Source organism: Vicia villosa, linkage group LG7 (genome assembly GCF_029867415.1).
Source record: "Vicia villosa cultivar HV-30 ecotype Madison, WI linkage group LG7, Vvil1.0, whole genome shotgun sequence".
In the NCBI taxonomy this organism is placed as follows: domain Eukaryota; kingdom Viridiplantae; phylum Streptophyta; class Magnoliopsida; order Fabales; family Fabaceae; genus Vicia; species Vicia villosa.
The window spans coordinates 117,934,973-118,007,061 of NC_081186.1; the positions used below are offsets into that span (position 1 = coordinate 117,934,973).

The 72,089-nt window shown below is 33.5% G+C and overlaps 4 protein-coding genes and 2 long non-coding RNA genes across 7 annotated transcripts; 2 read left to right on the forward strand and 4 right to left on the reverse strand.

Moving 5' to 3' along the window:
* Nucleotides 1-8,469: 8,469 nt before the first annotated feature.
* Nucleotides 8,470-9,156, reverse strand: LOC131618398 (probable carboxylesterase 8). Its single transcript, XM_058889630.1, has one exon. The coding sequence runs from the start codon at nt 9,099-9,101 to the stop codon at nt 8,577-8,579; it is 525 nt and encodes a 174-aa protein (XP_058745613.1). The 5' UTR covers nt 9,102-9,156; the 3' UTR covers nt 8,470-8,576.
* Nucleotides 9,157-13,321: 4,165 nt separating this feature from the next.
* LOC131618399 (probable carboxylesterase 8) lies at nt 13,322-14,420 on the reverse strand. Its single transcript, XM_058889631.1, has one exon. It carries the CDS (start codon nt 14,418-14,420, stop codon nt 13,389-13,391), a length of 1,032 nt encoding a protein of 343 aa, XP_058745614.1. The 3' UTR covers nt 13,322-13,388.
* Nucleotides 14,421-31,166: 16,746 nt separating this feature from the next.
* On the reverse strand, nt 31,167-33,525 carry LOC131616698 (receptor-like serine/threonine-protein kinase At2g45590). The gene has a single exon (XM_058888112.1). The coding sequence runs from the start codon at nt 33,383-33,385 to the stop codon at nt 31,358-31,360; it is 2,028 nt and encodes a 675-aa protein (XP_058744095.1). The 5' UTR covers nt 33,386-33,525; the 3' UTR covers nt 31,167-31,357.
* An 18,769-nt stretch (nt 33,526-52,294) lies between these two features.
* Nucleotides 52,295-53,517, forward strand: LOC131618400 (uncharacterized). Of its 2 annotated transcripts, none has more exons than XR_009288826.1 (5): nt 52,295-52,488; nt 52,598-52,845; nt 53,034-53,132; nt 53,278-53,332; nt 53,403-53,517. It is a non-coding gene; the product is annotated as an uncharacterized LOC131618400 (long non-coding RNA). The 2 variants fall into 2 exon arrangements; XR_009288827.1 differs by having other exon boundaries at nt 52,598-52,824.
* An 857-nt stretch (nt 53,518-54,374) lies between these two features.
* On the forward strand, nt 54,375-54,819 carry LOC131618401 (uncharacterized). Its single transcript, XR_009288828.1, has 3 exons — nt 54,375-54,470; nt 54,538-54,606; nt 54,684-54,819. It is a non-coding gene; the product is annotated as an uncharacterized LOC131618401 (long non-coding RNA).
* Nucleotides 54,820-62,923: 8,104 nt separating this feature from the next.
* LOC131616699 (calcium-dependent lipid-binding protein-like) lies at nt 62,924-67,891 on the reverse strand. The gene is made up of 12 exons (XM_058888113.1): nt 67,628-67,891; nt 67,344-67,476; nt 65,826-65,927; nt 65,660-65,710; nt 65,291-65,411; nt 65,053-65,174; nt 64,865-64,963; nt 64,338-64,418; nt 64,170-64,255; nt 63,802-64,027; nt 63,546-63,710; nt 62,924-63,449 (listed from the first exon to the last, which is right to left on the reverse strand). The coding sequence occupies exons 2-12, from the start codon at nt 67,446-67,448 to the stop codon at nt 63,096-63,098; spliced, it is 1,512 nt and encodes a 503-aa protein (XP_058744096.1). The 5' UTR covers nt 67,449-67,476; nt 67,628-67,891; the 3' UTR covers nt 62,924-63,095.
* Nucleotides 67,892-72,089: the final 4,198 nt, after the last annotated feature.

Below are 72,089 nucleotides of genomic sequence, written 5' to 3' on the forward strand. Positions count from 1 at the left end.
TAAACTCTCAAACTCTCTCAACTCACTTTCAAGTTTCTACTCTCCACATTCAATTAATCAAAGACTTCAACATCAAATTCACATTTTTAAAGTTTTTTATTTCTCTATACATTTATAGAAATTGAGCATTAAGTTATGTAATAGGTAGTTTAGATAGGTTATTTAACTAAGTAATGTGTTTGATAAGTTATTTTGGTCGACTCTAGTTCGTTTGATGTGGAGGCCATGCTGCCAGGCATGTATAGGACGGAGAAGTAATATTCATTTGTAAATATTCTTTGAAACAAAGGTGTTATAATATTCGAACTAACTCTACAATCAACAATTTTGTGGCCCGTCTCGCCACACCTATAGCACTTAATCGAAGTAGAAGCTCCTCCCCCACTCGGCTTCTTGCCAAAACCAGATTGTTTCCTCATGTCATCATACGATTTCCCACAGAATTGTTCTCTTTCTCTTTTCAACTCCAGAACTCTCACTTCTTTCCTCCCACGCACGTCTTTTGGAAAATAGTTTTCCAGAAATGCCTCACGGAAAAGATTCCAAGTGACTTCAATACCTTCCTCATCGAATCTCCGCATGGTGTTACTCCGCCAATCCTCAACTCCTTCCGTCAGCATGTGAGTACCAAACCGTACCTTCTATACATCAGTACAATTCATGACTTGAAAGATTTTCTCCATTTCTCTCATCCATGCTTGTGCTTTGTCCGGTCCATAATTTACTTCAAATATCGGAGGATTGCACCTTCGAAAGTTTCCAAAGGCACATAACTCATCATCTCCTCCATTACCAGCACTCTCGTGTGGCACTTGTCGAATCGCACCAATCCACCTTGTTACTGCTCCGACATTAGAGTCATCATTCCTTCCTGCAACCATCGTCCTAAGAGAGCCAAACAACCAGACAAACAATATTGATCGTGTCAGATACACGAATCAAATACAACAGGACTAGAAAACATTAACGACTATTGACCAACTAGTCGACCATGCTCTGATACCACTAATGTAACACCCCTTTTATACCCCAAAATAAATAAGCATATAATCAGAGAATAAGCATGCATATATACAAATGGGCGTCACATCGACGTTTTCAAAAACTAAAAACTTTTTTTAAAAACTGACAGCATTCATTTACAATATATGATACACCTGGTCATTTCAAATAACACTTTTCAATTAATCATACTTTATCCAGAATATGCATTCACAGCGGAAACTACTAAATACTCATGTGTTTCATAAAATGATTCATGTCCCATACCATGATCAAGTCTCAATAATCATCTCAACATAAACTAAAACATAATACAGAATATTTGGCTTAAAGCCTCTCAAACAGCAAGTGGAAAAATAACAAGTTCTTAAATCAAACGTAATGCATAACCGAATAGAAACATGAGTTCAAATAACTAGTTTACCCAGTGTTACATGACCAGAGCATTGACTCACTACCTAATCTTCAAAAAACACGGAAGAAAACTCCGGCTAGATCACGCACAAACTACTAACGCTAGAACCTGCATGTCGCCAAACGAGGGCAACATTAAAACAGAAGGGTAAGAATACGAATCATTATGAAGGAAGTATAATAAGATACAATGGTTAAATCAACAATTCAAGTAATTAATCACACTATGTATAACCATGTAGATAATAATAATCGATCTATATTTCACATGTTATCAAGTATACAACAAGTATAAAGAGTATAATATTTCAATTTCAATATTATATTCTCAATTACGCACACAACCATAATTATCACATATTTACACATTTAATCAAATATGTATTCAAACATCACTCATTTCGATTATCCAGCTCATACACATATCACAACTACATCAACTTCACATATTCAATTATCGCATAATTCTAATGTGACTCAATGCAAGATATGTGACGCTATGCATGTGGTACCGCAATGTGAACCCAACGTTTCACCGCTTTCCGATTCAATATCTAGAATCCAAGCCATGCTTCCGATCTGGACAAGATCAAAGCCACCACATATGTTTCCAATTAAGGATCAACGTATTCTACGTCTATTTCCATTCAAGGATCACCGTCTATTACCATGTGAACCCACAGTTTCACCGCTTCCACAATAAAGCCGACTATGCCATGAATGAATGTACAATTACCAACCAACTATGCAATTAAGATTATCTCATCAATCTTAACTTACTGCATACCAACAATAATTCAACTCTATGAATTATATATCAAATTGTACACAACATTCACAATGCATTGATATCAATACACATAATAGAAACAATATTCAATTATGATTCACAAAACATAATTAACACTAGTAAATCATACTATCTCATGTTAATTCATATTGCCAACAAAATATAAGAATATACTTCCAAACCAAGTATCAATTCATTAGTATTTGGCCAAAAATACAATTACGGTTAAATTCTCAAGATACCGTAATTTACCGATAAACCGAATAATTGATCCAATTCCAAGTATATATTCAATCAATTAGACTAATTAAAATTAATTCAACTATTAATTAAATTAACCAATTAATAATTACACTACATTAGTTCCAAATTTCTAATTCATTTTCTGTTCTAAAATCAATATTTAATATAAAAGATATTCAAATTCACACTATTTCGGTCGGTCCGTAAATATCACATTTTCAACAAAATAACACCACCATGTTAATCTACTAATTAAACTTAGCTACCGCGTAAATTTTCATCAAATTCCGGACAACTAATTATACCGCTTAATTCGACTATTCGGTCAAATGGAACTATTTTGCATTTCATTTTGTTTTCTAATTGTCACTGTTACACAATTTATTATTCTACTACTTTTATTATATATCAATTTCTATTTAATATATATCCGCTACAGTAACTAGGTGAAAGGATATAGTTATTAAAATCAAATGATGTGCTGCTACAGTATGTGAGAGAGGAATATATATACATTAATTGATGCACTACATTAACTAGAAAGACAAGGATCTAATAACTAAAGCCATATACCATTTTGTACCGCTACAGTAAATGAACTTATTAGTTTCTCTACACTATATGAATAAAAGTAACAGAACAAACATAGAATCAAAGTAGTATACCCACATGCCAATATAATTAAATATGGTGTCTATTATATGTCCATCATGAAAATGAAGCACATGTATTTGAAAAGAAAAAAAAACAAAATAGGAACATTCATGTCAAAAAATATCGCTACCAGTAGGCATTTGGAAAACTAACAGGACACAAATTTTGAAACAGCAAGAACACAAAACGCAGCTATATTGAGATAGTCTAAAACGAAAATTGGTTAGATTTATTTACCCATTTTTTTTCTTATTTTCCTAACACACAGAAATTTCATTATTGTTTCAAATTAAATTTCTAATTTCTACACAATAACCTAATCATGTTAATCTACCCATTGACCCAATCATACAAATCCATAATAATAAGGATTCTCCCCCTTACCTCTTCAATGTGCTTCAAACCCTAGCTTTTGTCCCTTGTTGTTCTTCCCCTTTCTTCCTCTTTCTCCTCTCTAAAATGAGCCAAAGTTATGATACATCTACTCTTCCCAAACCCTTACTATATTATTCATATTGGGCTTAACCCATATAATTCCACTTCCTAACTAATTAGGCCCAATTGATAAAATAGAGTAGTCAAATAAATAATTATGCTCCAACAAATAATATTATTACCCTTAATATTACTTTCTGATTAATCCAATTAAATCTGACTTTATCTCAAATAAATAAAAATCCAATAATAATATTATTTCTAATATTATTTCTCTACATATTCCACTTTATTAATTCTGCGATTAACCGAATAAATTCAAACTTCACTAAATAATCCGAACACATTTCTTAATAACACCGACGATCCAATTAATTATCAAACTTTGTCTAAATTAAGTAAATAAATCCTTATTTAATTTAATTAGCCAATTAGCAAAATCTGGGCTGTTACATGGACCTTTTAATGTCCTTTCACTAGCGACGTCATGGTCATGATTACCATGTCTCCAAACATCTCATCGAGACGTGCACGAATCTGCATAATGATTACTCCTATTGTCTAGGAGTAAGGTGGTAAATCATGCAACCGTCTGTACCACCTCTCACGCTTTTACACGTGCCTCACTAACTTTTCACAATTAACTTTGCAGAAGCACAATCGGTGATTTTTTCTTCCTATAAATAACACATTTGATGCATTTGAACATTTTCCCTAAGTCTTCTACATTTTTCAGTCATTAGATTCTCTCTATTCTTCTCCTTCAAACGAGAAAAACCTTACTTTCTTCCAAAAATTCTTCAACAATGGCACCCAAAAAATGTGTCGTAACGTTCCAATAAAATTCACCGCCTTCGAAGCCTAATTTGCATTTGACCCTTAAAGCAAACTTGTAGATAATATCGTCTACAATGCCGTGCAAAAAGAATCATCCCGAAGTGTTGAAAATCAAGACATTTATGATCCTTTCAATTTGGAAAACAATCGACTGGAATTTGGTTAAAGTCCACAAAGTAACTTCTAAAGTATTCGAATTTTTGATGATCTTCTACACATTATCAACTCCATACTTGAAAAGATGAATTGGAGAGGATGTCGAGGAGATTCATACGCCCGAAGAATTTCTTAAAGATGTTGTATAATGAAGAAGTTATGAATTTATGAACTTGAACTGTAAAATATTGACTTTTAGGTCAAAATTCTTTGAAACATCTCATAAATCTTGGTACTCTCGATTCAGTCTCTGTCTTACACAATAACAAAAGAGAAACAAGACATATTTTTTCTTTTTTTACTTAAGGGTTAGTAAACTTAAATCATAATCTGATTAAATGCGAGGATGCAAATGAGATGGAATCTTAGAATAAAAATTGGGGTACAACACTTATAGGCTCACAATCACATAGAAGACAAAAGAGGTTAATGTAGTTTTGGTTTTCATTTACCTTATAAAGCTCTTCAATGCTCCTTAGTCGCGGTGTCCTCTCACATGAGCTTGTTTCTTCCAACCTTGGTGTCGATGAGGTCGGTTGTGTAAGATGTTCCTCTATCATTGGTTCTTCCATTTCTTCTTTTTCTTCTTCAAATTAAGGAATAAAACCAAACATTTATTCTTGAACACTCGAATCCCAACAATCTTCTTCATCGAACTCCACGTCGCAGCTTATGATGATCTTTCCACCATTTGGATTATAGAGTTTGTACCTTTTAGAGCTTGAGTCGTGACCTACGAACACGTACTTTTCACTTTTATCATCGAGCTTTGTTCTCCTTTCATCTGGAACATGGGTATAGGCAATGCTTTTAAACACTTTAAGGTGAGAGATAACTGGTTTCCTTCCACTCCATGCTTCTTGTGGTGTCTTCTCGTGCACGTTTCTCCATAAATAAATGTTCAAAGTCACTCTTAAGAGTTAGAAGACAAATCGTTTTTACCTTCTAAACTCCTTTGTTGCAAGTTTGAAGTCTGTCTCATGCTTATTCGGTCGTCGTTGCGTTGGATATCTTCTCAAGCGTATCTTCATCCGTCGATTGATAAAGGAAGAGAGCTTTCTTGTCTCTCTTTCTTGACCCCTTCAATGTTTCTTTCACATATTGGCTTAGTGAGGCTCCATCTTGCTCCTTGAAGCCTTTCCCAATGATACCCCACACATCTTAAGATCCTAGTGGCACCTTCATCTTGATACTCCAATTATCATAGTTGTTCTTTGTGAACATCAGCATTTGAAAAAGGAAACCTCTACAACGACCGACTATGCTCTGATACCACTATTGTAACACCCTTCTAACCTCCGCGGCAATTAATAGATACATCATAGTAAAACATTAAACAAGGGTGCCACAATTATTTATAAAAAACAATCAATAACCAACCTTAGTCTTAAGTCATGCTTCATTAGGAAATAAATTATCAAAACATAATCATGTTCATCACAGCAGAAAGAAAACATCTCCAATACAACCAATGGAAATAAAATCCAACATCAATTAAAATAGAGTAATCTCATAAAACTCTAAACTATCGTTCCCTAGTGTTACAAGATCGGAGCATGACCGACACGACCCAAAATAACGGATAAACTCTACGAGTCATCCTCACTGAGCACTAATGCCGCTACTCCTCAATCTGAAAAATATCAACAAGTAAGGGCGAGTCTCATTCATAATTAATCAATGTTATGCATTCATAAGCAACAAAACATCATAATATATCATTCACCCAATTTGTCATATATTCAGATTTCAATCATCATTCACCAATCACAATAATTACACATTAAACATAACACGGAAATCAATTCAATCATGTTATGACAATAATGCATATGACCAACTGACACTATGCATGTGGTACCAATAAACCATGGAAATAATCCACCTGACCGATCTAAACCTTGTCGAGATACGACCCTACTGACACAAATTCCACACAATGGGAATTATGTGCACCATCGATCCAAATCATCACCGGGATCCATCACCGAATGCATATGAATGAATGCACACATATAACATACTTAAAAACATCACCAATTCGATGCACCGCATCGTCTCACCATAACTCAACATTTTCATCATCGATCAAGTATGTCCATGTTTGCACAATCACTCAATTATTCACACATTCATTACGACAACAACAATCACAATTCATCCAGCATCAAACCAAAATATTGTCATATTCACACATTCATATATACGCACAATATTTCATTTCACAAGCAATTAAAACGATTTTTAAATTAAGTTGGGCCACCGTCCATCTCACCAATTCCTCATATAAAATATTTAATTTGCTTCACAACGCCCAAAACGACACTAACAAAGGATACACGGATCAAAAGATACGCTATTTCAAAGTTCTAATAATTTTTTGCACTACAGGGTCCGCTTAGCGATCACTAGCGCGCTTATGGTATTAAAATTTAATAACCCCACTTCAAGCGACGCATCACAAAGCCGAACCACGTTTGGATCTCCGCTTAGCGGACTGGCTCCGCTTAGCGAGCCTCTTTAATTTTCTGAAACACAAACAACATCCGCTTAGCGAGCCTAGCTCCGCTTAGCGAACGTGCGATTCTGCAGATTCTCAGGTCTGCGACAGACCTGCGATTTCACACATCCACAACCCGAAATCGATTCCAAACACCAATTACAGACATATAATCATCCATTACATCATCATACATCATCATACATCAATACAACACATTATTAACCAACAAAGCATGCAATTTCATCAATTATAACATTCCTAACCTAACAATTCCAATCCCAATATACCCAATTGAATCGAATCATATTCTTACTCTATTCTATTACCCACAATCACATAATAGAGATTAACCAGAAGAGTCCCCTTTACCTTGGTTAAAGATCTTGAAAGCTCTTCTTCTTCTCTTCTCTTTTCTCCGCTTCTTTCACGTTCTCCTCTTTTCTCCAAATTGGTTCCAATTTCTCTTTTTCCACAATTACTCTATTTTATGAAAAATAGAATAACTTTAGTAAAAGGCCTAACCATCACACCCCTTATTTACTGACAACGACACAAGCCCAATAACTTCCTTATCCCTAATCTTTAAATAATTCCAATAAAATGCCAACTAATTTCCAATAATTAATTTAAATCTTAATTAAATTAAAATGGAAAATATGGGGTGTTACATTAAAGCTCTAGTACCACTTTGTTTTAAATAAGACATTTTGTGTTTAAGGAATTGGAAATATTGGAGGTTTGAATAGAAACTTGATAGATAGGAGAATTCTTTACGGAAGAGAGAACTTTGTATTTTACTTGATACAAATGTTTGAGATTACATCTATATTTATAGTACTATTGTGTTTGCGAGTTTGGAGAGGAACGGAGGGCTTTAGAAAATAGAAATGATTGGGTGAAAAGAGTAGAAATATTTTGGGTATGAGAGTTTTGTAGGGTTTTATTTTATTTATAACATAAAAAACCCCCTAATATGGGAGAACTCAAAAATTATATTGAATGAGGATTTTAGAGGGTCTGCATAAATTTTCCAAATATCTTTTAGGTTGTTATAGTATTCTGAAAATTAAAAATATAGTAATGATAATGACTATTTTATCTTTCTAAACAACTTTTTTTTTCAAAAAATGTCAATTATTTTCCTATATTTTTTTACAATTTCATTTTCGGAAGCCTTCCCCTTCCCTACTCTCCAAACTCGCAAACAAAACCTAAGGAAAACTCTAAACACACTAATTCTAGAGAATTCTCAATCCTAGAAATTCAAATAATATTTTAGAGAATATTACAATCATAAGAAATATTTATACACTCCAAACACTACAACAATCCTCTAAAAACATTACCCAAAATTACCTAGACCAAAAACTAAATTAGACCTAAATAAAATTTATATTTCAACATGTATATTATATATAATAACTCCTATGACCTATTACAACAATATAATGCCCATAATTTTATTATTATTATTCAAGCAATAATAACTTAGGAAAAGAAAACAGACATGCATCCTCATTGAAAGAGTCATAGAGAAGCTTATCAACTACCTACAAACTTCTTAACATCCTCAACCAAAGCACGTTCATTTGGCATAAAAGGTTCAAACACTTCCATAGCATGAAACCCATCTTTCCTAATACACTCCACCACGTGCACCCCACGTGCCTTCAAAATCTTCACCAACTCCCTTTGTTTATCCACCAACGGATCCCCACAGTATCTCACAAGAGAATTCGGTTGAGGAGGAACCCCATCGTACCCACTAACCAAACACCTCGGCAACCGTCCGATCTTCTCACCATAAACCTCATCCGCAACCGTCGGATTACAGTACACGTGGTCGCGATCTGCACCCTCAGGCAAAGCGAGGCTCCACATGAGATCAACCACCGGTAAGGGTAGTATATGATCGTCGAAAAAACGAAGATCGGATTTTGTTCTCTGGACCCCACCGAATAACGGAGAGTTTAATATCAGCCCTTGGATTTTCACAGGTGAGAGATCGAGGTCGAGTGTACGTAGAGCCGCGAAGTAGGCGATGTTAGCTCCTGCGCCGAGTCCCATTATGAAACAGTTATCGAAGTTTACGTGGTTTTTTATCCATGGATCGGATTCTTTTGGATTTTGTGCTTGGGATTTGATCCAGAGGAGGGATTCGACGGCGTCGTCGTAGGCGGCAGGGAGACGATGCTCCGGCGAGAGACGGTAGCCAACGGAAGCGAAAACAGCGGGGATATTGAAAGTGTATATGGAACAAGAATGGTGGAAGATAAGGGAGGAGTTGTGGTACTGGATGAAACCGCCGCTATGGAAGTATAGAATGAGGGGGAGTTTTCCGGATGGTGATGGGGTGTGTGGGAGGAAGAGACGTATGGAGGTTTTGGTGGAGGTGTTTAAGGTTATGTCTTTGGAGAGAGCGTGTATGCTACGGGATTTGTTGGGACTAACAATCTTAGTGGGTATCGAGTCTAATGCCTCCGTGTTGTTTGTGTCGGTGGAGAAATCGCTGATGTGAATAGTACGATTGAGCTTTCGTCGGTGTTGCAGACATGGACACTGATGTGGCATCTCGAGTGATGCCCGGTGATGTTGATGCGTATTGTGAGTGTCGAGCGATAGATCTTCAGATTTAGGTATTCGACGGGTAGAACGAAATGCAACTCCATAACTATTTCTCTTAGACTATTGAAATTGTTTATCTGCTTTTATTTACTTTTCCCGCATTTACCTTTCTGCACCCAATCATGAAACTTAGAATGCGAGATAGTCGAACGGCAGTTCTTCTCACCAATCTTTGTGGACACGATAAATCCCGGATGAATACTTCCAAATCTTTTGTTGCTTGCCGCTATACCGCTCCAACAGTCTTCTTGCTTTACTTTGATGTTGAGATAATATACCATGAGCCTCATGTCTATCATCTCAAATTCATTTGATATGTCTTTCTTGAACTCTTCGAACATGCTTGGATTGTTCCCTATAAAAATCAAGTCATCTACATACAAACACACAATAAAAATATCTCCAGTTTGCGCTTTGATATAGAGTGCATGCTTATATGTACACTTTATGAAGTTCTTGTCTTGAAAGTACTTGACGATTCGAATATTTCAAGATCTTGGTGCTTGCTTGAGACCGTACAACGCCTTCTTCAACTTCAAGACTTTTTCTTCTCGTCCTTTTACTTTATAGCCTAATGGTTGTTCGATATAAACCTCTTCTTCGAGAAAACCATTCAAGAAGGCCGACTTCACATCCATGTGATAGATCTTTCATCTATTTTGGGATTCTAAAGAAATGATCAGTCTAGTAGTTGCAAGACGAGCAACATGAGCAAATACCTCATCATAGTCAATTCTTTGTCTTTGAATATACCTTTTCGCCACCAATCTTGCTTAATATCTTTCCACATCTCCTTTTGCATTCTCCTTTTCCTTGTACACCCATCTTACTCCGATTGCTTTGTGTCCTTGTGGAAGTGTAGTAAGTTTCCACGTATCATTCTGTGATTGACTTGATTTCTTCGTCCATGGTGTCTCTCCAATTTATGTTTTTCGCCGCTTCTTGATAGCTTATAGGCTCACAATCACCAAAAAGACAAAAGAGGATAATATCGTTTTTGTTTTCAGTTACCTCATAAAGCTCTTCAATGCTCCTTAGTCACGGTATCCTCTCACTTGAGCTTGTTTCTTCCAACCTTGGTGTTAGTGAGGCTGGTGGTGTAAGATGTTCCTCTATCAGTGGTTGTTCAATTCCTTCTTTTTCTTCTTCTTCAAAGTAAGGAGGAAAATCATACCTTTCTTCTTAAACACTCAAATCCCAACAATATTCTTCATCGAACTCTACTTCGCGACTTATGAAGATCTTTCCACTATTTAGATTATAAAGGTTGTACCCTTTGGAGCTTGAGTCGTAACCTACGAACACGTACTTTTCACTTTTAAAATCGAGCTTTGTTCTCCTTTCATTTGGAATATGGGTATAGGTAGTGCTTCTAGCCACTTTGAGGTGAGAGATAACGAGCTTTCTTCCACTCCATGCTTCTTGCAATGTCTTCTTGTGCACTCACCTCCATAAACAAACATTCAAAGTCACCTATAAGAGTTTGAAGACAAATCTTTTTTACCTGCTCAACTCCTTTGTTGCAAGTTTGAAGCTTGTCCTATGCTTCTTTGGCCGTCATTGCGTTGGATATCTTCTCAAATGTATCTTCATCCGTCGATTGATAAATGAGGAAGAAAGCTTTCTTGTCCCTCTTCCTTGACTCCTTCAATGTTTCTTTCACACCTTGGCTTAGTGAAGCTTCATCTTGCTCCTTGAAGCCTTTATAAACAATACCCACACATCTTAAGATCCTAGTGGCGCCTTCATCTTGATACTCCAATTATCATAGTTGTTCTTTGTGAACATCGGCATTTGAAAAGGGAAACCTCCATTCGCCATCTTTTGAGGATCTTAAAACTCTGGTACCAATTTGTTGAAAATAAGACATTTAGTGTTTAGGGAAAGTTTTTAGAAATATTGGAGGTTTGAATAGAAACTTGATAGATAGGATACTTTTTAGGGAAGAGAGAACTTTGTATTTTACTTGATACAAATGTGTCTATTTATAGTACTTTAAAGCTTTGTTTGCGAGTTCAAAGGGGAAGAGATGAGAGAGCTTTGGAAAATAGGAAGGATTGGGTGAAAAGAATATAATAATTTGGGTATGAGGGTTTTGGAGGGTTTCATTTTATTTATAACACCAAAAATCTCCTAATACGGGGAACTCAACAATTGTATTGAAAACAAGTTTTGGGGGATTTTGTAGGGTATGCATAAATTTTCCAAATATCTTTTAGGTTGTTTTATTATTCTGAAAATTAAAAATATAGTAATGATAATGACTATTTTATTATTCTAAACAAAATCAGTTTTTTAAAAAAATGTCAAATATTTTTCTATATTTTTTTAAAATTTTATTTTCGGAAGCCTTACTCTCCCCTCCCCTCCAAACTCGCAAAAAACAAAAATTACAATCATAAATAATATTTAGACACTCCAAACAATACAAATTTTTTCTAAAAACATTACCCAAAATTATCTAAATTCAAAATAAACAACTAAGCCCAAAAACTAAATTAGACCCAAATCAAATTCATATTTTAACATGTATATTATATATTACTAGCGTCCAAACAGGCACCTCCGTGCCCGTTTGTCCGCTTTTTTTAATGCGCGCAGCAGAGAAATGTAAACGCGTGTATATTTTTTAATGAAGTTTTTATTATACGTCATCTTAAGAAATAGACTCAATTAATAGAATTAAAATCAAGACGATAAATACATATTTTAATAGAATTTTTAGTGAATTTCCGATATAGAGTAATTTTTCTATATATCTAATTCTAAAAACTTAAATATATCTCTCTCTAATAGAATTTTAGTGAATTTCTTATATATAGTAATTTTCCTATATATCTAATTTTAAAAATTTAAATATCTCTCTCTTTCTAATAGAATTTTAGTGAATTTCTTATATTTAGTAACTTTCCTATATATTAAATTCTAAAAACTTAAATCTCTCTCTCTCTCTCTCTCTCTCTCTCTCTCTCTCTCTCTCTCTCTCTCTCTCTCTCTCTCTCTCTCTCTCTCTCTCTCTCTCTCTCTCTCTCTCTCTCTCTCTCTCTCTCTCTCTCACACACACACACACACTCATTTGTAAATTGTAAATTATAAGCAGAATAATTCTTATAATATTTATTTATTACGTAGATTTTTTTTTATCTTTCTTCGTATATGATAGCAATTTTTCCTCTCTGCTTGATTGATTGTCATTTATTCATACGGTAACCTCTTTTCTCATGATTTGTATGGGAAAAACATTAAAAAAAAGTGCGTAAAATTTTCAATTACTGTTTTATGAGTGAATGTTATGAACAAATTGAGTGATATGTATGAGAAAATGTTTTATTTTTTGTGTAGTAAGACATCAAAATGTATAAAATGAAAGAGAAAGTTACTTGTACTTGATAAATTGAGGGTAGTTAGAAAAGAATATTAGGCGTGAGCATAATCCACTCACTTAACTTCCTAACTTCCTCTTTTACGGTTAAGTTTTTTTTATTTTCTTTTAATTAATAAAAAATTGAATTTTTAAAAAATATTTGACAAAATTAAAAGGGTAAATTTGGAAGAAAAAAATAGGCCAACCCAAAAGGATGTATCCCCTTTATATATAGTTATAGAAGATAACTCCTATTACCTATTACAACAATATAATGCACATAATTTTATTATTATTCAATTAATATTAATTTAGAAGGAAATAAGAAACATGCATCCTCATTGTAAGAGTCATAGAGAACTTTATCAACTACCTACAAACTTTTTAACGGCCTCAATCAAATCCATTCCATAATTCATAAAAGGTTCAAACACTTCCTTAGCATGAAACCCATGTTCCATAATACACTCCACCACGTGCACCCCACGTGCCTTCAAAATCTTCACAAACTCCCTTTGTTTATCTACCAACGGATCCCCACAGTATCTCACAAGAGAATCCGGTTGAGGAGGAACCCCGTCGTACCCACTAACCAAACACCTCGGCAACCGTCCGATCTTCTCGCCATACACCTCATCTGCAACCGTCGGATTACAGTACACGTGGTCGCGATCTGCACCCTCAGGTAAAGCGAGGCTCCACATGAGATCAGCCACAGGTAAGGGTAGTATATGATCGTCGAATAAACGAAGCTCAGATTTTGTTCTCTGGACCCCACCGAATAACGGACAGTTTAATATCAGCCCTTGGATTTTCAAAGGTGACAGATCGAGGTCGAGTGTACGTAGAGCCGAAAAGTAGGCGATGTTAGCTCCAGCTCCGAGTCCCATTATGAAACAGTTATCGAAGTTTACGTGGTTTTTTATCCATGGATCAGATTCTTTTGGATTTTCTGCTTGGGATTTGAGCCAGAGGAGGGATTCGACGGCGTCTTCGTAGGCGGCGGGGAGACGATGCTCCGGCGAGAGACGGTAGTCAACGGAAGCGAAAACAGCGGGGATATTGGAAGTGTATATGGAACAAGAGTGGTGGAAGATATGGGAGGAGTTGTGGTACTGGATGAAACCGCCGCCATGGAAGTATAGAATGAGGGGGAGTTTTCCGGATGGTGATGGGGTGTGTGGGAGGAAGAGACGTATGGAGGTTTTGGTGGAGGTGTTTAAGGTTATGTCTTTGGAGAGAGCGTGTATGCTACGGGATTTGTTGGGATCGGTTGAGGCTGCTACGGTGGGGACAATGTCGTATCTTGTTAAGGAACTGTTGGAGTTGAGATTGATATTGAGAAATTTGTAGGGATCAATGGTGGAGTGTTGGTTGGAAGAGGATGATTCTGCCATTATGTTTGAAATGTTTTGAGACAAGAATGAGGTTTACTAAGAGGCAGTATATATGCATGTGTTGTAAACAAACAGTATTCTGTAGTGGTTTTTGCCTTTTGCACACAGTATTTTGTGGTGATTTTTTCCATGTGGTTTTTGCCATATATGTTTAATTTTTGATGATCTTTGCCATATATAATGCAACACATTAATCAGTGGTGATCTTTTGCCATATATATTTTGCACAAGGTAAACTTTGGTTGTTTTTACCATATATGGTTTGCACACAGTAATTTACGGTGGTTTGTGAATACCACTCCTGCAATATAAGTATCAGCCTAAACCACCAAAATTAGGGCTTTAGGCCGAATACAAAATCCATATTTTCATGTAAAAAGGCCATCACAAATCTTTTTTAAAAATGGATGATTTTGTCCTTCTAATGAAATCTGAAATTGTCTTTTTAAAAATTCAAAAATATATTTTTGATGCATTTAAAATATACTACAACATTTCGTAAGTATATTTTTCTAATTTTGCTAATAAATACTATCTATATTTTTTTATTATAAGTTGTTTTAGATTTTTTGCACATATTAATAACAATAATAATTATTGTATGAAAATAAGAAATTATTAAGGTTTTTATAAAATTGTCCTTCTTTAACGATATGTGGAAGATAAATATACATAATTAAAAAGAAAGAGAATAATTAATATTTAAGGATATAATAGAAAAAATATGTATCCAACCGGTCAGATCCACTATTTAAAATAATATTTGTGAAATAAATTTGAAAATATACTTTTGTACGGAATAAAAGAGATAGTAAACAGTAATAATTGCAAGAAAATAGATTTAATTAATTAATTAAAAGAAAAATGACATTTTCTCCTTCATACATCAATCTCATGGGCTTAATGAGCACTCATGGCCATTCGCATGCTTTCCTTGCATTTGAAAACAAGTACATTGAATTCTCTTTGAAAAGAAATTAGTGTCTTTGAAATACTCATTAATATTTGTCTTTTTATTATTTTTGAATACTCTTATTAATTAGAACTCTTTCAAAAAAACATGTTTCCAATTCATATACAACATTCAGTAAACAAATTTTCAATCCACTTGAACTTTTGTTTTTAATAATAAAAAAAGGTATATTGAAAAGAGAACTAAAAGTTCTCAAACAGATACAAAAGGAACTTACTGAAACCAAATGAAGTAAGAAAGAAATACTAGAAAACTCAAAATCTATTTCATCTCTTGTTTGCCTTGCAACATTTTTTATACACATCTCAACAGTTCCCCAGCAAATTGGATTCACAAAATAATAAAGAAAGAAAAAACTAAAAAATACCATGTTTAGTAGTACTTATATAATAAGTTGTGACAACAACATAATCACCTCCTACCAAGATTTAGATGTATACAAATCTATATCTTTGTTTTGTTTGAAATCCACATCCAAGATTTAGAGTTATTTTTTTAATTTGCAAGACACTTGCATGTCTCTTTTATGAAAGTATTCTGCAAGTATATATCTGAATTATTTATTATATCTATTATCTATTATTATAATTATAATTATAATAATAATAATAATAATAATAATATAATAATAATAATAATAATAATAATAATAATAATAATAATAATAATAATAATAAAAATAATGTATATGAAATTTACATATAAACCCTCTGATTAAATAATTAAAACTTTTCTTATTTCATGGATAAAAATGACTTTTGACAAAATAACTCAATATAATTGTTTTGACATTTATTACAGGTGATATGTCACACTCTTATTTTTTCTTGGTATTTTATAATTAACTACATTATAAAACCCTAATTATTTAATGTCTGTAGTTGGATACAAAGAATTAAGCTAGTGATTTTAAACAACACATTACCAATAGCATTCTTTAAAAATCAAAATCTCCACTACCCAAACAATGCAATAAATTCTTGGCCTTCCAATTTTTTAAACCCTTTATTCAATTATATCTACTAAACCATATCATTTCCACACTCAGTTCATCTATTTCTCCCTATCACTTCTTCATATCAATTCTTCAAGATGTAAGATTTTTTTTTTTTGTTATTCCATCTTTCTTGCAAGTTTTTTTTGTCATTCCATTGTTTTTGGTTTCGATCTTAACTAGCGGTTGATACCACTCCTCAATCTCCGCCTCCACCGATGAGTTCACATGTAAGGAACTATCTGGCACATCTGTTAGGTTATTGGTGTCATAATTGATGTAAGATTCCATCCATTTTACATTGGCTCACGCTTTCAGATCTATCAATTGATCCATTTTCTCATCGTTTGATCATTCATTTCATATAAAAAGCCGTTAATCACATTCGATTTGCTCTGCTCCACATATTCAACGCAACCGACACTTTAGACTATTATTAAAAAACCTGTACTAAAAAACTTAACCCATATCCCTTCTTTACAGACCCGAAGAAAAGTCTGATGTGTGTTATCTTATTTATTTAGATATTTTCCACCTAATAAAAGTTGGACATCTTTATTTTATTTTGGTATAATTAAACAACTTTTTTTTTAAAGTTCAAAATGATTGATATATTGGGACAAATATCACAAAATGTTGGGTAGTGTACCTTCTACCAATGACACTGCTATTGGACAATCATCATCATCATGAGCAAGCACCAAGTCATCATTATCCTCTCCTTATAATTGGCACATAATTATATGCACATAATTATTTGATTAAATGTATTCATTATTTCATTTACTGTATACTGGTGCATATCATGCACATTTATGTAAATTGATCTCCTCTCTCACTATAAAAAGAGATGATGATCAACACTATCAATAACAATAATCACTATCAATTCTTATTCCTTATATGATATCAGAGCGTTAAGCTTAACAGCACCGATCCAATTTTTTTTCCTCATCATGCCTTCCCACACTATAGCTATCAATGAAACTACCAGTATCATTGTCCTACACACCCAGAATTCCATCAAATTGACAGGGCAGAATTTTCCAGCATGGAAGGTGCAATTCAATGCCCTTCTCATTGGATATGATCTGCTCAGTTTTGTAGATGGCACCAAACTCTGCCCAGCCGAAACACACAGTGACTATGAGTATTGGAAACGGCAAGATCAACTCATACTTCATGCTATTCTCTCCTCCATGGATCAGAATGTTGTTACTATGCTTGGTAGTGCAAAAAATTCCAAACAAGCATGGGACATATTGAACAAAACATTCGCTAGCAAAACACGAACACGCATCATGCAACTCAAGGAACGCCTCACGCGCTACAGCAAAGGCTCCAAATCTGTCACTGAATACCTACACGGTATTAAGTCTCTTTCGGATGAGCTCGCCGTCATCGATTCACCACTAGATGATATTGATCTAGTCATTCACACTCTCAACGGCCTCGGTCCGGAGTTCAAAGAAATATCTGCTGCTCTTCGTGCTCGCGAAAATCCCATTGGATTTGAAGAACTTCATGATCTCCTTCAAGATTATGAAACTCACCTTAACCGTGATGATGTCACTGCTCCTGTTACCTCAGCTCATGCAGCATACAAAGGAAAACAAAATACTGTCAAACGTGGCTATCCACCAAATAGATCTAATTATTACTCAAACACCAACAAGTCTCCACAATCACCAGAGATTGTAACTTGTCAATACTGTGACAAGTCTGGACACACAGCTAAGGTGTGTTATAAGCTGCACGGTTATCCTACAGGTTACCGCAATCACCGCACTGCTGCCCATCATACTCGTTATGCACAGTCTCACAGTGATCCAAATTGGATTCTTGACTCCGGGGCCACTCACCACCTCACAAATGCTCTTGATGATCTCCATCTTAGCAACCCTTATCAAGGCTCGGACAAAATCACCATAGGTGATGGCACTACTCTTCCTATTGCTCACACAGGTAAGGCAATTCTCCCCACCAATACCAAAACAATTCACCTACACAAAGTTCTTCATGTTCCTAATATTACATGCAAATTATTATCTGTATCAACTTTGTGCAAAACTAATTCCATTTCCATTGAATTCTTTTCTGATCATTTCTTGATAAAGGATTTGAAGACAAGGGAGCCTCTTCTTCAAGGATTGCATAGGGATGGCCTCTATCATCTACCACCACCATCCAACAACCACAAGGCCCTTCTCACCTACACCTCAAGTTATCCACCTTGGCATCATATCTTTGGACACCCAAATAATAATGTCATGAGACATTTGTTTTCATCTCACCAAATAAAACATAATATCAACACACCATGTATCTCTTGTAGTATCTCTAAAAGTCATAAGTTGCCATTTACTGTATCAAGTATTAAGAGCACTAGGCCACTTGAGATCATTTACTCAGATGTATGGGGACCGGCTCCCATAAGGTCAGTAGATGGTTACTTGTACTATCTAATTTTTGTTGATCACTTCTCTAAATATATTTGGTTATATCCATTGAAAAATAAATCAGATGTCTCCCTTATCTTTCCTAAATTCCAAAATGTTGTTGAAAATTATTTTGGCTTGCCTATCATCTCTTTATACTCTGACAATGGAGGAGAATACATCAAATTACAGTCATACCTTGCCTCCAAAGGCATATCCCGCTACACCACACCACCTCACACCCCCGAATTAAATTCCTCAGCTGAAAGAAGACATCGACACATAGTCGAAACAGCCCGAGCCTTATTAAACTATGCTAAACTACCACCTGAAATATGGTCATTTGCATTCCTTACGGCAGTCTACTTAATTAACCGACTACCGACACCAACCCTCCATATGCAGACCCCCTATCAAACACTCCATCATCAAACACATAACATTCATCACCTTCACTCCTTTGGATGCCTATGCTTCCCCTGGCTGAAACCATACACCAATAATAAACTTCAACCAAAATCCATACCTTGTGTCTTTGTTGGTTACTCACATTCCCAATACGCTTACCGATGCCTAGACCCCACAACCAATAAAATTTACACATCTCGCCATGTAGTCTTCCATGATAACCACTTCCCTTATCTCTCCTTAACTCAACCAAAACCACCTACCAGCCCATATTCCCAAATCATATCTCCATCACCGCATACTATCATACCTATTAATCCTCCTCACACAAATGCTACACCACCACATGAGCTGCCCTCTCCATACACATCCAATGTAATCCCTCAAGAGGCACTCTTGCTTTCAGACTCTGCATCAGGTAATGGTTCTACCACTCTACCTTCACCCTCCATCACTTCTATTGTCACAACTAACCAAGATGCAGGAACTGATGATAACTACCATGTTGTTACAAGATCTAAAAACAACATTGTTAAACCAAACAAAAAATACTTTCAGGCATCACTTCATCCACTTCCTGAAAACTTGGAGCCCTCTAATATAAGGCAAGCCATGCAACATACTCATTGGAGACAAGCCATATCTGACGAGTTCAATGCCTTAATACAAAATGGTACATGGTCACTTGTGCCACCACCACCGAACCACAACATTGTTGATTGCAAATGGTTATTTCGTATCAAACGAAATCCTGATGGCACCATAGCTCGCCACAAAGCTCGACTAGTAGCAAAAGGATTCACTCAAAGTCCCGGGGTAGACTTTAAAGAAACTTTTGCACCGGTGGTCAGACCTCAAACTATCAAGCTTATCCTCACTATTGCATTGGGAAAAGGATGGCCTATGCACCAACTAGACGTCAATAATGCATTTCTTCAAGGCTCACTTAAAGAAGATGTATACATGGCTCAACCTCCTGGTCTCAAAGACAAGCAATACCCAAATCATGTGTGCAAACTTCATAAAGCAATTTATGGACTTCGTCAAGCTCCACGTGCATGGCATGATGCACTCAAAGCCTTCATCACCTCTCATGGTTTCACCACAAGCAAAAGTGATCCTTCCTTGTTCATCTATGATTCAGGTCAAACACTTGCATATTTCTTGGTCTATGTAGATGATCTATTGTTAACTGGTAATAATGCTCAATTCTTAAAAGACTTCATTCAGTCGATCTCCAACAAATTTTCTCTGAAAAACATGGGTAACCCTCACTACTTTCTTGGTATTGAACTCATTCCCACAAACAAGGGGTTGTTCTTGTCCCAACATAAATTTATTCGTGACATACTTGAGAAGTTTGATATGACTGGTGCCAAACCTGCACCGACACCTCTGTCTACTACAGCGACACTAACTCTGAATGATGGAACACCTGCTACAGATTCTACTCATTACAGAAAAATAATAGGAGCACTTCAATATCTTAATCTCACAAGACCTGACCTCTCCTTTGCAATCAATAAGCTTTCTCAATTCATGCACAAACCAACGTCACTTCACTTGCAACATCTCAAGCGACTTCTCCGTTACCTCAAGGCTACAATTAACTTCGGCATTTTCTTGCGGCAGCCATCATCCCTGCAACTCTATGCTTTCACGGATGCTGACTGGGGTGGAAATGTTGACGATCGCACTTCCACATCTGCATACCTTATATTCTTTGGAGGTAACCCCATCTCTTGGTTATCACGCAAACAAAGAACTGTAGCTCGCTCTTCAACTGAGGCTGAATATCGTGCTGTCGCCACTACAACTGCTGAGATAATGTGGCTCACAAATCTTTTACATGAACTTCGCCTACCAGTGTCAAAACAACCATTACTACTATGTGACAATGTCGGCGCCACATATCTATGCTCAAATCCTGTTCTTCACTCAAAAATGAAGCACATATCCATGGATTATCACTTTGTGCGTGAACAAGTTCGAGATGGAAAACTTCAAGTCTCACACGTGTCAACTAAAGACCAACTTGCGGATCTTTTGACTAAACCTTTAGCACACACACTGTTTACTGATCTTCGATCCAAGATGCAAGTTACTGATGGTAACTACATCTTGAGGGGGCGTATTGGACAATCATCATCATCATGAGCAAGCACCAAGTCATCATTATCCTCTCCTTATAATTGGCACATAATTATATGCACATAATTATTTGATTAAATGTATTCATTATTTCATTTACTGTATACTGGTGCATATCATGCACATTTATGTAAATTGATCTCCTCTCTCACTATAAAAAGAGATGATGATCAACACTATCAATAACAATAATCACTATCAATTCTTATTCCTTATAACTGCAACATTTAATTTCATCCTATTTGATTAATTATTAAATAATATATTTTTGGGTTGTTTCCAAAACATTTTATACTAAAGATAACTCTACCCAACTTTTTGTGTTTGGTAGATAAGAATTCACCTAATATATTATAATAGAAAGGCACAAGGAATGCCTTTTTAATAGTTTACCATTTGTTGGTATACAAAATCAAGACTTGAAGCGTCATATTTCGATATTTTCCACCTAATAAAAGTTGGACATCTTTATTTTATTTTTCCTGATTTAAACAACTATTATTATTATTTTTTAAAAGTCTAAAATGAATAATATATTATGATAGAAAGGCACAAGAAATGCCTATTTTAATAGTTTCCATTAGGGCTGACAATGAACCAAACTAACTCGAAAATAGTTCGAAACTCGATTCGGAAATTAAATCGTTGAACTAGGTTCATGAACCAAATGAGCTGAGTATGAGCTAAAACTAAGTTCGTTAACTAAATGAGCTGAACTTGAACTATACATAGTTTGACTCATTAGGTTCATGAGTCAACTCGATTATATATGAGATAGATTATATTGTCTTTAAGAGTAGGTTTGAAGATTTGCTCTAAATATTAGTATCATATTTTATTTTAATCTAACGGTTATAATTGATAATTTATATTCTCAAGTTAGAAAAATACTTCTACAAATAATTATACAAATAAAATTAACATCGTATAAATTCCAATCTTATAACTTTTAATTTATTTCTATATTTTTTATTTAAAAATATTAATTTAAAATGTCAAATAATATATATATATATATATATATATATATATATATATATATATATATATATATAAATAGAATTTAAAAAATTACTTTTAAGTCCGTGAAATAAGCGAGTTGAACCTAACAAGAGTAATCTAACGAGTTGAACCGAGATGTTCGTGAACTTCTAACAAGTCGAGTTTGAGCTGAAAAAAAGTTCGTGATAAACTCGAACTCGAACTCAAACTCGGTCATTTCTTAACGATTCGAGTTTGAGCTAAAAAAAAGTTCGTATTAAACTCGAACTCGAACTCGAACTTGACAAATTCTTAACGAGTCAAACTGAGCTGAGGCGAGTTCGCCTCGACTCGACTCATTTCCAGACCTAAGTTTCCATTTGATATAGAAAATCAACATATTTGAAGCACCATAATACAACAACAACTTTCTAAAACTAAATACTCCCAATAACAAAAACTTGCTACAACCTTCGAAGATCAACTAAAAAACCAAAGACAAAACGGCTACCACCTACTGAGCAATTTTTCTTGAATTTTACTTGATATGAGGTGAAGCCAATTCCGACTATCTACAAGCTGAAACTAACATCGTGTATCTAAATATAAACTCTAAGTTGATGTAAAAAAGTTATCTTGTTAATAATAATGTAGTTTAATTATCTTATTAATGTAGTTTAATTAGAAAATCTTTTTGTATAGAGAAAATAATAATGTAGTTTAATTATTTTATTTTTTTGTTGGCCATGAATTACTACTCACCTTAGATTAAAGTAAATATTATCAGGGGCGGAGTCAAGGCTTAGCTAGCCCGGGCAGGCGCCCGGGTTCAACCCCTATTTTCTTTGTACTTTCCTCAATTTAATAGTCGATTTTTAGACAAAATCGGGGGCAAAATTAATAAAAATAGGGTGTGAAAACTAAAACAGATGAATAATCAATGGTGTAAAGTTTTTGCCCAGGCTGCCTAAAATTCCTGGCTCCGCCACTGAATATTATGTATTAATAAAATGTAGGAGTATCACACATTAACCTATAATATGTAGGGGTGTAATCGAATCGGTTTGGATCGGTTTTTGGTCTCAAAAAAGTCCGAATAGATAATATCTTCATCGGTTTGGTTTGGTTCGATTTTTAACATTTTTCAAAAATGAAACTGAACCAAACTAACCGGTTTGATTTGGTTCGGTTGATCGGTTTTCAAAGTTTTTTTGAAATATTATATTCATTAACGAATTCTCTACTATCATGTTTTTCAATGTATTTTATGCTATTATTTTTTAAAATAATATATTTCATGTCATTTATTTCATGCTCTATTTTTCAAACAACTTACAAGTTGCTCTTAATCTATATGAAAAAGTGACATAGTTTTATTGCATCATAAAATAAAAATTCACTATAAAATATAAAGTTGACATTTGGCATCAAAATGTTGGAAATAGATTTGAAAGCTTAACAAATAGAACACAAAAAAAAAGCATCAATCAACATGTTTCACCCCTTAAATACACATCAAAACTATTTTGTAACAAAACTAAAATGAGTTTTGTTGAAGAAGAAGAAACCAAAAAGGTAAAAACAAATATGAAAGTAAACAAAGAAAACTTGCACACAAAGAAGGAGACCATAACATATCATAATGACAATAGTGAGAGCAATATTTGAGGGGAAGGCTAGAGAAGTAGTTTAGTGAAAGCAAGTTTTTGTGACTTATGATTTCTACTTTATATGTTTTGGAGTTTGCTTCTAGAGGTGTATTTTGCTAAAAAGGAAAAAGTGAAAACAAAGATGGAGAATGGTTGGACCGATACAACATTTGAGCTTAATGATACGTGGAATAAAAGATTTAGAGCGTAATTAGTTCCATTGGTTCGGTTCATCAGTTTAGCGGTTCCTAATAACTAAAACCGAGAACCGAACCAAACCACACCAGTTTTCATTGGATCGGTTCGGGTTTAGAACCGAACCATAAACAATCGGTTTTATTTCGGTTTGGTTTGAATTGTCAGTTTAATTGGTTTTTTCTGATCCGCTTACACCCCTAATAATATGTATTGAAATTAGTGCTCATAATAATTTATAGGGTTAATAGTCATTTACCCCCTGCCATATGAGCGTGTTTCAGTTTACCCCCACCGTTGCCAAAGGCAAGTTTGACAACGGTTTTTTTGAAAAAACCGTTGCCAAAAGGTAGGGAGGGGGAAAAGCAAAATTCGCTAACATTACAGGGGATAAATGACTATTAACCCTAATTTATATAAGCAAATTATTTAATTTTGTTATAATATCAAATGTTTATAATTAGATCTCATCGCTTGATTGATGTTTATATTAGCATATCTATACAGTATCTATTTTATTTTAATTAATATTTTTTTAAAATTCTTATTTTTAAATGTAAAAACTTTTTTCTGCGAAATTATTTATTTTCTCTAACTTTAATTTTTCCTTTATTAATTATATAACATTTTTGAAACAATAAAAAGGCAAATTTATTATAACTATGAAAACTCAATTTTTTCTGCTCAATATAATTAAAGTGAAAATGTTATACGGGAGAAGAAAAGTGGGAATCCAATTTTTTTAGCTTTCAATTCAAATTTTAAATTTTTTTTAAATCTTAAAGGTAGTTAAATGATAATTACAATAATAATGGTCAATTTATAATTTATACCTATAATTTTGAATTTTCTTAAATCTTAAAGATAGTTAAATTAGTAATTTTATATCTAAATTTTTGAATTCATATAAAAAAATTAATAAATATAGATATTAAGTTGTATATAAAAAATAAATGTCAAATTATTATTTAATACTGTAATTTATTTTTTCGATATTCTTAGATTTTATTTTTTATTTACCTACTGATATGTACACTAATAAATGCTAAATTATTATTTTATTTATCTATCTACATATAATTATTGGATATTCTTAGAACAAAAATGTTTTTCTTTTTTCTCTTTCCTATATAAAAGTTAATAATTGATTTATTTTATTTGTTAATTTTTTATTAAAGCAAGTCACGTGTCAGGAGAGAAATGTATTTGCAAAACTTTGAAAACATACCAATAATTTAGTTTTTCAATTTAAAATATTTTTACTATAAAAGTAATTCAAAAGTTGTCTTTTTAACTTAATGTAATAATACTTACTATCATTTAGCGGGGGTAAAACGGGCCGTGGCCCGCGCACTCGTCATGAAAAGGCGGGTTGGGTTGGGATTTTAGGCCCGCTGCTCGTTAAAGTCCGCCACGCTAAAACCCGCCGCCCGCCATACCCGTCCCGTCAAAGCCCGCCGTCCGCCAAAGTCTTCCCCTCCTCCAAAACTCTTTTTTTTAGTTAATTCTAGTAATTGCAATTATTGATGGTTTATTTTATACATTTATTTATAAATATATGTAATATTTTTTTAAGTAAATTTGTTTAAAAGTTGCTTTTATAAAAAATTGTTTTAAAAAATAAGTGAAAAGTTTAATTAAAAGGTACAAAAAGTCTATTAATCTATTAAAAAAAGTATAAATAAAAATAGGGAGATAAGCCCGCAGCCCGCCAACCCGCTATCTTGGCGGGACGGGCATGACTTTTATGTCCATTTTACTTGGCGGGCATGTCCGCCCCGCTCGTTTTTTGGCGGGCATAAGGCGGGGCGGGCGGCCCGTTTTGCCACCCCTACTATCATTTTAAAACAAATGTTATTTAAAATCAATTGAAATTTTGTAACTTTTTTAAACTTATGAAGTAACTAAAACTTATAAAAAAAAAATTAAATTAACTTCATAATTGTAATCGTTATAAAAATATGTTAAATGTTAGTCATGAAAATTTAATGATAAATGATAATCATAAAAAATAATGATAAAATATAAAAATCTATTAATATAGTCAATTTTATAAACTGAATAAGCTACAGTTATTTTCATGAAAATAATAAATTTAACTATTTATACATTTATGAAATTAATAATATTTAGCTATTGCATATATGTTTAATAAAATTTATCCAATAGGAAATTTGAATAATTTAATAAAATTTTAGAATTAACTCATTTGAATTCAACTGATGTTTGTTAACTCATCTGGATTCAACTGAATTTAACTATTTATACATTTATGAAAATAATAAAATTTAGCTATTGCATAAATGTTTGATATATATTTAAAGGAACTTTGAAAGTCAGAATTAGATACATGTATTGTGAAACTAGACCCGTGTAACAGTACATATTTCCTACTAGTTTTTTTTTTATAAAATTATAATTACTTAATTATAAAATACTATGTTGGAGTGCGTCCTAAAATGCATTTATGAAAAAATAGTTCATAAATGCACTTTAGGTCGCATGTCTATTGCACTATCAAACAATTAAAAAATTTGCAACAATTTAACAATTTTTTTTTATTTAAAGAGTATTTTTGTGAAATTTTATTTAAAGAGTATTTTTGTGAAATTGTCCAATATGTAGGTGTGAAATTTAAGTTGTGGGGTGTCTAACAAATTCTTCGCAAACTACCTAGCCCAACTAGGTCTACACCAACCACCTTCAAAATGTAAAAATTTAATATTCCTTTTGATTAATAAGTAAAACAATTTTTTAATCATTCACATATATGTTATGATAATTTTTTCTGAAATACTTTCGCATTTATCATTATTCCAAATCAAGATTAACAAGTATAGTTTTATTTAAAGTTTATTGCATTTTTATCATATTTTTCATGTTTTTAAAACATACGGCATTATGGGATTTCATGCGTTTTACATATTCGGGTTTGCTCCAAATGTTTTTTGGTGAAATATAGAACTGTATACAATTCCTCAAGCATGAGGCCTGTATAAGCAAGATGCTTTAGAAGAGAGAATATAATATACACATTCCTTCAAGCATGAGACCTGTAAGGGCGAAATTCTTTAGGGGAGAGATCGTAATGTACACAGTCTCTCAAACATGACGTCAGTAGGGGCAAGATGTTTTAGAGTAAAGACCGAAATATGCAATCATCTTCCATATTTACATAAAGTTGAAAGCTAGTCTTGCATCTCTAAGAGTTTCAGCGTGTACATTTCTCTTAGCAAAGAATGTACAAAGTCACACCTTATCAAGTAAAGATTATTTTTTGTTTGTCTTTTGGCCTTCCTACCTTTACTAGGGATGTAACTTTAATTATTATTTACTGCCTTGAGACTCACACAAAAGTTAGGTCATTGTTAACTCTATATCCCTAGGCTAATAGTCTTAAGTCTGACCATATTTTTGTTACCAGTAATGCCCTTAAGTAAGCGTTGCCCTGTCTCATTCCAAGCTAGTTCGAATTTTTTCTTTAACACAAAATCCTCTTGCGCTCACTGTTCAAAATTATTTCCTCTTTCTTGTTTGTCATTTACTAGCTATCTCAGGTAACCTCTCAACTATTTTCTTTTATTATTTTCTCTTAGTTATTATTTTTATTCGTAAGTGTAATTCATTTGGGAAGTCATAGAACCCCAAAACATTTTGGAGACTGCTGATTTATGGATGTTAGTGGAGAGAGAAAGAGAGATGCTTGATTCTTTTGAGGGTTTGTCTAACGATAGTGACACTAATTTTGTGTTTTCTTCCTCAGATTATGTCAGTTTATTATGGAGCTCTCCACCTCTCCCCCAAGCTCCTTATATGAAAAAGTTTTAATTTTGGATTCCTTGTGTCTAAAAGATGATTAGGCAGAAGCATTTCGATTGGGCCTGTAGTAGTCAGTTACTGATAGCAAAGCTGACAAAGGCATATATTCTTCTAACGAAGGTGTCATCTCAACCTCGACAGTAGGATTCTTATGGACCTAAGAGCCACCCTCTTATATGTTAAATTCATCTATTACTTTTTTGAAATAGTCCAACTCGCTAAGATCAAGCCCAAGATACAAACAAGATACTTGGGCTCTAGATTTTTTGAACCACCAATCCCCTAAAAAGAGACCTTTCATTCGAGCATCATCCAAAACTTCATCGACCTCACCTTCTCAACATCCTCATTAGCATTCAGATAGTTATAACGGAATTCCATCTCATCAAAACTTTGATCCAAAATGTTTTTCAATGAACTATAGGCAAAAGAGGTACTGCCTTATTGGAAGCTACCAATCATAGCTATAAAGTCTCTCGCCTCCAGGTCAATCGACTCAACAACATATGTGTTAACTAATTTTTTTTACTAGGATCACCGGTCGAGCAAATCTTAAAGATGTGCAAGCGTCCATCAGACTATTGAAATGTAATATTTAATTTGCAATTGAAATCATCAATGTAATGCCGATTTCAATCTATGAATGTTGTTTTTTATTGTTGCAAATGTTGTTTTCTTGATTTTAGGATCTAGTTAATTCCGTAGATATACATACAAACATATTTCATAAATACGCCTACGAAACGTGTTCACGCTATGTAAAAAAGATACTTCTAGAAATACACAGGGATACACTTCCGAAAGTAGAGGAATAATTTTAAAAACATACATGATGCCTAAAAACTCTAAGAGTGTGTTTGGATGAGGTAATTAGAAATTTTAAAGTAATTTAAAATTCAAAGCAATTCAAATGATTCAATTCAAATCCATTCATTTTTAAATTGTTTTGTTTGGATGGAGTATTAAGATAATTCATTGTTAGATTTTTGGTGTCATTTTGTATAAAATTTAAATTTTTTGGACCAAATTAAAAAATGAAAAAGTAGGGACTAATTTGTAATTTTTAAAAATTTGAAGGACTAAATTGTAAAATTTAAAAATTATTAAGGACCAATTTGTAATTTTTAAAAAAATTTTGGGGTCAATTTTATAATTTTGAAAAATATGAGGACCAATTTGTAAATTTTGAAGAATAATAATAATAATAATAAATACATTCTATGGAACATGAGAGGAATTTCAAATTCTTTGGTTTTTGGTGTCATTTCAAAATGATTAAATTTAACTTAGATGAAATACTCCATAAATTTCCATCATTTTAACAATTCTTCATTTTTGTATCCAAACAATGAATTTTAGTCAAATCATTTTAAATTCCCTCAAAACATTACTTTCCCTCATTAAAATGCTTCATCCAAACACACTCTAAAGGGTATAATAAGAGATTCTCAATTTTAATTAACTCTAGTTCACTGCAACACGAAATTTTGAAAAAATAAATTAACAAATGTCGCCAAATTCTTTATATTACAACATTACATTTAAACAAATTTATTTATTTTTATATTAATTTATAAAGTGAAACTCATTAAAAGGCATGAGTGAGAGAGGGACCTGTACAGCTAACATTTCTTACCTACCCATACTTTGCTTTTCCAATAAAGTAGTATCTAATAATGTGTAGTCTTTAATAGGTAAAGAAACTCACAACATATCCTCTTAAAGTGTTAAACTTGCCCATCATATACAAATACTTTATAGCCATAAATTTAATAATTTAAGTATTCAAAGACGTAAAATTTTAAAGGGTTACGTGGAGGGGGTGGCAAAATCAGTCCGATCTATTAGACATGTCTGTTTTGCCCACACTTTTGTGCAGAACAGACAAAGATATTAGACCCTCACACTCTAGTGTGACCGCCCCGCACCTTCCTGTTTATTATGCGGGCTTTTGCGGGCATGTGAATTAACATCAATTTTGTATTTTTAGACTTAAAAGATGCGGTACCCGTGGGTTTAGCCTGCCCCATCCTCATTTTTTTGCAGGAGGGCCAAGATTTTAGACCTGTATCCTCAACATCGCCCCGCCCTATTTTCTTGCGAGCTATAAGGGACGAGCCTAAATGGAATGGACTTGCCCGTTCGCCACCCCTAGTTGTATCCTCAACTATGATCGCCCCGCCCTATTTTCTTGCGGGCTATTAGGGGCGGGCCTAAACGGGATGGACATGCCCGTTCGCCACCCCTAGTTACAGGTATGCTAAGATCAATATATTATTTAAGCGTGTTATCCGTAGCAATTAGTGTAATATATTTAGTAGCACTTGTGCATGTTAAAGCTATTAATATTAGGATAATTTGGTGGCCCAATTACTAATCTAGTGTTTATAGTAATAGTTACTTTTGACTTTTTTAGGATAAAAACCATCCAATTTGAGAACAATCAAACAAGTAAAAAAACACCCAACCAAATTCAATCCGCTTTGGCTGTGTATCAAAACAAGGAAGTAACTTCATTGTGATCACTTTGTAGGTTCATACTCGTGCCTAAGCATATCAAATGCTTCATTCTGTACACGTTGTTGAAAAGTGACCATATTAGGCTCCTAAATTAGTACCAACTGTTTTTAATTTATCATTTACTTGGTTATTCATGGATATTATTGGAACTAGCTTTGCAAAAAATAAAGTTCATGAATGAAAGAAAAAACTAAAGACTTGATGTAGGTCCAAAGCACTGATGATAAAATGATGGTATATGCTTCTCTCAATTTCCAGGACAGTGGAGTCTCCACTAAGCTCAAACTAACATCATAATTACTTGTAAAAGACAAGAATGGGGCCTGGATATGTTCCCTTCAACTGAAACTCATACTACAAAAGATACAGCACAATCTAAATATAACTTTAAAAGGTTATAACAACAAAAAAAACATTATTAAATCTTGCCTGATTCTTATTCTTACAATTACAAAAAGACAGCACTATATATCCACTAAAAAGGGCCCAAATAAAAGTAAAAGAAATGTTCTCTTAACTTTAAAAAGATCCTGAAATTCAACAATTCATGAACTCAAAAAGTTCTTTCAGATTGTAAAAAGCCATAAGTAGGTCAAAATGAATAGTCATATGATAAAATAACATATAAAGGTAAGAAATGGATTTATGCAAGGCTTGGTAATTCACAACTAGTCACTATTTTTTTTCCTCACATTTTACTCTGCATTAGTTTCTACAAATGGTGAATAAAATTAGAGTTGACTAAAATAAATAAACACTTGTGAAGTTAATGATAATCATCACAATAAAACTCACTCACTAAGCAAAACTCACCTAGCTTTTTTTCTTGATTTGAAAGGGAAATTAGAGGGTGGTGAAGGTGAGAATTCAAAGGGCAAATGGGGTGGGTCGGCCTCACCGGAAAGCATCCCAACAATCTCTTTCATGGAGGGCCTTTTCCCAGGTGATCTCTGCAAACACAACAATGCAATGGTGATACAAAGCAATGCTTGTTCCCTATCCAAAGAATGAATAGAACTATCAACAAGATCTAAGAGTTTCCCATTGTGAGCAAGTTGCCTAGCCCATGAAATGAGATTTGCTCTTTCAAATTCTGAAATTGGTGATGCTGTTACTTGAAGTGGTCTTCTTCCAGCAACCAAAACCAAAAGCAGAACACCGAAACTATACACATCACATTTCTCAGATAATTGTCCACCGCCGCCATATTCAGGAGCAATGTAACAAACTGTTCCTCTCATACTTGGTGTGCTACTGATTCCTCCACTCTTTGGTATATCACCATTACCCCAATCTTGACTATTTCTCCTTCCATTATTCCTAAGGTCGCCGCTTAAACCTTCCAACCACCAATCAATACTCCCTCTACTACTCTTACTTTTCCTCTTTTTCTTCTTCACCCCCGCCACACTGCCTACATCCTCGTCTCTCTGCCACCACGATTCTCCACGACAATCGAGGCTTCTCTTTTTCTTCCTACTCTTTTTCGAAAGCTCCTCACAAAACTCCTCCTTCCACCATTCCCTTGGTTTTCTATTCTTCTTCCCTTTAACCTTCTCCTCATCAAGTGAAGCCCACCATTCCAATTTCTTCCTCTGTTTCTTCTTACCCTCCACCTTTGCCGTCGCAGCCACATCACCAACACCCGAACAAATCGAAGAACCAGAACCAACCCACTCACTACTCTTAGGTCTCTCCTTCTTTATCTCACTCCCAATCCACTCCATAACATAATCCTTCACCCTCCCTGATTCAGATCCTCCCCCATTATTCTCTTGCTTCCACCACCAATCCCTCCCAGAACCACCTCGAACACAACCCCCACCTCTCTTCCTCTGATTCCCACTATCAATACTAAATTTATCAAAACAACCATCAGACACAACACTTAATTTCTCAACCCCGCTCATCTCCGGCGAAACAACCCCCACCTCGGGCGAAGCATCCGAATCCAAAACCCTCACATTAAAACTCTCCGGCGACCGATCAAATCCAACCGTAGTATTAGTAACAACACTCTCTGATTCCTCAACAACAGAAACAGAACTACAATCCTCAACAACAACAACATCTCTCTTTTTCTTCTCACGAACCTCCTCCACCATCATCTCCATTCCAGAATCCTCCAAACTCTTAACCCTAGCAAGTCCAAAATCCCCAATCTTAGCCCTAAATTCACGATCCAAAAGAACATTACTAGGTTTTACATCACCATGAATCACCGGAGGATCACAGCTATGATGAAGATACTCAAGTCCTTTAGCAACCGAAACCGCCACATCGAACCGATTCAACCAACACATTAACTCCGGACACCTCCGGTCTAAAAGCGCATCCTGAAGACTCCGGTTCTCCATGAGTTCGTAAACCAAAACAAGCTTTCTACCAGACCGGTCCGAAGAATAACCGAGAAGCGAAAGAATGAAAGGAGAACTCAGATTCGAACACAGAGAAAGCTCGTTATGAAACTCTCTCTCACCTTGAATCGAACCCGGCGAATCCATTACTTTCAAAGCCACGGTTTCTCCGGTCGGTAGAGTAGCTTTATGAACCGAACCGAATCCGCCGTGTCCGAGGCGCGTCGAAGCCGAGAAAGAGTTTGAAGCGCGACGGAGTATAGAGAACGAGAATCTTCTCTGGCTTTGCTCAAACGGCGTCGTTCGGTTGTGTGAGAGTTTTCTGTAGATGAAGATTGCTACGGAGATTAACACTGCTGTTAGGAAGACGGCTGCAGCGATGCAGCCGCCGATTAGCATTTCACGGTGGTGGTAGTGGTGGGGAGCTGTGATGGTTGCGGCGGATGGAAGAGGTGGTTGAGGAGGCGGACGCGATGGCATGATTGTAATAATGATGAGAAGGAAATGTTGTTAACCATTCATCATGTGAGTGATGATGAGAATGAATGTGAAAGAGAGAGAGAAGAGTGTTGTTTTTGAGAGTATTGACTTGTGAGTAGTGAATTGTAAGTAACAAGAGGAGTGTAATGCTATATAGTAATAATATTATTTTATTCTACTTGTTTTATTGTTATATGGTGTGGCCAACCAATATTGGTAATAGATAAATGAAGAAAGAAATTAAATAAATTTAATTGATGCTTTTGAAAGAATTAAATAAAATTTATAAAGATTCTCTCTTTTCTTTTCCTTTTTTGCCTTTTAAAAGTACATGTATCCGAATAGCCATATGATTCTGTAAAAGGTAAATGTATCATGGATCTTGGGAAGAAGAAATTTTAATTATTTTTTCAATGAAATTTTGTAGAATTTGCAAATATCTTGAAAGTGATTTAAGAATGAGGATTTCACGAGGCAGGAGTCAAACTAAAATTAAAACTTTTTTTATGAGCATAAGTACTTCATAGAAGGAGGTGGCAAAGAATTTCAAATAGTTTATCTCGAGGTAAGGAGTCAATGAAGCCTCGTACAACATGAGGAAAAAAATCACATCTCCTCCCTCTCATTTCTAACGAAGACTGCACAATCCACAAATAATTCTATAAGAGTAATGCTCATAGTTATCACAATGACAATTTTATTCAGCTGAAAATACAATATTAACAATATCTATAATATAAAAAAAATTGCTCTTCTTAAAAATTATAAAAATATCTTTTTGTTATATTAGTTCAAATTATTAATTTGGAGATAAAAAATGTTTTTTTTTATTTTTTCCAACTCACTTTTCACTTTTCAAGTCACTTTTCACTTTTCAATTTACTTTTTCACTTTTCATTTTTTATTATTTTTATTATTATTACTAGTACTAACTAGTCAGAGACCCGTGCTGTAGTCCCGATACATTATTTATAGTGTAATCTTTTATGAACGATAAAAAAAATGTGAAGTAAAAAAGTTTGACCGAAATGCATTTAAAAAATGGAAATTAACTGTATTAAAAAGGTTTATAACATATTAATAGTATTGCTAATGGTGGTAAATTCACCATGAAACTCCACATGATGATGAAGAATAAGGATAGCCAGAAGGTAGTTACAACAGAAACGCAACAGAAATATAACAGATTGATGATGAAAGTGATAACTTCTTTCATTGAATTGAGGCATAGTTTACAAGAGAGTATTTATATGTACAGGATAAGGAAGTAAAATATGAGGACAACTAAATTACCCTATCTGCTGATGTGGCAGATTATACTAAGCTAAAGCTATGTACACTCAACCTAAGTATATACAAAATATACATACTAAAGATATAGTATAAAAATACTATCTATATTAACAGTCCCCCTCAAGTTGGACTATGTATACTGCAAAGTCCCAACTTGGTCAAAATGAGCTTCAAGGTAGGAGAGTGAAGAGGTTTTGTTAGCATGTCAGCCAATTGATCATGTGTGGAAATAGGAAGCAAATATATAAGTTTGGATTGAATCCTCTCACGGACGACATGGCAATCCAATTCAATGTGTTTGCTTCTCTCATGAAAAGTAGAATTATGGGCTAAGTAAATGGCATATTGACTGTCACAAAAAATGGAAGTTGGCTGAGTAAAATCCACAAGAAGGTCTTTAAAGAGGTATGTTAACCACTGAACTTCACAAGTGATGGAAGCTAGGGCCCTGTATTCAGCCTCAGTAGAAGATCTGGCAACAGTATGTTGCTTCTTGGATTTCCAACTTAACAAGGAAGAACCTAACATAACACAATAGCCTGTGATGGACTTCCTGGTATCTGGACAACTTGCCCAGTCTGAGTCAGCAAAGCCTAATAGTTTCAGGTCACATGATGCAGAGAAAAAAATGCTTGTGGCTGGAACTGCTTTGAGATACCTTAAAACTCGAGTGGCAGCTTGGAAATGAGGAATTCTAGGCTGTGACATGAACTGACTGGGATTCTGAATAGCAAATGAAATATCAGGTCTTGTATTGGTTAAATGGATGAGCCTGCCAATGAGTCTTCTGTAAGAAGAAGGATCATCCAACAAATCACCATCATGGATGGAAAGTTTAGTGTTGGGATCAAAGGGAACAGAAGAAGGCTTAGCAGCTAATACACCAGCATCTTGCAGCAGTTCAAGTGTATATTTTCTTTGATTTAGGAGAATACATGTTGTGGATCTTGCAATCTCAAGACCTAAGAAGTATCTTAAGGTGCCAAGATCTTTGATTTTGAACTGTTTATCTAACAAATGTTTCACTTGTTTGATCTCTGCCAAGGAATTCCCTGCCAAAACAACATCATCAACATAGACTAAGAGGGAAGTAAAATGAGAAGCATCATGTTTGACATACAATGAGTAATTTGCCTTTGATTGATGGTAGCCAAGGGAAATAAGAAAGGCAGACAACTTGGAGTACCATTGTCTGCTGGCCTGTTTCAAACCATACAATGATTTTTGTAACCTGCACACTTTGGAAGGAGAAAAACCAGATAATCCAGGAGGCAAAGTCATATAAACTTCTTCAGATAAGTCCCCATGTAGAAAAGCATTATTAACATCCAGCGGTTCTAAATACTATCCTTTAATAGCTGCAAGAGAAAGGAGCACTCTAACAGTAGTAAGCTTTGCAACAGGGGAAAATGTATCAAAATAGTCAATGCCCTTCATTTGTGTGTAGCCATTGGCTTCTAATCTGGCTTTGCGTCGTTCAATTGAGCCATCTGCTTTATGTTTGATCTTATAGACCCAACGACATCCAATTGGAACCTTACCAATAGGCAGATCCACCTCAGTCCAAGTTTGGTTCTCCTCAAGAGCTTTAAGCTCCACCTCCATGGCCTTAATCCAACAGTCACGCTTAATAGCTTGTTTGTAGGTGGAAGGTTCATACACATAAGAAATAGAGAAACAAAAGTTTTTATATTTTGGTGAACACTTTTCATAAGAAATGACAGAGGATAAGGGATAAGGAGTGAATTAATCTTGAGGTTTTGAGGTAAGAAACTGGTTTGTAGTGTGGTAGCAATGATAATCTGTAAGATAACTAGGGGGATGGACAACACAGGTGGATTGACTAGTTGGAAGAGTATGGGATATAACAATATTTTCTGGATTATGGGAAGGCAGACCTGGTGAGTTATGGGAAGTGTCTATGGGAAGTGACAGTTGACCAGAAGATTCAGAAGGGACATCAGAATTATGACTTGGACCAGAAGATTCAGAAGAGACATCAGAATTTTGACTTGGACCATTGGTTTCTAAGAGCATAGGTGAACTAGTATTATTGAAATTATTAGTAGGGGGAATAGGTTCAGAATTGGGTGATCTGGATTGTCTAAAGGTGTTGGACAAGTCACTATCAAAACTGCTAGGAGCAGTCTGTTGTTGTAAGCTAGGAGATGAGTTGTTAATGTCAAAGAAATCTGATATGTCAGTGGAATTGGGAGATTGGTGTGACATATCATGATCATCATGTGTGACTTGAGATGACTGAGTGGGTAAAGGAGAACTAGCAACCTGAGTTTTGTTAAAAGGAAAACAAGATTCATAAAAGGAAACATGCCTAGAAACAAAAATGTTATGATGTTGAAGGTCATATAGAATATATCCCTTAGTCCAATCTTTAAAACCTAGGAAAACAGTTTTGCGAGCTCTTTGGTCAAATTTTGTTTTGTGAGGCTGAGTAGATGTAGCATAGCTTACACATCCAAAGACTTTTAAATGGATAAGATAGGGAGGCTGACTATACAATAATTCATAAGGAGATTTAAGATTGAGAAGAGTTGTAGGCAGCCTGTTAGTGACATGGACAGTATGTTGAATACATAAGTTCCACATATTGAGTAGAATCTTATAATGAAAGAACAAGGATCTAACTACATTCAAGATGTGCTGATGTTTCCTTTCAACCACCCCATTTTGTTGGGGTGTGTAGACACAGGATTTTTAATTGAGCACACCTTTAGAAAGAAAGAAATCAGAAAGAGTAAGGAACTCAGTTCCATTGTTTGATCTGAAGCACTTTAATTTGGTTTGAAATTGGTTTTCAATGTAAGCAAGGAATTGAACTATGCTATTTTTGGTTTGATCTTTTGACTTAAGAAAAATTATCCATGTGAATCTACTATAATCATCAACAAGTATTAGGAAATACCTATGGCCAAGCATGGAAATAGTAGAAAAGGGGCCCCAAATATCAGCATGTAAGATTTCAAATGGTGCCTTAGACTTTGAAATACTATGGGAGAAGGACAATTTCTTTTGTTTGCTAAAGTGGCCAGCATCACAAGGAATTTCAGTATTAAATTTGGAAGGAATAAAAGGAAAAAAATTTGATACATTGTGTAGACCTATATTAGAAATATGTCATAGTCTAAAGTGCCAAAGTGTGTGAGAATTCTGTGTTGAAGAAGACTGCTAAGCAGTGGAATGACAAGCAAGCTTATAGTGTGATGTGTCCAACACATATAACCCTCTTTGAATCCTAGTTGTACCAATCATTTCCTTGGAATGATTTTGTAGAATGGTACATGATTCATTAGTAAAGTGCACTGCACAGTCATTAGAGTTTACAAGCTTTGCAATAGAGAGTAGGTTGACATTGAAACTAGGTATATACATGACATTATGAATGGTTAAGGCTGGAGAGAGGACTATACTTCCAGAAAAGGAAGCGGAGACATGTGAACCATTTGGTAAACTAACAAGAATGGGAACTATGGCTTTATATGACAGAAAAAAAGTTAAATCATAGGCTATATGGTCAGGGGCTCCTGTATCTAAGAATCATATATGAGATTTATTACCATTTTCATTTTGAGAATGGGAATGAAGCACAAATTGGGATGTAAAGATAGAATTGGTTTGTGGATTAAGCTTTGATTGTTGGATCAATTCCAAGAGGCTTTGATATTGTTCTTGAGTAAAACCAATCGAGGGCTGAGGTGAACTCTGCTTATTGGAGTCCTGACCTGTTTTAACAGAGGCAACAAACTGATTATGCGAAAAAGAAGGTGTAGACTTTCCTTTACCTTTAGAGCCTGGAGGAAATCCATGTTTGAGGAAGCACGTCTCAATTGTGTGATTGGTCCTCCCAAAATGAGTACAGACTCGACTATGCCCTTTTGCTCCACCATAACCTTGTGATTTCCCTTTAAAATTGTTGCCATTGTTGCTATTGCTGCCATTGTGACCACTCTTGCCATTAGAATTGCCAAAGTTGTTGCCAGAGGATGAGTTGAAAGTTGTGACCTCTTTAGAAGTAGAGACAGTAGATTGGGAACTATGTAATTCTCTCTCTTGCTGTATAACTAAGGCAAATGTTTTGTCAATATCCGGTAGAGGCTGCATCATCATTATTTGAGTTTTGGATTGAGAGAACTTTTCATTCAATCCCTTGAGAAACCGTATGACATAATCTTGTTCTCTATACTTGATGCTAAAGTACCACATGAGCACTGAATAGCGCAAGAACAAGCAGGAATAGGACGATATGCCTCTACCTCATCCCACATAACTTTCATTTGAGTAAAGTAATTGGATACATCGAGGTTACCTTAACGGAACTTGTATAGATCTTCTTGTATATCGGAAACGCGAAAAATATCGCCCTGAGAGAATCGAATCTGCAGGTTTCTCCAAACGCCAACAACACTATCAATCCATAAGACAGATTTGGCAATCGATTCTGAGATTGACCTATGAATCCAGGCTAACACCATTGTATTGCATCGAATCCAGGGAACGTAGAGAACATCTGACATAGGAGGTTTTGGCAAAGAACCATCGATGAAACACTCCTTATTCTTTGAAATCAATGCAATGTACATTGACCTGGCCCAAGTATGATAATTATTGTCATCAAGAAGTGGTGTGACAAGAACAAGAGATGGATTCTCGTTCGGATGCAAGTAATACGGATTTGATGAATTCGTGGAGAAATCTGCAAAGCTCTGGAATGCCGTAGAAGATTGTTAGAGTTGTTATGAATTAAGGGTGGAGTACACCTTATACCTCTTTAATTTATTAAATAAAAAGTGAAAGAGTCTTATGAGTTATGAGTTGACTCTGTTGAATGCTTATGATTGTGTAATTTTATATTTATCTAGTTGGTGAATATTGTTGAGTAATTATTTAATTATATGTACTTATGTTCAATTATATATATATATATATATATATATATATATATATATATATATATATATATATATATATATAATTTTGAGGTAGAGGAACTGCGATAGTGGCCTTATATTGACGATATTTATGTTGAGATATACGAGTATAGTTCATAGAGGAATTGCGATGGTGGCCTTATATTGGCAATGTTGTGAATTCAGAGAGCAACCGATGATTATTATTGTATTGATATTGTTTGTTGCATTGCATGCATCATGTATATCAGAGATAGGTAGGACTCCGATCCAGTGATGGTCACAGATTGAAATAGAAACTGATGGTTCAAAGAGAAACCAGTGACGGATCTCAGGTTCAGAAAGGGCTCGTTGGTTCAAAGAGGAAACAAAGACGATGGATAAATTAATAACATAACTCTGACATCTAAACCTTGGTACCACATGCATTTGGAGGAGGAGAGGAGAATTACATTGCATTACATAACTGTATTTGTGATTGTTTGTTGTTGTGAATTAATCTATGTGATTGTTGAATAAATTTATTGAGTTATCCTCGCTATTTTATACACCAATTTTGTGAATTTATTCTCACCCCTTATTTGTTCATTTTGTTGTTATGTTGTTCGTTATGTTGGTGTTGCAGATACTCGGTTAAAGGAGCCTTAACTGTTGTTGTGTTGGAGTATGGTATAAATGTTTTCTTCTTTGTTTGTTGTTTCTAGTTATGTTGTAGTTCCGTTAGTGTAAAACTAAGATGAGTTACATGTTTCTTTTTATTCTGAACTTTTCAATTATTTATTTAAATGAAGTATTTTACTAAAAAATTAATACACTATTAATAAATTATAATTACGTCCTCATCCAAAATAACGATCCTCCCTAAATACAAGAAAACTCTTAAACATATGTATGTGCCACATTTAATTTGAATATTTTTTAATGGAACTTTGTTCAGACTTGCTCTTAATGCCATCGACTATTTGAATGTTAACCCTCTACAAATGTTCTAGTGCAAGTTATTTTGAAATAGAGGGAAGAGGCAACTATATATGTTATTTCGAAATAGAGGGAAGAGGCAACTATATATGTGTGATATTTTTCACAATAAAGTGTATGCAACACTTAATCATTGAGGGACATTTTCACTCAGAAGCATGCATGCTTGTGTACGTACTAGCACTAATTTAACCAACAGATGAAAAGTCAATGAGAAAGTCCCATTGAAAAGCAAGTGAATCTCGTTGGGAGTGTAAAACACACGCAAAGAGCTCCCTGATATCACGGGAATCTATCTATCTAGTATGATCTAATCTAGTAGCAATAGCATTGGAACACTTCCGTCATGACGGACTGTTGCCGTTTGCCTTGCTGTTGGTGGACCCTGAAACGTTAAATTAGAATAGGTAGTGAACTAGAATAGTTTCTGTTGCAGAAATGTTTTCTTACACATCCATATGAATATGACTAGAATAATTTGAGAGTAATAATAATAGTAAAAAAACTTGAGAGTATAGCACATAATATAAACTAGTTTATACAATTGAAAAAAATATATTTATAACGGTATTGAGAAAATGGCACACTTCAATAAATAATTTTTTGGCTTAAATAATTTTTTATCCATGTAAGTTGGTATGTTTTTGTTTTTCGTCTATGTATTTTTATTTTTAGGGATAAAGTCCTCAAATGTTAAATTTCATTTGATTTTAGCCTCTAAAGTGAAAATATGCAAGGTTTCCTACGAATTTTTTTTTCTGGAATTCAATTTTAAGGACGAAAACTAATAGGATTTTAACATTCAGAGACCATTTCCAAAAAAAAAAGTACAAGGACAAAAATAAAAAATACACCAACTTACAGGGACCAAAAGACTATTTAAGCCTAATTTTTTTTAATAATGCTTATGCATGTGTTCATGCTTGCATATATTGTTAGAAATTAAGATACAATAATGAATTAAAATATTGTTAGAAATTAAGATACAATAATGAATTAATACGTATCGAATGTAAAACTTTTCAAACTTGTAAGAAATTATAAGGATCAACAACAAATATGATAAAAAATAAAATAAATAAAGACACTAGAGAACACTGATATTTTAACATGAAAAATCCTCATTATAAAAGTAAAAAAACCACAAGTCGTCCATACCAAAAAAAAATATTCAACTATAATTAAATAAGGGTACAAGAGAATCTCAAAGTGATTCAGAGACTAGTTCTAACAACAAAATCACAAAGTAAACTAGCTTACAAATAAGAAACAAGAAACTGAAAATATCCAAATTTACAACTTCAGTGCGAAGCCAATATCTCTTAGTTCAAACTTCATTTATAAGATTTGGACTGTCAAAAGGTGGACGCAGATGATACGAACATGCCCTTCAAAAACGAGTTCAATCCAACAGTTAACGAATCCAAAATCGCCGATTTCTTGAGATTGGTTGAAGAAAAACAAAAATAGGTTTCTATCCTCTTTTCTCTCTTTTGAAACTGACTTTTGTGCCTTCTTCTTTCTCTCTCTCTCTCTCTCAATTCTAAATTGACTCTCTCCACTTAAATAAGTGAGACACAAATGTGCTAACATATTTGGGTCTTTCTCCACATAGGAAAGGAGTCTAAATGCAACAAATCTCCCCCTCACAACTATGTGGAGAAAATCACCAAACGGACAATATCACAACAAGCTTCAAACTTCTCTCTTGGTAACGATTTAATCATCATATCAAAACTATTACCATTCGTATGAACTTTAACTAACTCCAACAACTTAGCATCCAAAATATCATGTATTCAATGATATCTCATATTAATGTGTTTAGACCTATTATTAAAAGTCAGATTCTTACCAAAATGAATATAGCTTTAAATATCAGCAAATAACACACACTTGTTTTGAACAAACTCAAGCTCTTGTAAAGATTTCTTCAACCATAGCAACTCTTTGCATGCTTAAGTAATGGCAATAAACGTTGTCTCTGTAGTAGACAATGCTACACATTTTTGCAATTTGAGGTGCGAAACCACAACTCCCACTAAATATTTAATCATATAGTCCAAAATGGACTTTCTGGAATCAATGTCTCCAGCTATATCAGAATCAGAGTACCCCTCTAGAGTAGGCTTATCTACCTGAATTTAACAAAAATCTACTAACCGTACCAACAAAACGTTCTATATCCAGTCTTTTACACACTATTGCATACATCAAACTATCCACAATAGACGTGTAAGGAACCTTTCATATCAAATGTTTCATCTTCACTTGAAGGATTTTAATTAGAACTCAAGTTGGAATGGGTAGCAAAAGGAGTGCTTACCGCCTTAGAAATTTCTATTTGGAATCTTTGAAGCACTCTTTCGATATAATATTCTTGTGACATCCAAGGTTTCTTATCCTTTCTGTCACGCATGATTCTGATGTCAAGAATTTGTTTAGTTGCTGTCATGTCTTTCATGGAAAATGACTCGCCTAATAGCTTCTTTAACCTGTCAATGTTAGAAATATTTTTCCCTATAATAAGCATATCATCAACATATAACAACAATAATGAAGCCATCGTTAGAATTTTATTAACAAAGACGCAATAATGATATGAGGTAGTCTTCTAGTATCCTTGATCACACATAACAAAATGAAACTTCTTGAACCACTTCCTTGGAGCTTGCTTCAGTCCATATAGACTCTTTCTCAATCTACACACATTATCTTTTTTGCCTTTAACTTGAAAACCCTCAGGTTGTTTGATATACACCTCTTATTTTAAACCATCATGAAAGAAAGTCATTTTCATATCCATTTACTTAACCTCTAAATCAAGAGTAGTAGATAAACTCAACACGGTTTTGATTGATGACATATTTACAAGAGTCATCTTCTACTGAAGAAAATACTGGTGGAAACATTCAACCTCTTTGACGGAGCCTCAAGCTTTAATCATCACTAGATTTGACCAAATCACGAGTATTTTGTATGAAAAGGAAGCCATTCCTCCATTGAAAATAGAATTTTAATTTTATTTATATGAAAGACCTTATGTTTCGGACAGTAAAAATAAATCTTTTAGCACTTTAGATTGGAGGAAAGATAACAATTTAAAATATATAATATATTATCAAAGTTGGCTGCTGATATATTATTTGTTTCAATTTTAACAGTAACATTAAATGAAGAAGCTACGAGGCAATAATTTGCGGTGAAGATTGACTTCATCACCACAAGTATAATTTGAAGAGAGAAAAAAAAATCAAAAGTTAATTTTTATATTAGTTTATATATATATATATATATATATATATATATATATATATATATATATATATATATATATATATATATATATATATATATATATATATATATATATATATATATATATATATATATATATATATATATATATATATATATATATATTAACATCATAATATTAAAGTATGCAATGTAATAATATATTTATTGGGTGGGCGATGCACATGAGGAAATCATCTTGAAGATTTGAAGTATTTTTGTTGGTTGCTAATAAAAAATTTGATCTACTTAAAGATAAAGATTTTTTTTAGATAAAATAAAAAATTAAATCGATATTTATAATTTGGTAGAAAGAGTTATTTAATTGAAGTTATCAATAATGGGCTGTTTCTTAGTTTGCTAAAATGGCCTATTTTTCTTGAAAATTTCTTTACCCACCTCCCTATGGGGGTCACCCCAGCGAAATTCCCAAACTACCCCTGCTTCGGAAATGAACTTTCGAAGCGCTTTTTTTTTAAAAAAATTTCCTTGATTCGGAAGTTCATCTCCGAAAACACCTCATGGGGGGTGCGTTCGGAGATGAACATCCGAAAACACCTCATGGGGGGTGAATTCAGAAGTTCATTTCCGAATTATGCAGAAACTGTGTTTTTTTTTTATGTTTTTTCTTAAACGCAACCGCATTTTAATTAAACGTTACCGGCAAATAAAATAAACAATAGATAGACTGAAAACACTAATATGATAAATAAACAAAAAAAAATACTAATATGAAAATATTATATACAAACCGAAATAAATAAAAATAGTGTGCTAAATATACAATCCAAAATCAAAAAATGAATAAACCCCACCACTACTGGGTGTGCCTAACCCGCTCACCCTGGGCCCTCCTCTGCCGCCTGTACCCCGCCGCACGGCCCGCATCAGTGACGATCATCTCCATCACGGCGACTGCCTCTGGTCCGCCCTGATGAATGACACCTCGATGCAACGCGTCCCGCCCAAGCATCTCTATCCGCTGGCAGATCGGAAGGAGATCAATGGCGTGGTCATCCTCCGCCTGCCGGTTCTCCAGGATCTCCTCGTGTGCTGGCCTAGGAGCGCCGGTTCTCCAGGATCTCCTGTGGAACGCGGACACGGCGTCCCCGTCCCTGCCCCCGTCCCTGGGTCGACGCCAGATGTGCCGCCGCCAGCTCGCGTCTAGCCGACGCAGTCTGGGACTCTCTCCCCTGTCTGATGCGTGCTGGCTGGTCTGACATGATCCTGTAAACAATCGAAATCGATTAATATGCGAGACAAATGAAAAAACAAAAAAAAATGAACTTCTGGTACAGTTCGGAAGTTCATTTCCGAAAACTGGGATGGAGGTGTTTTCGGAAATGAACTTCCGAAACACCCCCACGCAGAGCTTCTCTGCAACCTCCAATGGCAGACCCAAAAACCTAAACCAAATCTATTTTTTTGCCTACTAAACATCCTAATATCAGTACTAAGCTATCTTAATGTCATTTTTTCAGATTCTAAACACCCTAATATAGTTTAATCAAATAGATCTAAAACTTGAAAAAACAATGATAAACTTACCAATTAGTGTTTAATGATGAGTTTGGTTGAGTTTGGAAGAAGAGTTTGGCTACTTCACACTTGCTTCTGCAGAAATTTCGCCTATGGAAGTGTTTGATGATGATTAGCGTAAATGATTTGGGGGAGGGGGAGAGTTCTGCTTAATCTGCAGAACGCGTTTTATTTCGGAAGTTCATTTTCGAAATTGTAGTTTCGGAAATGAACTTCCGAAATAAGACATTTTTTTTCAAAAAAAAAAGGCGCTTTCAGAGATAAACTTCCGAAAACACCTTTTTCATGCATTTCGGAAGTTCATTTCCGAAGTCAGGGATATAATGGGGTTTTGACCAGAGGTGGACTAGAAGATAGGGAGGTGGCCAAAGAATTTCTCTTTTTCTTTGCCTATATAAATCCAACCGGCATTCAATTCTTCAATCATTCAACAATATAAGATATTTTCATCCAATTTGATGACAATTATGATAAGTGAAAACACTTTGAACTACTACCATGGGACCCTTTCATAGAAAATCACTCAAATTACATACAATACTATCTAGTACTATATACTACTACTATATTAGCATATCAATTTAAAAGGATATGTTTTATTGTCTGGTTCTTAAAAGATGAAACATTTTTCAATGTAGATATATATTAGCAATAATGTTAAAATAGCAAAGTCATCTATAAACATTTTGACCCTAGTAGATTAGAATTCTAAACCCCTATGTCCTTTAAATAGGTCATATACTAGCTTGAAGAATGTTGGGGGAGTAGTATAAGATATTAAGATGAATATAACCAACACATAAATCAAGTAGCATTGATACTCATTAAGGGTATAATGATACTAGTTGAACAAAGACAACCTTTGACTTTTTTTTAAACATCGTAGAAGGAATCTAAAGTATCCAAATACAACAACGAGTAAGACAGAAAGAAAAAGTAACACATTTTTATTTATTTTTACAGCGTTGGGAATCAAGTTATGGGACCAAAGCATAAAATAGTGAAGCAACAGAAGATAATTAGTGAACCCTAGGTGGAAGTGATATTTTATTGACTTGATACTCCTATTCAATTGGATTTTTTTGGGTACTAATATCTTAATTTTGAATGAATATCTAAGTCGTTCTCTAAAATGGTTGTTACGTGTATTTTGAATTTTAAAGAATAATTTTGATTTTGATTCTTTAAATCTTGATAGGATTAGTTTAACGAAAATCGAAATGTATCATGTGAGTTGGACTTTTCTTTAGAAGTGGTTAGTTGCAAAAAGTAGCAACCTATGGTTGTGGGGGAACATAGGCTGACCCGTGACAGCGATATTTCCAACGCTTAAAACAGATTATAATATGTTCAATCCAATAAAAATCTTACTTCCATCCGAAAATAAATTTTAAGAAAAAAATATATTCCCTCAAAATAAATTTAATTTTAATTTTTATGTTTCAATTATACTTTACTCTTATTTTATATTAATGTTGATTAAAATATATTAATTTATCTTGAATCTATAGTTCACATTAAGACTGACAATAAACTGAATGAACTCAAAAAGAAATTTATAACTCAATTTAACAATTAAATCGTTAAATTAAGCTTGTAAATCAAATGAATTGAATATGAGCTAAAAACTAAAATTTGTTATTAGATGAGTATACTTGAACTATACATAGTTCATTGTTCGGTTAATGACTTAACTCGATAATATATGAGATGAATTATATATTATTTTTAAGAGTAAGTTTAAGGATTTGATCCAAATCTTAGCCTTGTATTTTTTTAATCTAACAGCTTTAGTTAATAACTTATATTTTAAATGAGCAAAATATTTCAAAAAATAATTATACAAATAAAATCAGCGTCGTATGAATTTCAATCCTCTTACTTTTATTTTACTTGTATATTTTATATTTTAAAAAAATATTGATTTAAAATGTCAAATATATAAAAGGAATAGACTTTAAAAAATGACTTATAAATCTATGGAGCAAACGAGTTGAACTTAGAGAGTTAAATCGAGTTGTTCGTGAACTTCTAACGAGTCGAGTTTAAAATGAAAAAAATTCCTGACAAACTCAAACCAATATTTGAATTGTATCAATTCTTAACGAGTCGAGTCGAGCTGAGACAAATTCGACTCGACCCGGCTCATTTAAAACCCTAACTCACACCCAAATCAAATTATCATATATCATCAATTAAACTATCATATCTAACAAATACATCAATAGTATCATTAAAAAAAAAAAACCTTAATATCTCAACAAATACATTAATATCTCAAAATACCTTGTATCATTAAAATAGAAAAAAAAACTCAAAATACCTTGTAACTGATAAGATTCAAGTATGATTTCTCCAAATAAAATATGAGATTCTTCTTTTTTTTTTTTTTTTTTTAGCTTTTAGATAGGCAACTTAAAACATAATCAGTAGAAACTTCATAAAAAAATGTAAAATATGCAGAAAAGTAGAAAAATCAACAAAACAGAATCTCACCATTTTATTAAGAATTGATAAATATATTAAAACTTTTTTAAAGTTTTGGCATTACATGCTAACTAGTGGTTGTTTGGCCAATTTGATGACAAGGAAAGGGACAGTGATGTTTGTCTTGTTACCATATCGATATTACATGCGAGTAAAGTGTATATTATTTGTTAGTATCCTCAACATGCATTTGTATCACAATCAAATGAGAATGAGGTAATTGTCTTATTATAAACATCACTGATTTGTTCATTATCGAATATTGATATATGCTCATGCTCCACTGTATTTTTGTCCTCATGTTCTGTATAGAAGATATAAGCAAATGAGAATGAAGTACTGTCAATTTAATTATGGTCATATTGCTCCTTCCATTCCTAAATAAATGTTGTTTAAAATTGTTTTACATAAATTAAAAAAATTGAATAGGTTTATAAGTGATTCTCATATTTGTAAGTATTGGTGAATTTCGTCCTCAAATTTTTTAAATTAATTAGAAAGTCTTTCAATTTAATGTACGTCAATTAAGTTGGTCTCTGATATTGGTCAATTTTGTTATATATATATATATATATATATATATATATATAGAGAGAGAGAGAGAGAGAGAGAGAGAGAGAGAGAGAGAGAGAGAGAGAGAGAGAGAGAGAGAGAGAGAGAGAGAGAGAGAGAGAGAGAGAGAGAGAGAGGAGAGAGAGAGAGAGAGAGAGAGAGAGAGAGAGAGAGAGAGAGAGAGAGAGAGAGAGAGAGAGAGAGAGAGAGAGAGAGAGAGAGAGAGAGAGAGAGAGAGAGAGAGAGAGAGAGAGAGAGAGAGAGAGAGAGAGAGAGAGAGAGAGAGAGAGAGAGAGAGAATTATGGTGATTCTTGATATAGGAAGGTTGGCTCTACGTACCGAAGAAGTCGTGCGTCAGAAAGGTTTGGCAGGATTAATGATAAACCGAGGTTACCTGAATTATGAATTGAGGAGCCATAATTTTGTGCTGGTACATTAAAAGATTCAAGTTATGACAACAATGATAATTGTGGTTCTGCATGTTCAATGGCAGCACGTTCCGACCCTATTTTGCAGCAGCTTCATGTGGTTTCTTGGCCTTGTATTCATTCCACCAATCAGGATATCCGTGTAATTTAAAGCATGTCTCGTGAGTGTGCTTAGAATTCCCACAATGCATGCAATCGTCATCTTCAGATTGAAACTTTAGCTTGCTAAATAAACTTCATATTAGAGGGTGTTGTCTTCTGACTTACATTGTGATCACCACATGTACTTCGACTAAGCTCGTGCGACATTAATTTGAGAGACAATCGCTGGCCAGAGTGGTTTAGTCCACCACTTTATCCAGTATGTCGTTACACTCCTTTTGAAGCAAGCACTATACCTATAGAGATACCCACCGACTCAGTCATCATTATTGTTTGTCGTATATCCATTCTTCTAACAAACACATATACATGTTCAACCGTCGGAAAAGGCTTAATCTGCAGCATATTGCTTCGAACCTTGTCCAAAAAATCATCTAGGCCTTCAAGGAAGGTGTAGACTTGATCCTCTTGAGTAATTAAATTGAATATTTTAATATCAGATTCACATGTCATTAGATTTTGTTGGCAGAAATTAATTTCTCTCCACAGACCTTGGAGGTTGTTGTAGTACGTCTCAATAGATCCTTGTTCTTTTCTACGTCTTGTGAATTTTCATCTCAGATAATACACTTGGGACAGGGGCGGTTCCAAGCCCGGGCTCAACCCCTATTTTCTTTGTACTCCCTCCAATTTAATAGTCAATTTTTAGACAAAACCAGAGGCAAAATTAGTAAAAATAGTGTGTAAAAATTAAAACAGATGAATAATCAATGGTATAATATTTTTGCCCAGACTGCCTAAAATTCCTGGCTCCGCCACTGACTTGGGAGGTGTTTGTGTCCAGGGGCGGTTCTAGAACCCAGCGATCCCGGGCACGCGCTCGGGCTCAACCCCTATTTTCTTTGTATTTTTCCCAACTTAATAGCCGATTTTTAGACAAAACCAAAGGCAAAATTAGGGGCAAAATTAGTAAAAATAGTGTGAAAATTAAAACAAATGAATAACCAATAGTATAAAGTTTTTGCTCAAGCTGCCTAAAATTCCTGGCTCCGCCACTGTTTGTGTCGTCAAATTAAGTCGTAGAAATCGCATCCCATGTCGCTTTTGCTGTAGAAAATAAGATAGAATTATCTATCAACCTCGGTTCCATGGAGTTGATCAGCCATTCCTTAACAATGGAATTTTCCGTCCTCCATCGCCGGTACAAGGGATCCATCAATTTTGGTTGTGAAAGGTCTCTATTGATGTAACCCATTTTGTCTTTGCCAGAGATAAACATCTCGACAACTTGGAATCACAAAGCATAGTTGGTTAAAGCCAAAAAGAAGAATTAACCATTTTTGGTAATTTAACATTCAAATGAAATTCATTGACAAAATTTACAATATTATTTTCTAAAATCATCCAACATGTTTTGACAAATTCAAAATTGAATCCATCGGGCCCTAGACTTTTATTACTATCACCTTCACAACTTGTTGACTTTATATCCTCTCTAGAGAAAAGAATTTCCAAGAAGGACTTATCTTTCAAGAACAGACAACTAAACTCAATACCCTCCAAGACCGACCTTCTGAAGTTTCTCTCTTTGAATATTTCTTCAAAATTCTCCTGTACAAAATTTTTAATCCCTTCCACGTCTTCCGTTTTTCCTTCCCTTGTACTGAAACTTGATATAAGAAAATTTCTTCTATATCTTTCTCTCAGAATTATATTACATGATGACTTGAAAATTTTGGTTTTATTTTTAAAATAAAATTATTAAAATTTTGTAGGATTTTATATTAAATAAAATAATTATAATTTAAGATGAATAAAATAAATAAATTAAGTTTCTAATTTTTAAGAACAAATTAAATTAAAATCTTAAAAAATGTGAGAGCTTTTTATAAAAATGTTACCCGATAATTTTCAAGATTATAAAGATTTTATTTGATTTTAATTTATAAAAAAAATTTGAAAAAATTACATCGAGCAAAAACTTAAGATAATAAAAAAAGGGAGAAAAACTACAATTGAGATCACAACAGTTGGTTCACCGTCGTGACCTTTGATGGCTTTTAGGGGTGCGACGATTGGTTCACCGTCGTGGATATGATGAGTTATTTCAACTGTTTAGTGTACGAAATGTGATAAAATGTATAAGGGCGACTATTGATGTACTTTCATGATAAATGTTTTAGGGTGGTTACTTAATCATCGTAGACTTCAATTTAAGACGGTTTATTGATAACTATCGTGATAAATGTTTTATGGCGGTTTCTTGACCGTTGTAGACTTTAGTTTAGGGCGGTTTATTGATAACCGTCATGATAAATGTTTTATGGCGGTAACTTGACAGTCATAGACTTCAATTTAAGACTGTTTATTGATAACTGTCATGATAAATGTTTAATGGCGGTAACTTGGCCGTCATAGACTTCAATTTAAGGCGGTTTATTGATAATTGTCAAGATAAGTGTTTTATGGCGGTAACTTGACCGTCATAGACTTCAATTTAAGGCGGTTTATTGATGACTGGATGAATTTTATTAATTTTTTAAAGAATAAGGACGGTTGATGTTAACCATCGTAACAAATATCTCTATATGCGAATTACGACGGTTATGAAATAACTGACACAATTTTTGTGTCATAAATCCCTAATTTTCTTATAGCGAATTCAAGGGCCACATCTTCCAATATCATAAATGATATTCCTGCGGATTTCATATTATATGTGATTTTTATTTTATTTTCTCCATCTCAAAATAAAAGCCATTTAAGATTATTATATACAAGATTAAAAAAAGGTAATTAAAAATTAAATGTAACTATTTTTCAAAATTATTCTTAATTATAATTAGTTACTAATATGCAGGCCCGGCCCAAGGGGCAGGCCACCTAGGCTGCTGCCTTGGGCCTCTAATCTATAAAATAAGAAAACAAGTGTACCTGGTTAAGACCTATTTGCCCTTTGCTTAAAAAATTCCACCTATTTTTTTGGGGTAAAATGTGTCTAAATATTACTTTTTGTGACTAAAATCTGTTTTTGGCTTCAATCTAACTAATGGTTTCATCTGTTTCTCTCTCTATTGGCCAAGGTATGTACAATCTGCACTTTTATTTCTAATGTAACTGAACCAAATAGTGCAGTATCCTCTTCCAAACAGTATCTGTACCCATTTTCACTTTTTCATTACTCCCAATATCCTCTTCCAAACAGTATCTGTACCCATTTTCACTTTTTCACTTTTATTTTTTCTTGCTCTCACGTTTAGTTCCCTTTGGTTTTTTCTCAGATTGCTTTTTTCTTCCTTCTCCCTCTCCTTCTTCCTTCTCCCTATTCTTCTTCCTCCTTCATCTTCTTCCTACTTCTCCATCTCCTTCTTCATTGTTATTATTGAGTTTCATACAAGTTCGATTTTGATTTTCATTTGGTGTTTGTTGTTTCAGGTTTGGTGGTGTTCACTCACGCGAAAGGAGGAAGCTTCGTTGACGGTGCGGTTATTTGAACATATGGTGAGCATCTTCTTCTTCAGATCTGGGGTTTTTTTGTTGTTACTAAGTGGTGATGAAGAGGGTTTTGATGTTCTCATATCTTTGATTCTATCTTTGACTCTCTACACAGATCTACGAAATTATGGCGGTGGATATGATGTTTCCGGCGATAGTCGGTTTGATAGTGGTATACTATAGTAGCGGCAACACGTTTTTTGACGGCGGGTGTGGTGGTAGGATTCAAAATTATTTTTGTGTGACTTTTTGGTCAGATCTGTCATGAGGTTTGAAGGCTTGCTTTCCCCCAGTTTGTGTCTGCAGCGCTGTTACCGGCATGGAAAACATTGCAATTTTGCTGTGAGAAGTTATACATCTTATGTATTCAACTTACTAATCTCTGGCTTTTGTTATGACAAAATTTGTTTACAAAATAGCATCTTATGTATTCAACTTACTAACGTGTAGCTTTTCCTTCTAGAAATTTTAGATTGATTCTGATAAGTCGGTAGTCGAATTAAAAATTCACTATGAAGATTTGGTTCATGATGTATTCGAAATTGATTCAGATCAGGTTGAGGTTCTGAGCTACATCAAGATACAGGTGGTCAATAGTGGTTCATTTTCTGAACGGGATTGTTCTAATGACGAAGAAAAAGATTCTTGAGGTATGGTTTTTTGCCCTTTCAGTTTATATATATATATATGAAATTGAAAAATCTTAAGATGTTAATTTCAAAGTCTTTGGTACGGTTTTAATTTATGTGATATTTCAGGCAAGTTCTAACTCTGCCCTTATTTTTGTTTTAGCAGGTTGACGAGGTTAAGACTGGATCGAGTTTTATAGAGGAGTTTTGAAACTAACAAGGTATGCCCTTAAGTGATTTTGTTCATGACACCGCTTACAACTCTATAATGAAGTGTGATGTTGATATCAGAAAGGATCTGTACGGAAACATTATTTTTAGCGGTGGAATAACTAAGGATTTTACTACTAGAAATAAAGAAGAATCATGGCGTGAATATGAGGCTAAAAGGGCTACTCAACTTCAGGTTTTGTTTCATTCTTTATCTTTTTATTATATATATGTTTGATTGGACCATAGAGAAATTCTTTTGGTATATATTCTTCCCGCTTTCGTTGATGCATGTGTATTGTTTGATGAAATGCCACAGAGGAATAATGTCATGTGAAACACAATGATTCCGGGGTATTCGAGAAACAATGATATGAATAAAGGGTGTGAGTTGTTTGAAGAAATCCTGCAGAAATATTGTAGGAAATGTAAGCTTGATATTTTCTAGATGTAATGCTAACGTGACAAATAAAAAACTCTAAAGTAACATTTACAATTCAAAATAACTTTGTTTGAGTTGTAGGTTTTCAAGAACACATCTGGCATCTAATTGTTGTATGCTTTAAGGCATGATTTGGCTCTTTAATGTGTTAATTTTGGTTATTTACTTAAAATATTGATACTTCTTGAATTTATATTTGATATTGGTGGTGATAGCTTGCTGAGATGGAGAACCATATGCTTATTATTCTGCAGTTACAACTTGAGCTAGCAGATGCAAGAGAGAGGACCAGAACTTACAATGATGAATCCTGAAGAATCAAAGTCAAGTAAAATTGAAGATTTTGTACCCATCCAATAAGATATAAAGTAAAAATAATTGTGTGTGATTCTTTAACGTCTATGATTAATTGTGTGGGATTCTTTAATCAAGTTCTTGAAATTGTTACCAATTGGTTATAATCTGCTACATTACGTTTATAAAATAGTCATTACTCTTCAAGAAAAAATAGTCATTATTCTTCGGTTTCTTCGTCATCGGTTGTTCAGAGTTTGTATTGTGCATATTTTCCTTAACTTTGCAGCTTCTTATTATACGTTTGAATTTGTTTTCAGCTTCCTAAATCAAGCCAAAACCTTGCAATAGATATGTCATCTCAAGAATCAAGTCTACACGTGAATTTCGATCACGTCAAGCAACTGTTTGTGGTATGTTCTTTTTTGTAAATATCTGTTGAATTTTGTATTTTAGCTAAATGTGTTTTGTGATCTGCAGTATGGCAGGTTTAGCTTCGGAAAGTTCTCAATTTAAAGCTAAGCAGTATGACACTAAGATGAATGAATTGTAAGTAATGGAGTAATGCATTATTTATGTTGGTGTTTGTATATCATGTAGTTTTAATGTTTGTAAATTAATTACAGGCTGGCATTATTTTCATCCAAATTGAATAGGCTGCATTATTCTATGTCAAAATTGGTGAAGAATTGGTGAAGAATAACACTGTCAGGAATTTGTGGAAAGTGCACATGTTAATATTATGCACTTTAGAACAAATTAATGTCCATTAATCAATTCTACAATGTTGTTTTGAACCTTTATAATGTTTCACTATATTATGTTGAAACTTTGTTTCATTGTTAAGAATCTTTTTTCAAAGATTATCCTTTAATCATTGTGTGTAAAAAGAGATGGTTAATTGTTTATGGTGAAATGGTTGAACCGAGCTTACATAAGTTTGAGACAGTGAATACGGGTGGTCCGAACATGGAGAAGCAAGAATCTTCAGGAAGCATCAGCTTAAGTGTCAGTAGTGCAAAACATCGGCAACACATTTCTTCTTCTTCATCGGGTAGACCATATGATGTTCCTTGAGGTTGATCCTAAGTTTATATAGTTTTCACTTTATTGCATAGCTAATGTTTCTTTCTCATATGAATGCCATAAAAAATGTTACAACTATTTCCAGGTAAATGCGAGTGCTCAATTCTGTGGAGTAGCTGAAATGGTTGGACCTGTCAATTTTGACAAGAATGTAGACTTCTGGCAGCAAGATAAGTGGAGGGGGCAGTTTCCTGTGAAGTGGCACATAATAAAAGATGTTTCAAACAGTCTGTTTCGTCACATTGTTCTTGAAAATAATGATAACAAGTCCGTTACCAACAGTCAAGATACTCAGGAGTTATGAATATGTGGATCCTTCATTGTGATTATGAATTTTGTTAAACTTATTATCAAGAGGTACGAAGCCTGTTAAACTTCCGACCAGCACGTTTGACTGAGCTGAAATTGAGAACTCTAATAGGTTTCTTGGTTGATTGAAGAACCCTATTAATGAGGTTGATTGAAGAAACCAAATGGGAGAGTGCATTTGATAAGTGAATTCAGATCCAAATGGCAGTAACTTTAAGTGTCTGCAATACCATGTCTCTTATGTAATCTAATATATTTCATTTTCTACTTTTCCCTAAAACCTATCATTAAGAATCAATTTCAGCATTGTACCCTATAGTCATGTCCGAACATACAAGCTCTTCTTAGAATACTATTATTTTCTTATACTTGCTAACTGTCGTAAAAGACACTTTTATGTTATTCATTTCTATGGGATTGTGTCCAAAAGAGTATTTCTTTTGTAAATTTGGTGTTGACATTTTATCTTCTGTGAAGTACTTTGAGCAAGACAACAAAACTATTCATACAACTTTTTTTTAGTATCTCTCTTTTTTTTAAACAAGATTATATAGGTAATTGTTTTTTGAAGCTACATATTAATTCTAAATATTTGTGTAATATTTTTAACTATCAATATAATAATTTTATTGTTATTACTATTTTATTAACTATAGAATTTTTTAAGGTGTTCATCAACTTAGGATTTTTTTCAAATTTATATTTTTTTTTTAAAAATTACATTTTAAAAAGAGATGCCATAAAAGACTATCCTTTAATTTGTTAAGGAAATATTATTTTGAACCTTTATAACCCGTAAAGAAAAGAAGTTGCGATCATGTTATGGCAAATACTTTTTATTTTACGTAATTGTAATTTAATATATATAAAATGCTTTTCCACCTAATTTTCATTGGAATTAAACACGGCATTTTTTTACAGTTAAATATATTTTTTATTTCGTTGTGAAAAACAAATACGCGCACAACACCAGTACCCGTGCGGATGCACGGGTATGCCACTAGTTTAAATTGTAATATTATAAGGGTCCCCCTATTATGTTGTAACCAGTGAAATGGAAAAAAGTGGTCTTTGTGTAATATCTCCCATTTCTTCATTTTGGTTTTTGCGTTGTGTGGTTTAGCAATAAGTATGTGCATTTAATTTTTTTAATGCTAGACAATTTTTGTTCTTACTTTTAATTCTTTATTTTTTAAGATAAAATATATTGTTTTAATTTTTCATTATATAGTGATAATAATGGGAATTTATATGCTACAAATTGTATTTTATTTACAATGAATTAATATTTGGTAAATAATTTTTTATCTTAAAATAAATGAATAAATTATATTTAAATTTATAAATTTTATTTTAAAATTTGTCTTGGGCCTCTATATGTGTCGGGCCGGCCCTGCTAATATGTTGTCATTATTAGGGGTGTATATGGGTTGAATCAACCTACAAAACTCGGTCAAATCCATCTAAAAAAATTCACAAAAGTGAGTTGTGTCGGGTAATTGGGTGGATATTGGATGACCCACTAATCAAATATTTATTATTACAATTTTAATAATTTTGATAAATATTAACTTAGAAGTTGTAATTTTAGTCTCTAAACATTTACAATTTTAGTGAATCATGACATTAACTAATTTTGAATGTTTCACTTTTTTATTATTTTAATGTTCATACAGTTTTATGTCATGCAACTTTAACTTATTACTAGTATTTTATGATAACTTTTATTAGTTGATATTATCATTTATTATTATATAATGCTAGATTATCTAATTTTTTTTTAAGAACATACATACTTATATGAAGAAAAAAAAAGGACGACTCATCATTTAGTCCTTTAATGTTAATAAGAAAAAATTTATTTGGACAACCCACTATCCAACCCAATTCAAAAATTAGTGGATTTGCCCAAACCGATCCATTGATGTAACGGATGATTAATTTACATCACTCAAACCGGATTGTCCAATATGGGTTGGGTCTTGGATTTGGCTAGGGGTGCCAAAACGAGCCGCCCGCCCCGCACGCCCCGCCTTAAGCCCACTAAAAAATGAGTGGGACGGGCATGCCCGCCAAGTGAAATGGACATAAAAATCATGCCCGCCCCGCCAAGATGGCGGGCGGCGGGCTTGCCCGCCTATTTTTATTAATTTTTTTCCATTTTTTAATAGATTAATAGTTTTTTTTACCTTTTAATTAAATTTTTCACTTAATTTTTAAAACAATTTTTATAAAACCAACTTTTTAACAAATTTTACTTAAAAAAAATTACATATATTTACAAATAAATATATAAAACAAACCATCAAGAATTGGAATTACTAGAATTAACTAAAAAAGAGGGAATTTTGTAGGAGAGGCGGGATTTGGCGGGCGGCGGGCATTGGCGGGGCGGGCTATGGCGGACGGCGGGTTTTGGCGGGCCGGGCTTTGGCGAGCGGCGAGCCTAAAATCCCAAACCAACCCGCCATTTTTTGGCGGTTGCGCGGGCCGGCCCGGCGGGCCACGGCCCGTTTTGCCACCCCTAGATTTGGCAAAACCCAATCCAAACCGACCCATGTACGTCCCTAGTCATTATATTTAGAGCGGAGACTCATTTTGGTCTCTCACAAAAACTACAAATCCCAAATTAATCCCTCACAAAAAAGGACTCGATTTATTTCCTTACAAAATTTAACAGGGTCATATTAGTCCCTCTGTTAATACGTATGCCTTTACCACTAGGCCATGAACATTACTAAAAGACAATTCTCATAATTTGTATTTACATTAAACCTAGGACCTTTAAACTTACATTTTCAACTACAAAGTTCAGTAATAGATTTATATACGATATCATGTTTAACAAGTAACTTGTCATTTAAAAAAAAAAACATAGTTAATTTTAGTAAAATTGTATATTGTAAATTATTAATTAAGTTAAGTATTCATCATTAAAAATTTTAAGTGAAACTTTTTTGCATAACTTTCACATCATATTCTAGAAAAATTTATGAGCAATCTAACTTATATTCATTTGAATTGATCATTGGAAGAGAAGATCATTCTCTGTATAGAGTTTGATACAAATACAACAACTTCATACAAATCTATTATTCAAATTTTGTTTTGTTCACTAAGTGTAAATGGCATTGTATTTAAGTGAAAATGGTGTGCTTTCTCTTATGTGTGTTGCAAAATCAAAAGGTGTTACGCTTTTGTGATTGTGTTAGATATGTTTCTCACTGTCCATCAAATAATGATTGCAGGTGTGGGATGTAGTTTAAAGGTCATATGTTCAATTCTTTATGGGAATCAAGTTTGTATTTTTTGATATCTTCAAAAATGAATTGTTTTAAAATAAAATTGAAATTAAAAATAAAATCGATTTAGTAATTTAAAAAAAGAAAAAAATTAAACTTGGCGGTCCAGTCACGGTTTAAAATTATAAAAAAAACTAGTTTAAGAAAATATTAACTGAGAGACTAATATGACCCAGTTAAATTTTGTAAGGGATTAAATCGGGTTCTTCTTTTTGTGAAGGATTAATTTGGGTTCTACAGTTTTTGTGAGGGACTAAAATAGATCTTCACTCTTATATTTAATGATTTAAAAGTAGTTTAAATATTAATTAGAATAAAATTGATACAAATGAACTAATATTATATTAAAAAAGTGGAAAAAAGAAACATTTATTTTGTGATAAATTTATTTGACTAAAACATTTACTTTAGAACAGGAAAAATATTGATTTAAAAAGACGTGTAAAGATACACATTGGATCGGGAACTACTTTTTTTTGTTCAAATTTAAATTTTTCAGGAGTTACATTTACGAAAGTAGTTTTAACAAGTAAACGTTAGGAAAAATTTGAGAAGGTTCTATAAATACACTTACGAAACAAATCAACGTTAAGTAAAAAAAACACTTCTAAAAATATACATTCAAAAACCAAAAGATATTTTTAGTAACGCACACGGTGCGTGAGAATCTCCAAGGTGGAATGAGGTGGAATAAGAAATTGTCAAAGTATTTAAATTTTAAAATTTAGGAAAGAATCTTTCATTTTGTACTACCAATCGCAGAAACTCAGAGATGCAATAAATCTCCATGAGAAAAGAGTAGAAAAGTTTCACTTTTGAAATGAAAGTCCTTTGGAGTATGTAACTTGTCCTCTGACTCCTTTTCTGAGTGCAAGTACCAAAGGAATTAAACAAGATATGGACATTGGATACACTCAGCATACCACTACATCACAATGATTCTGTGAAGTTCACAAAATTCAACTCCTGCTAATAATTCTATCTATGACCCGTTCTTCTTTTCTCTGTCACAATTATTTTTTAACTTTTTACCCGTGTCTTCTATGAAATAATAATAATGCTGTACTAGTAAAAAGTAGTACCAGTAGTATCACATAAAGGGCATGCTGGTTGTTAGAGAAAAATTTATGGACTGAATTATTTTTTTTATAAGCAAGGAGAATTATTGAGATATATTTAGAGTTCGATTATTAGCCTATAAATATAAATTTTCATAGAATATTATTTATTAATGTAGTTTAAACAATAGAACTATTAATGTAGAATTATTAAAGTGCAGCTCGCAATTTCTAGTTCAACTCAGAAAAATTGATAATGCGAAATTGGATGTCATAAGAGGTGAAACAAGGAAGTATCATAAATAGAAACAGAAACTGAATTACATGAAGTTTTGCTTGCAACTTTATTCGTCAAACTAGTTGATATATTTCTTTCAAGAAGGTAGAGGCCATATTCCGTTCTACCAAAACCAATCATCTTCTGAACATTCTAAATAATACGTCCATCAGAGGACGAAACACAAGAACAATTAGACTCCTTTGTAAGTTTAAAGATGGCAAATAAAGCACATCAGTAATGTGGATTTCACTATAATGCTTAGCAACAATGTTGTTTCCATTTGGTAACCTAAGATCTTGCATCTAATTTTAGAAAACATGACTAATATTGAGAAACTAGTGATGAGTTAATTGCTCCATCATATAGTATCGAAACTGGAAAATTTCCAATAGTGGCACAATGGATATAGATTTGATATTTTGCTTCAAATGTGTAGGCAGCTCTAGATGTAGTGCAGGTTAGGTTGACATTATGAACATATTGATCAATGCTCATCATAGTGTTTTCCTTCAACAAAGCAATTTGTTGAAATAGAAGAGAGTGAGAGACATTTGAATAAAAATGTGTGTTTGAATTAGGCGTGTTCATGGTTTATGAACTGCAGTGAACCAAACCACAAAAATGGTTCAGTTCACTTTTTAATAACCACATTAATAATAATTCAGTTAACTAGTCAAACAGTTTTAATTCAGTTATAAATGGATTTAAACCGGGTTGTATATATAAACCGGTTTAAAACCAATTTGTAGTTATAAACTAGTTTTACATTAAAGATTGTTTCAAAGTCAAATTATTTTGAAATTTTGAAAAATAAGATTTTACTATATTTTCAAAAAACTTGATTTTACTGTATTTTCAAAAAACTTGATTTTACTGAATTTTCAAAAAACTCGATTTTACTATTTTTTTGGAAAAATTCTATTTTACTGTATTTTCAAAAAAACTGATTTTAATGTATTTTCAAAAAACCTAATTTTACGGTATTTTCAAAAAACCCGATTTGACTGTATTGTCAAGAAACTCGATCTTACTGTATTTTCAAAAAAAATCCGATTTTGCTATATTTTCAAAAAACTTGATTTTACTATATTTTAAAAAAAAAAATTTATTGCATTTTCTAAAAACCCGATTTTACTGTATTTTTGAAAAAACTTGATTTTATTGTATTTTGTTTTAAAAACCAGAAATTACTATATTTTCAAAAAAACTCAATTTACTGTATTACGAAAAATGATTTTACATTTATGTTCAGAAAAACCCCAATTTTATTGTATTTTTTGGGAAAATTCGACTTTATTGTATTAAGAAAAGTGATTTTACTGCATTTTTAAAAAACTCAATTTTACCGTATTATTCGAAAACTTCATTTTACTGTATTTTTTAAAAAAACTTAATTTTGCATTATTTAAAAAAAAAACTGATTTTACTGTATTTTGAAAAATTTGATTTTATTTTGGGAAAAACTCGCTTTTACTGTATTTTCATAAAACTTTATTTTACTGTGTTTTCAAAAAAAAAGTAATTTCGAGTTTTTGAAAATACAGTAAAATCAAGTGTTTTGAAAATACAATAAAATCGACTTTTTCAAAAATTTCAGTAAAATCAAGTTTTTTAAATATATAGTAAAATCGAGATTTTTGAAAATACAGTTAAATTGAGATTTTCCAAAAAACAATAAAATCGAGTTTTTTGAAAATACAGTAAAATCAGGTTATTTGAAAATCAGTTAAATCGAGTTTTTCTAAAAAAAATAGTAGAATCTTGTTTTTTAAAAAACAACAGTAAAATTGGAATTTTATGAAAATACAGTAAGATAGAGTCTTTTGACAATACAGTAAAATCGGGTTTTATTGAAAATACAGCAAAATCGACTTTTTTTCAAAATTATAGTAAAATCAAGTTTTTTGAAAATATAGTAAAATCAAATTTTTTGAAAATACAGTAAAATCAAGTTTTTTGAAAATACAGTAAAATGGGGGGTTTTTCCAAAAAATAGTAAAATCGAGTTTTTTTAAACGATAGTAAAATCAGATTATTACTATTACTTGATAGTTTTTTTTTAGTATGTTACTATTACTTGATAGTAATATCATGATTATTATACTGCCTCATCCTTAAACAGTTCCTCTTGAATTTTATATATCTGCTTATGCGTTTTATAATAAGTTTCATCGATTCAAGATATTCATGTTTTTTCTCTAAGAGAAAAATCTAATAAATATATCTAGTTTAACATTCTAAAATGTTTCAACCTGAAAATTACCCTGTTACTGTATATTATGTGGAGCGCATGTTGTCAGTCAAATAATTTAGCACATGGTTGGCCCAATTTCAAGACTGAAACTATATTACCTATTTTTAAGTCCAATTTCATTTGCCTGACAGAGCTTGCCCGCCCTCCCTTTTTTTTTCCGGACTTAAGGCAAGGCGGGGCAGACGGCTCGTTTTATCACCCCTTCAACGATAATAGATGCAGAGGAATAAGATTTGACATTCGCTGCATCTGTAGCATCAACACATTTCCTGGTGGAACCATTTATGATTTGAAAACCTTACTGATATCAGGAAAAGGCTCCAATAAGAGAACTCGCAATCTTACAGCAACATAATTTTCATTTAACCTCATGAGAAAGCGAATTGCCTCATTTCAGCTATAAATTTCTTGAGATTACAAAACTGCATCACACTAGCATTTATCAGTACAAATGAAATCAGTTGAAAGACAGTAAAGATCAAGCTCTTCACATAAAACTGTATAATAACAACATGTGGAGGAATATTGAAGATAGTAAAGTGAATTTAATGAGTGTTAATATTAACTTTCACATTCATGGAGGAATGTTTATAATGATTTGCAAAAAAAAATGTTTACAATCTATTAATGTTACACATCAAAGTCGAACATAATATACAAATAAAGGTGATCCGATACAACTGTACTAGATTAAACTCGAGTCTGCAACTTACACTCAATTCATTATTTTACTACATACAAACCAAGAACTATTGAGGCTTTGCACCACCGCCATTTTCCGCTGCATTATGAACCGGAGTAGACGAGCCACTCCTTCTCGACCCACTATGATGACCTGTTATGGTTCTTCCCATAAACTTTCCCGCCTTGGTAAGACCGCTGGTGAACGTGCCAAGACCACTCGTGACAAGTCCAGCTCCTGCGCCAATGCCACTTCCAACAAGTCCAGCACCAGATCCCACCACCGACACTGCTCCGTCCAGCGCATCCATTGTGCTACCTATCACGCCGGCCGCTTTCATTTTCTTCCTTTCTTCTAATATAGCTTTTTCCGCTTCTAGTGCCGCCAATTGCTCCTCCTTGTTAAACTGGTAATACATAACCTGAAATTCCATTCCAACCTCGTTTTTTATCAAGCCGAGCGAGTCATAGTAGCATCGTAACATCGCTGTTAAATATAACTAGATCATGGCACGTACCTTTATAGTCAAGGTTCCCCGATCCTTCTTATCTTTAACCTTGAGTGTATCGAGCGATGACAGCAGTCCCAATTGAAACTCCTTTTCAGTTTGTACTTCCAGATCATTAAGAGGTAGTTTCACAATTCCCAATCGCTTATCTTGTCCAATGTCTTCATCAAAAACCTGTTTCAGGAATCATGCATGCTGCTTATGTTTATCGTAATAAATTAACCAGAGTATATAAACGAGGAAGAAGAGAGCAGCAGCATAAAACCTCAAAAATCACAGACTGAGTCTCCTTGTCTTCTGCAATCAATTCAAATGTTTGATCCCAAACAGGATTCAAGTTGTTGTTAATGACCTTGGTTTTAACTTTAAATAAGGGTCGGATATACAAAACTACGTAAGGATCTGATTTTCCAATCATTTCCTTGTTCTTTAAATCGGTTGCTTTCACTATAGTCACCTCAAGTCTTCCTTGAGGTTTAAGCTCCAGTTCACTGCAAGAAAGAAAACAGAAGTTCGACTCAAATTGAAGTTTTGTTAATGAGATATCGTAATATATAGCCGTCTTTTGAAATTTTCATCTGCAATCGGAAATATATAAAAAAAAGTATAAACTTTCGTAAGATTCATATTTACCTAATATCGACAGGGATACCGCCGAGTGGAACAACGATCCTATGTGGCCATTGGAGCGTATCAGTAACAATTGCGTTCACAGTATCCTACAAAATGGCGAGTAGTATAGTTACAAATGTTGCTTAAGAAGTATATGGAAAAGAGCTACGTAAAATGGACAGAACTCACCTCAATCATATCTGAAACTCCAGGAAGAGCAGTTAAGCTTCCACCAACAGCTTTCAGAGTATAATCAATTTTTGGCTTCGGCTGATCAATTTTAATGGAAAAATCAGTGATTCCATAAGTGAAAAATCAATCATTTAAGATGGAACCATGTCTTTGGCAAGGCTTATTAAAGTTTTCAAACATTCAACTAGAAAAATCAGTTTCGGCAGATAGAAGAATGGATTTAATTATAAGAGATTGCATCTCCGTGCTCACAATCTTGAAAGGTGCATGATCCTAATGATGGCTTTAACTTCATCACTTAGGTGAATCAATGAATAAGATAATTAAATGCAATTGATATATGTTTAATGTGAGGGACCTATAATTTATGAAGCACTGACACAAATTTGGACATGATATTGACAAAAACATGTAGACAACATTAAGAATTTAGGAAAATGAAATTATATGAAACCAAATGTGTCAGTGTCATGTCAGTGCCCACGTGTCAGGATGGACGTTGACATGTGTCCCTTAACAATTACCTCAGCCAGTAGAGCAACAACAACCGCAGAAATACAAGGGATCTCTTCAGCAAGTTGGAATATAACACGGATAATTGTGAAAACTTTTAGATCCTTCAACTGAAACAAAAAATAAATAAAAAAATAAAAATCAAATTTTGACAACATATAAAATGGACAACAGAAAGACATTCTCCAAAGTATTATACTTGAATAGGAATTGATGCAACAAGGGCAGCTTCAACGGCCAAAATAATACTGGGATCACCACCCCAACGAAAGTCTATGTCCATTATGATTTGACCTTTGGTAAGACTCTGCACACGAATACCTGTATGGATGATGAAATTATGCACGTATAAGCTGTTACTTAGCAACTTAGCATACAAAAAGATTTAGGACATCATTTGACTAAATCGTGCGAATTAAGAATGTTGGTGATATTACCTTCAACTTTTGGAGCTACGTTTCCAAGTGACAGCTTGCTGAACTTCAATGAAGTAATTCCGGGAGGTCGGTACTCTTCCAGTAGAGGTTCAACCGACTCCCTGATAACTAACGTTGCGGCCTAATGGTGAACAAAATCCATCATAACCAAATCATCTATTTAAACAAACCGTCTATTACGAGTATGATTCTTCAAGCCACAAAACACAGTGATATTTAAAGTGAACCGTTACACTCATCATACTAATAGATGGATAGATTGAAAGATATTCTTGAAAGATGAACGATTAATTTTGAGAAAATGCATATTTTTGTATTTCGATTGCTAGAGAACTAATCAGATAAACATAAGATAGATACAATACTCACTTCTGCCACAAATGGCCAGAGTTTGCTCAAGAGCTTGTTTAGCCATTTCACCTGAAAAAAGCGGATGCAACAAAGAGTCAAGCACAACAGAATTACATAACTAATAGGTTTGCTGCATAAAATAATTTCAAGTGGCAGGTAATAATATATAGAAATAAATTCTCACCTGCTCATATACAGGGAAAGATATCCATTCGGGAAGATTTTCACCGCAAATTTTCTTCAAATCATCTCTGTTGAGGGATCCAAGGAGTTTGATGTCAACAGCCTGCGAAGTAAAAGAATGACAAATGTTCAAAATAAATATTAAAAACTTACCGACAAATTAAAACAGGATGTTTGTTTTAATAGAAAAAACAATGATGTGCTAAGAAGACGAATCAATTTGTTGTCCCAATTAGCGCATGTTTGGTTGACTTATTTGAGTTTATCTATTGGCATAAACACTTGTAAGACTGTTTGGGAGAACTTATGGAAATAGCTTATGACGTGTCTATAGACTATAAGCTTTCCAAGATAGCTGATGAAAACAATTTATAGCTTAAATGCAAACAACTTGAAACTATCTTATCTTTTTGCTATTTAAATAACTTATACATAAGCACTTATATAATAAACGTTCATGCTATAAGTGCTTAATTAGGTTGTTTATCCAAACTGAGCCTCAATGCCATAGGATTCATCATCATATTATGCTTTCATATGAAACTGAATTGAACATTAATGGTAATTTTGAAAGTGACTAGCAAGCCATATTTTCAAGTTTCTCCACTTCCGCTTCGATTCCTAAATTAATAAATGCAGTTCACAGATTTCTAACTCTGTTTAGAGTTACCGGCAGGAAAACAGGATGAAAAGCTGTTCCTATTGTTAGATGTCATTAAGGGTGTTCGTATTCAATCCAATATAAACCGCAACAACCAAATCGAAAAGCCAAAAATCAAAAACCAAAAAAAATGTTTTTTTTATGGATTGCAATTGAAATGGTTGCCGGTCCTTATGATGCTATTGACCACGGCTCATGTCCATAACGTATTGTTTACTATGTTTTAGGCAACTCTTTTTTATGGTCATAAAATTTCCTAAAAAGTATAAAACAAAATATCTCAGACAATAGCTGAAACCAAAAAATCAATCCAAACCAAACTGAAACAAATTAGATCGGATCAAATTTGATTTGAAAACCAAACTGATTAGATGATCAAATAACAAAACCAAATGGATCAGACAGAATGATTTTCCCTCTCAAACCAATCCAATCCACAAAAACACCCCTACTAAACTTCAACTCCAAGATCTCATACACTACATCAGTTGCACAAGGCAATGGAGGACTGTATTTTACTACAACAATAAATTAGTTCAAAATCAACAGTTTTTTATTATATGGGTTTTACTGCAGCATAGCAATTAATCGACGAACAATCTCCTATAGTCCTTGACCTAAAACCAATTGCTTCACAAAAACATACTCAATTCTCTTCTCCCACAACCTTGTTTTAACCCATCATGTTTCCATCATAACGTTCAACTAAAATCCACTAATAGATTATTACCAATTCCATAAACCCAAAACACACTAATTACATTCCATTTCATCAACTAAAACTACCTCAGAGAAAATCCAAACTAAATTCCAAAAATTCACAACCAAAAACAAAGTCAACAAAACCATAATCCATACCTTTGCAATTCTCCTAGCACTTCTGTATCTCATCATCCGAGCCCATCCAGCCATCAATGCTATGCCAAACACCATCCCCATAAAAATCCCAGAAATCAAACCCATCTTCTAGATTCCAAAAACCACCTTTTCCCTATCAAAACACAAAAACCAAAACACCCATATGAAAAATCAAGTAAAAAAACACAACTTTAACACTCAAATTACAAAATAAAGTCAAACACAACCAAAAAAAATGAAACTTTCCATGAAAATTGGGGCTAAAAACTCAAAGGGTGGTTTACCTTAGAAGATGAAGAGCAATTGGAATGAGATTCTGCAAAAAGAGCTATGAGTTGTTGTGGGACTGTAAAAATGTAAAGTTTATTTAATTTATAGTCTTCACGAGATTGAATTGAATTGAATTGAAAAAGAAAAGCATTAATGGCTATGTAGGGACTCCACAACTTCAATTCAACACTGTTTGCATTCTCAGATTGTAATCTTCCGCGGATTTAGAAAAAAGCAATAATTATCTGTAAAATTGAAAGAGAAAACTATATAAATGGAAAAAAGAAAATAGTTTTATTTAGATTGTGTATTTGTTCTATTTATAGTTATCATAATATTATGCATGTAATTTTAGATTGTAAAATTGATAAATTATAACTAATATTTTGTTATATTTGGTAGAGAAAAAAATAATTCAAAAAAATTATTACATTTATAATTCAGACATGTTTGATAACGATCTTTTAATCATTATAGTTTATTTTAATAATTTATAGTTTATTTTTCATACAGTATTTTAAATAATCAGTTATAAATTACTATATATTACCATTAGCTAGTGTATCAGTCAACTGATATTTTTACCATACAGTTTTTTACAATTTGTGTTGAAAGAGTTGGTCCACACCATTAGATCTACTATAATAATTTTGATAAATCTTCAAAATCCAATTTTTTTTTTCTATAAATGTTTTTAGTCTTGAAACTCTAATAATTTATGATAGTGAAATAGTAATTGAGAAAATTGAAAGAGTTGAATGTTGAGTGTTTGAAGTGGTTTGGCTTTGGCATCGGAGACATCGGACCAAAAAGAGGAGTTTGTCTCCTTGTGACTGAGTTAACAATGAGCTATCAATTTAATACCTAACCAAATTTATGGGCAAACTAACTCATGTGCAACCTTTTACTTTTCACCCGGGTAATGCGAAACATTTCGAAGTTGGTAGTACTATTAAATTTTGCCTTTGTTGTTCTTAATTTTACATTTACGAATTATTTCATCTCTCAAATAAAAAATGTCTTAAATTAGTATGTGATTTTAAGAAAATAATACATCTTATTTTTATTGAACTTTAAGGTTGTGGAAAATACTAAGCGAATGTTTTGGTTTATGATATTGGATGGAATAAAATTGAATGGAGTGGTAATAAAATTTCATTGTTTTGATTGATAAATAATGGATGAAATGGAATATGATGAAATCTATTTCATCTCATTCCATCAAATTCTCTTATTATTTTGTTCATCCAATATCGTGTAAAATGTGTATTCTGTTGCACATGGGTGAGGGAAATACAATTGTAAGGGGCTCACGTTTGTAATGATATTGAGAAGTGGAGGATTCTACATGTCACCCCCAAATTATATATGGCACCTCCTCATTTTTCTTAATTCTATAAATACCCCTTCTCAAAGGAAGATGACAATTTTTGAATTAAATTTTCGGTAGTGCATATGAAATTTTCGGTATCACACAAATTTTCGGTAGTTAAATTGAAATTTCTGGTACCTTACAAAATTTTTCAGAAAATTTAATGCATAACTGAAATTGTCGGTAGTGTATTTTGTCAAAAAATTTGGACGATCAGGATTTTGCCGATAATTTTGTAGGGCTATGATTTCACCGACAATTTTGTATGGTTTAGAATGAATCCAATATTCTATAAATGGGGGGGGGGGCATATGTTATAGAGAAAAACATCTAAAAAATGTCTCTTTCTCAATTTCTGATTAAGGCATAAGTGTATTTTAACGGAAACAAACCTCTTGTTAAGTTCATGCTTCTTGATGGCGGCTCATCTCTCGCCAACTTGACAAATAAGTTGAACGAATTGCTACCGGATACCGAGAACATAAGGGTGAGAAAGATCGAATTTCGTGAAGATTGAGTTGATAGTAATAGAAGGGTGGAATACAAACTGGTTGAGTTAAAGACTAATAAATGAAACAAACAATAATATAACAAAAAATTCACAAGTATGAAAAACATGTACAAATGTAGTAAACATACACAAGTATCAATATAAACAAGTGAGAATATACAATATGTGCAATATATACAAAACTCAAAACCAAATAGACAATTGTGATGCGAGTCAATAAAACACCAATCTCCAGCAACAACGTCATTTTGTTGAAGCGGTAAAACGGCAAGCAAGAGAAGTTTTGGAAATATTTATCTAGAAATTATCGTCTCCACAGCGATCGGTGGCATTGAACTACCATTCAACAGTTTCCAAAGTTATGAGTTTGGATTGAATGGTTAAAGCATAAAAACGAAAAAAGTAGATATTAACATAAAAAGAATTCATTCATCAAAGAGAAGCAACTTATCAGGCATTGCATACAATCTATTTCTCACAAACTTACACTTATCGACCAATTATACTCAACCTATAATACTCGTCAGTATCATCCAGCATCGCTCAAACCCTAAGTCATCTCTAACCCAAAATAGAAAGAACTACTATATCATTCCGGCGACGATCTCTCAGCCAACTTCAACAACACAGCAGACATCCATATCATTTGTATCGACGATCTCTTAACCGACACAACTAACACGGAAGCAGTAAGCTTCGACACTCATAAAGATTGTTAGCTCTAAATATATCTCTAGAATCCAGAAACTAGCAGATAATCATCCTAGATAAGGATTTGAGCAGTATATGTCTATAACAACCCAAACCTCGAGCACAGAGCAAAAATCTAAGACAACAATCCACACAGATTTATAAAACAGATTTTAAATAACGCCATGGATGACAAATATACATGAGTTCAAAGTAAATACATATACAAAACCCAACTAAGAGAAATACATAGAGAGAAAGAGAGAAAAACCACAAATCTTCCGGTTTGTCAGAGTTGGTCAATGAGCAATCCACCTCTAAATCACTAAATGCAACACCCAAAGTTGTTATCTTAGCTAATCCTAATGAAAAATGGGTGGAATTGGCATGGGAGCACAAAAATCCCCAAAACCAACCATACAAAACCTAAAATGAACTAAAATGAAATATATGCAAAATTGCTGTCACGACACATTTACCCACCGAGCTTAATGCTCCACCTGGCGAAACCTTTATTCTTGGCCACACAACCTGCATCACGTCAATAAGCTGGCAAAAATGTCTTCATTCGCCCGGCGAAGGAGAGCTTCGCCTGGAAAATCCTTATTCACTCGCATGGTGACCAAGAGGCGAACCAAGTCAGTAGCCAAGGGAAATTTTCATCTTCACGCTCGCCTGATGAATGAGAGCTTTGAAGGTTCATCTTCTTCTAGCTCTATTTCATTACTTCTGAGGGAACATACTAGCTCCTCAAGAGTTATGTTATTCAAATCCTTTGCGAGTTTTAGCGCAATTACCATAGGTCTCTATTTCTTGGGTAGACTTATGATTATCTTCTTAGCATGATCAACAATGGTATAACTTTTGTTCAGAACCTTGAGTCTTGCGACCAAAGTTTGAAACCTTGAAAATATAGTTTACATAGTTTCTTCTTCTTCCATCTTGAAAGCTTTATACTTTTAAATTAAGGTCAAGGCCTTAGTTTCTTTAACTTGAGCATTGCCTTCACGAGTCTGCATTCTTAACGAATCAAAAATGTCTTTTGCTGATTTTCTATTTGTAATTTTCTCATATTCATTGTAAGATATAGCATTGAGAATGATGGTTCTAGCTTTGTGATGATTCTTCAAACACACATTTCTGTTCATCACCATTTCGTTTGTGGGAATGAGAATACCAATCACCGTAACAGGTGCTACATAACCATTTGTGACAATCTCCCAGAGATCAATATCATATCCTAGAAAGAAACTTTCTAGTCTATATTTCCAATATTCAAATCTTTCTCCATCAAAGACTGGAGGTTTAGCATTGTAACTATCTCTTCCATGAGTATTTGCAGCGATAGCCATTTAGAAGTTTTTATCACACTGGACCTCTATACACGGCTAAGTGTTTGATAAAAATCAACAAAGATCCGGAGATCTGATACCAATTGAAGGTAGAGAAAACACAAGAAAGGGGGCTTTAAGATAGTTAAAATGGAGAAGAAAAATAACACTTTCGGTTATCCGGTTCACCTTAGAAAAGGCTAATTTTATCCACCCGCTAAGGTGATTTTGCCTTAGAAAAGGACTTAATACACTAATCTTGAAAGATTACAAACAACCTCTAAGAGTCTAGAAAGACACCCTAGCCCTCTCAAGTATACAGACTATCAACCTAGTTACTTGAGGAATACAAATCTCAACAGATTTATAACTGGTAATGTTTATAATATATTGCTTCTAAAAAGCGGATTTAAACATAAACTGTTTAGCACAAATGTTAACACAACCTAACGAGCAATATATTTTGTGTTCTAGAAATTCTTTGAAACTAGATTTCTCACAATGGAGTTTTTAGAACAGTTTTTCTAAGATCTTTCTTTCACTTTTTCTCTTTGAAGTTTATTTTTTGAGTT

Bases quoted from the DNA above. Each gene is read 5' to 3' on its own strand.
- LOC131616698 (XM_058888112.1), bottom strand. From the start codon at position 33,385: ATGCCATCGCGTCCGCCTCCTCAACCACCTCTTCCATCCGCCGCAACC.
- LOC131616699 (XM_058888113.1), bottom strand. From the start codon at position 67,448: ATGGGTTTGATTTCTGGGATTTTTATGGGGATGGTGTTTGGCATAGCA. The intron at 65,711-65,825 runs GTGAGAATTTAT...CGCTTTTTTCAG, and splicing joins CTTTCCCTGTATATGAGCAG to GTGAAATGGCTAAACAAGCT. The intron at 64,028-64,169 runs GTAAATATGAAT...TCTTTCTTGCAG, and splicing joins GGTATCCCTGTCGATATTAG to TGAACTGGAGCTTAAACCTC.
- LOC131618399 (XM_058889631.1), bottom strand. From the start codon at position 14,420: ATGGCAGAATCATCCTCTTCCAACCAACACTCCACCATTGATCCCTAC.
- LOC131618398 (XM_058889630.1), bottom strand. From the start codon at position 9,101: ATGGGACTCGGCGCAGGAGCTAACATCGCCTACTTCGCGGCTCTACGT.